General features: G+C 49.9%; 2 protein-coding genes across 2 annotated transcripts in view; both read right to left on the minus strand.

Annotated features, from left to right (window-relative positions):
- Window positions 1–19,484: 19,484 nt before the first annotated feature.
- On the minus strand, window positions 19,485–50,906 carry LOC111147798 (glucagon like peptide 1 receptor). Its single transcript, XM_022504037.1, has 13 exons — window positions 50,829–50,906; window positions 43,224–43,320; window positions 42,396–42,503; window positions 34,708–34,826; window positions 34,233–34,339; window positions 30,740–30,893; window positions 30,038–30,197; window positions 25,688–25,748; window positions 25,128–25,197; window positions 24,919–25,007; window positions 24,451–24,589; window positions 23,555–23,596; window positions 19,485–19,652 (listed from the first exon to the last, which is right to left on the minus strand). The coding sequence occupies exons 1-13, from the start codon at window positions 50,904–50,906 to the stop codon at window positions 19,485–19,487; spliced, it is 1,392 nt and encodes a 463-aa protein (XP_022359745.1).
- Window positions 50,907–70,380: 19,474 nt separating this feature from the next.
- The window catches only part of LOC111147554 (dynein axonemal heavy chain 8), a 333,965-nt gene continuing 333,606 nt past the window's right edge, over window positions 70,381–70,739 (minus strand). Inside the window, exon 92 of the mRNA XM_022503648.1 lies at window positions 70,381–70,739. This exon is cut by the window's right edge and continues 59 nt beyond it. Within this exon, the coding sequence (XP_022359356.1) occupies window positions 70,511–70,739 (229 nt within the window). The 3' untranslated portion in view covers window positions 70,381–70,510.

The following is a 70,739-nucleotide window of genomic DNA, read 5'->3' on the forward strand; positions in this document are numbered from 1 at the left end:
TCCCATGTGTGAAAATGTTCGCATCTGTTTTTATTCAGCTAGCTTTTAAGATTTTTCTTAACAGATATTGACAGTATGGCAAAATTATTGAATTATGAAGTATATTTATACATTCTATTTTTTTTAATTTTATTTTTTATAAACATATAATATCTTTTTATCCCCAGGGGTACAGGTCTGTGAATCGCCAGGTTTACACACTTCACAGCACTCACCATAGCACATACCCTCCCCAATGTCCATAATCCCACCCCCCCAACCCCCCTCCCCCCATTAACCCTCAGTTTGTTTTGTGAGATTAAGATTCACTTATGGTTTGTCTCCCTCCCAATCCCATCTTGTTTCATTTACTCTTCTCCTACCCCCTTAACCCCCCAAGTTGCATCTCCTCTCCCTCATATCAGGGAGATCATATGATAGTTGTTTTTCTCCGATTGACTTATTTCGCTAAGCATGATGCCCTCTAGTTCCATCCACGTCGTCGCAAATGGCAAGATTTCATTTCTTTTGATGGCTGCATAGTATTCCATTGTGTATATATACCACATCTTCTTTATCCATTCGTCTGTTGATGGACATCTAGGTTCTTTCCATAGTTTGGCTATTGTAGACATTGCTGCTATAAACATTCGGGTGCACGTGCCCCTTCGGATCACTACGTTTGTATCTTTAGGGTAAATACCCAGCAGTGCAATTGCTGGGTCATAGGGTAGTTCTATTCTCAACATTTTGAGGAACCTCCATGCTGTTTTCCAGAGTGGTTGCACCAGCTTGCATTCCCACTAACAGTGTAGGAGGGTTCCCCTTTCTCCGCATCCTGTCATCCCCCGCCAGCATCTGTCATTTCCTGACTTGTTAATTTTAGCCATTCTGACTGGTGTGAGGTGGTATCTCATTGTGGTTTTGATTTGTATTTCCCTGATGCCGAGTGATGTGGAGCACTTTTTCATGTGTCTGTTCGCCATCTGGATGTCTTCTTTGCAGAAATGTCTGTTCATGTCCTCTGCCCATTTCTTGATTGGATTATTTGTTCTTTGGGTGTTGAGTTTGCTAAGTTCTTTATAGATTTTGGACACTAGCCCTTTATCCGATATGTCATTTGCAAATATCTTCTCCCATTCTGTCAGTTGTCTTTTGGTTTTGTTAACTGTTTCCTTTGCTGTGCAAAAGCTTTTGATCTTGATGAAATCCCAATAGTTCATTTTTGCCCTTGCTTCCCTTGCCTTTGGCGATGTTCCTAGGAAGATGTTGCTGCGGCTGAGGTCGAAGGGGTTGCTGCCTGTGTTCTCCTCAAGGATTTTGATGGATTCCTTTCTCACATTGAGATCCTTCATCCATTTTGAGTCTATTTTTGTGTGTGGTGTAAGGAAATGATCCAATTTCATTTTTCTGCATGTGGCTATCCAATTTTCCCAACACCATTTGTTGAAGAGGCTGTCTTTTTTCCATTGGATATTCTTTCCTGCTTTGTCGAAGATTAGTTGACCATAGAGTTGAGGGTCTATTTCTGGGCTCTCTATTCTGTTCCATTGATCTATGTGTCTGTTTTTGTGCCAGTACCATGCTGTCTTGATGATGACAGCTTTGTAATAGAGCTTGAAGTCCGGAATTGTGATGCCACCAACTTTGGCTTTCTTTTTCAATATTGCTTTGGCTATTCGAGGTCTTTTCTGGTTCCATATAAATTTTAGGATTATTTGTTCCATTTCTTTGAAAAAAATGGATGGTACTTTGATAGGAATTGCATTAAATGTGTAGATTGCTTTAGGTAGCATAGACATTTTCACAATATTTATTCTTCCAATCCAGGAGCATGGAACATTTTTCCATTTCTTTGTGTCTTCCTCAATTTCTTTCATGAGTACTTTATAGTTTTCTGTGTATAGATTCTTAGTCTCTTTGGTTAGATTTATTCCTAGGTATCTTATAGTTTTGGGTGCAATTGTAAATGGAATGGACTCCTTAATTTCTCTTTCTTCTGTCTTGTTGTTGGTGTAGAGAAATGCAACTGATTTCTGGGCATTGATTTTATATCCTGACACTTTACTGAATTCCTGTACAAGTTCTAGCAGTTTTGGAGTGGAGTCTTTTGGGTTTTCCACATATAGTATCATATCATCTGCAAAGAGTGATAGTTTGACTTCTTCTTTGCCAATTTGGATGCTTTTAATTTCTTTTTGTTGTCTGATTGCTGAGGCTAGGACTTCTAGTACTATGTTGAATAGCAGGGGTGATAACGGACATCCCTGCCGTGTTCCTGACCTTAGCGGAAAAGGTTTCAGTTTTTCTCCATTGAGAATGATATTTGCAGTGGGTTTTTCATAGATGGCTTTGATACTATTGAGGTATGTGCCCTCTATCCCTACACTTTGAAGAGTTTTGATCAGGAAGGGATGCTGTACTTTGTCAAATGCTTTTTCAGCATCTATGGAGAGTATCATATGGTTCTTGTTCTTTCTTTTATTAATGTGTTGTATCACATTGATTGATTTGCGGATGTTGAACCAACCTTGCAGCCCTGGAATAAATCCCACTTGGTCGTGGTGAATAATCCTTTTAATGTACTGTTGAATCCTATTGGCTAGTATTTTGGCGAGAATTTTTGCATCTGTGTTCATCAAGGATATTGGTCTGTAGTTCTCTTTTTTGATGGGATCCTTGTCTGGTTTTGGGATCAAGGTGATGCTGGCCTCATAAAATGAGTTTGGAAGTTTTCCTTCCATTTCTATTTTTTGGAACAGTTTCAGGAGAATAGGAATTAGTTCTTCTTTAAATGTTTGGTAGAATTGCCCCGGGAAGCCATCTGGCCCTGGGCTTTTGTTTGTTTGGAGATTTTTGATGACTGTTTCAATCTCCTTACTGGTTATGGGTCTGTTCAGGCTTTCTATTTCTTCCTGGTTCAGTTGTGGTAGTTTATATGTCTCTAGGAATGCATCCATTTCTTCCAGATTGTCAAATTTGTTGGTGCAGAGTTGCTCATAGTATGTTCTTATAATTGTCTGTATTTCTTTGGTGTTCGTTGTGATCTCTCCTCTTTCATTCATGATTTTATTTATTTGGGTCCTTTCTCTTTTCTTTTTGATAAGTCTGGCCAGGGGTTTATCGATCTTATTAATTCTTTCAAAGAACCAGCTCCTAGTTTTGTTGATTTGTTCTATTGTTTTTTTGGTTTCTATTTCATTGATTTCTGCTCTGATCTTTATGATTTCTCTTCTCCTGCTGGGTTTAGGGTTTCTTTCTTGTTCTTTCTCCAGCTCCTTTAGGTGTAGGGTTAGGTTGTGTACCTGAGACCTTTCTTGTTTCTTGAGAAAGGCTTGTACCGCTATATATTTTCCTCTCAGGACTGCCTTTGTTGTGTCCCACAGATTTTGAACCGTTGTGTTTTCATTATCATTTGTTTCCATGAATTTTTTCAACTCTTCTTTAATTTCCTGGTTGACCCATTCATTCTTTAGAAGGATGCTGTTTAGTCTCCATGTATTTGGGTTCTTTCCAAATTTCCTCTTGTGATTGAGTTCTAGCTTCAGAGCATTGTGGTCTGAAAATATGCAGGGAATGATTCCAATCTTTTGATAACGGTTGAGACCTGATTTAGGACCGAGGATGTGATCTATTCTGGAGAATGTTCCATGTGCACTAGAGAAGAATGTGTATTCTGTTGCTTTGGGATGAAATGTTCTGAATATATCTGTGATGTCCATCTGGTCCAGTGTGTCTTTAAGGCCTTGATTTCCTTGTTGATCTTTTGCTTGGATGATCTGTCCATTTCAGTGAGGGGAGTGTTAAAGTCCCCTACTATTATTGTATTATTGTCGATGTGTTTCTTTGATTTTGTTATTAATTGGTTTATATAGTTGGCTGCTCCCATGTTAGGGGCATAGATATTTAAAATTGTTAGATATTCTTGTTGGACAGTTCCTTTGAGTATGATATAGTGTCCTTCCTCATCTCTTATTATAGTCTTTGGCTTAAAATCTAATTGATCTGATATAAGGATTGCCACTCCTGCTTTTTTCTGATGTCCATTAGCATGGTAAATTCTTTTCCACCCCCTCACTTTAAATCTGGAGGTGTCTTCAGGTTTAAGATGAGTTTCTTGTAGGCAACATATAGATGGGTTTTGTTTTTTTATCCATTCTGATACCCTGTGTCTTTTGATTGGGGCATTTAGCCCATTAACATTCAGGGTAAGTATTGAGAGATATGAATTTAGTGCCATTGTATTGCCTGTAAGGTGACTGTTATTGTATATTGTCTCTGTTCCTTTCTGATCTACTACTTTTAGGGTCTCTCTTTGCTTAGAGGACCCCTTTCAATATTTCCTGTAGAGCTGGTTTGGTATTTGCAAATTCTTTCAGTTTTTGTTTGTCCTGGAAGCTTTTAATCTCTCCTTCTATTTTCAATGATAGCCTAGCTGGATATAGTATTCTTGGCTGCATGTTTTTCTCGTTTAGTGCTCTGAATATATCATGCCAGCTCTTTCTGGCCTGCCAGGTCTCTGTGGATAAGTCTGCTGCCAATCTAATATTTTTACCATTGTATGTTACAGACTTCTTTTCCCGGGCTGCTTTCAGGATCTTCTCTTTGTCACTAAGACTTGTAAATTTTACTATTAGGTGACGGGGTGTGGACCTATTCTTATTGATTTTGAGGGGGGTTCTCTGCACCTCCTGGATTTTGATGCTTGTTCCCTTTGCCATATGGGGGAAATTCTCTCCAATAATTCTCTCCAATATACCTTCTGCTCCCCTCTCTGTTTCCTCTTCTTCTGGAATCCCAATTATTCTAATGTTGTTTCGTCTTATGGTGTCGCTTATCTCTCGAATTCTCCCCTCATGGTCCAGTAGCTGTTTGTCCCTCTTTTGCTCAGCTTCTTTATTCTCTGTCATTTGGTCTTCTATATCGCTAATTCTTTCTTCTGCCTCATTTATCCTAGCAGTGAGAGCCTCCATTTTTGATTGCACCTCATTAATAGCTTTTTTGATTTCAACTTGGTTAGATTTTAGTTCTTTTATTTCTCCAGAAAGGGCTTTTATATCTCCCGAGAGGGTTTCTCTAATATCTTCCATGCCTTTTTCGAGCCCGGCTAGAACCTTGAGAATCGTCATTCTGAACTCTAGATCTGACATATTACCAATGTCTGTATTGATTAGGTCCCTAGCCTTCGGTACTGCCTCTTGTTCTTTTTTTTGTGGTGAATTTTTCTGCCTTGTCATTTTGTCCAGATAAGAGTAGATGAAGGAGCAAGTAAAATACTAAAAGGTTGGCAACAACCCCAGGAAAATATGCTTTAGCCAAATCAGAAGAGATCCCAAATCGTGAGGGGGCACAAAGGGGATAAAAAGAGGTTCAGAAAGAAGAAAAAAAAAAAAAAGAAAAAAAAAGAAAGAAACAATTAAAAAAAGAAAACCAATAAAGAAAAAAATATAAAAAGGAAAAAAATGTATATATATATTAGATAAACTAGTTAAAAAAACGTTAAAAAAGAAAAGGGTAAAAGTTAAAAAAATTTAGCAGAAGAAGAAAAATAAATTGAAAAAGAAAAAAAATTAAATTAACTGCAAGGCTAAAGAATCATGGGGAGAAAGCCATGAGTTCTGTACTTTGCTTTCTCCTCCTCTTGAATTCTGCTGCTCTCCTTGGTATTGAAACTGTACTCCTTGGTAGGTGAACTTGATCCTGGCTGGGCTTCTTGTTGATCTTCTTGGGGAGGGGCCTGTTGTAGTGATTCTCAAGTGTCTTTGCCCCGGGCGGAGTTGCACCGCCCTTACCAGGGGCCGGGCTGAGTAATCCGTTCGGGTTTGCTTTCGGGAGCTTTTGTTCCCTGAGTGCTTTCCGTAGAGTTCCGGAGGGCGGGAATGAAGATGGCGGCCTCCCGGTCTCCGGCCTGGAGGAGCCGAGAGCCCGGGGCCCCACTCCTCAATGCACCCTCAGAGAACAGCGCCGATTTACTCCCGTCACCCTGCCTCCGGCCGCGCTCCGAGCTGACCGAGCCTGCGACCGGTTCAAGGTAAACCCGAGCTTAGAGCTCACTCCTCGGCTCTGTCTCTGTAGCCGGCTTCCCTGTTCTAATACCTGTAAGCGCTGCGACACTCAGACACCCCCGATCCTTCTGTGACCCTGCGGGATCTGAGGCCACGCTGACCCCGCGTGGGCTTCACCCCGGTTAAGCCTCTGGAGCGATGTCCCTCAGCGGAACAGACTTTTAAAAGTCCGGATTTTGTGCTCCGTTGCTCCGCCGCTTGCCGGGAGCCGGCCCCTCCCCCCGCGGTCTATGTTCCTGTCGCTTTGGATTCACTTCTCCGCCCGTCCTGCCTTTCAGAAAGTGGTTGATTTTCTGTTTCTAGAGTTGCTGTTCTTCTTCTCTTCCATCTCCTGTTGGATTTGTAGGTGTTTGCAATCTTTAGATAAACTATCTAGCTGATCTCCTGCTACCTGAAGTAGTCTCAGCCTGCTACTTCTCCGCCATCTTGACTCCTATACATTCTATTTTTTATGTTAAAGTGGAAGGTTTAAATTTGGGGAAACCAATAATATTAATGATAATTAAAAACTAAATTGAAATATCCTATAAGTCAACACAATAAAAATTACAAATATTTTAGAAAAAGAACCAAGTAAAATCTGTAATCATTTATTTCCAAAACAGATACATTTGTGCATTCATCAATTTAACAGCATTTTACTGAATAAATTTTTTTACTAAATTCAGTCATCAATGAAAGAATTATAATCCATAAATGTGACCAAATGAGACATAATAATCTATGAACCAGCACTTGCTTTTTAAACTTCTATGACTATATCATATCTCTCCATATCTATCTGCCCATCTTTATCCATTGATCTGTTGGTCTGTCCTGTCTTCAGGTTTGGGCCATTTCTTGTGAATAGATTCAGAAACCTAACAGAGTATCTACTGTGCAGGTTGATGGAGCAACTAATCTTTGCAAGACCTGGTGCTGGGCTCTGAGCACACGGAGAACGTAGACAAGGTCCCTTTTCTCAAGGAGCTCACAGTCACATGGGAGAGGCAGCCAATAATCAGATAGTTACTGGGGTAAGCTCTATGACGGTGTGATGGCTAAATGTGGGCCAGAGCTTAGAGAAGGGGATCAGAACACTCAGGGGTTGGGAAGGGCCAAAGTCACCTAAAGGTGACTTTGTATTGAGTTTGAAGGAGCATCTTGTACTCCCCAGAAAAAGAGGCGGGGGCAAAGAAATAGCCTTTCAGTCACAGGAAACCACCTAGGAAAAAGGTGACAAGAGGGAGACTAGGGTGCTTGGGAAAAAGTGATGTATTCTGAGGACTTATATTACTTCTTTCAACTGGTTGTTCCATATATATATATATATATACATATATATATATATATATATATACACACATATATATATATATATATATATGGAAACTGTTGATTTCAGCATGTTAATTTTGTTATAGCTCTTGTCCTTTATTGAATTTTTTTTTTTTACTAATTATAGTGGTGTTTCACTTGATTCTCCTGGATTTTCCACATAGATTTTTTTCTTTTCCAGTAAAGTAAAATTTAACTCCTCTTTTTCCAGCTTTTATGCCCTTGTTTTTTCTCTTTACCTGATAACAGCGGCTAGAACATCTAGAAAAATGTTAAATCAGAATGATAGTTAGTGATGTCTTTGTCTTGTTCTTGACCTTAATGAGCATGTTTTAGTATTTTCCCACCAAGCGTGCTGCTGGCTCTGTGGTAAGTGGATGGCTAATTATCATCTGTATTTATGTTATTAAAAGGCTTTTTCCTTCTTAAATTCAGAATGGATGTTGCATTTCACAAAATCTCTTTCAGTGTAGCGGAGATTATGTGATTTTTCTCTTTGACCAATTAATGTGATCAGTTTATATATTTACGCACATTAAACCATCCTTTTATTCCTGGAATAAATGACTCTTGATTTTAATGTACTGTTCTTGTAATGTGCTGATAGACTCTTGCCATTTTTAATCAATCATTTTCATGAGGTGATAGTATTTTTTTAGTATTTCTCAGGTTTGGGAATATATAAAAGCCTATTTTTCATTACAGATTGTCCCGCTTTCATCATTATAAAAAGCCATATTTGTGTTCTTCATTAATTTTTGCCTGAATTCATCCTTATCTGATGTTAAGATTGGGACCCCTGTTTGCTTTTTGTTTGAATTTGTCAAGCACGCCTCTGTGCGCACTGTGGGTTTCAGCCTGAGCCCTTTTGGTCAGGTGTGTTGCTTGTATGTAGGGAATAGTTGAATTTTACTCTGTAATACATTAGGGGACTATTTTTCTTTTAATAGGTGAGTTTAGCTCATTTTTATTTATTGAGTCTTGTTTATCTCATCACACGTTACGCTTTCTGTTTATATTGGTCATTTTACCACTTGGTCTCTGTTCCTTGTTTTGTTTTGTTTTCCCCTTTCCCCTTTGTGTGTGTGTTTCTTTTGATGATTTAGGAAACTTAGATTTCTGTTCCAAAGTTTTTTTTTTTACACTTTTATTACTTAATCCTTTGGATTTTTAGCCAGTATTTGTTCATATCATGTAAAAAACAAGTATAAAAAGTTAGTATTTCCACCTTCTCCCTACTTCTCTCTATTTCCTCAATACTCAATCCTGTTGACTGATTGGTTAATCGACTTCCCATTTTTAAATATAATTATAACTTATTACTTATTTATTAGCCTTAAATCACAGATTGCTACCTATGGCTATGACAGATGAGGGAATCAGCATAACAACACTGCTGTACACCTATCACCCATTTTTCTTTGATTTTATTAGTTATATCATTACTATATTGTTTAGATTAATAAGAGCCACATTTTGTTCTTTAATTATCATGTATACATTTGTTTTAGTCTCAGTCTTGCCTATAATTGATATTTTTTTCACTTCATGATAAGCTGTAAAAAATTCCCACGTCCTTCTACAATATTGACTTTGCCAGCTGCTAATATTTCTGTATAGATAAATGTATCATTATTTATTTAGCCAATCCTTAATTATTATTAACCATCAATTTGTAGCCAGTGTTTACTAGTATGAATAGTATAAATAAGCTAACCTCTTTGAAATTTAAAACCATATCTCAGACACTTAGAAAAGAGTAATTAGAGGGGTGCCTGGGTGACTCAGTGAGCTAAGCGTCTGCCTTTGGGTCATGATCTCAGGGTTGTAGGATCAAGTCCCGCATCAGGCTCTCTGCTCAGCAGGGTGCCTGCTTCCCCCTCCCGTCTCTGCCTGCCTCTCTGCATACTTGTAACAGATCTCTCTCTCTGTAAAAATAAAATAAAATAAAATCTTTAAAAAAAAAAAGAATAATTAGAGACCAATCATGATAGTGGTCTCAAACCCTAGTGACCATTCAGATCTCCTGGGAATCTTGTTAAAATGAAGATTCTGATTCTATAGGTCTGGAGCAAGGCCTAAGATTCTGCATTTCAAATAAGTTCCAAGGGGCTAATGATGCTATGGGTCTTCAGACCATACTTTGAGTAGCAAGGTCTTTGAATACGTTTTGTGTCTGGAGTTTTGCTCAAATGAAAAAAAAATGCTAGAAAACGTACTCCGTAGCAGTGGTTCTCATTGTGCCCTGTGACGCATTTAAAATATTAGGAAATTACTGTGATTCATGAATGTTCATTTTGCCATTTTATTAAGGTGTCTGCAAGGTGACCCTGTGTTTTACACCTGCTGGCTCGCCTGGGCCTAGTGGGGGTGTGTCCATGGGAGACTGCCAGATGTGCATGTCGCCACCACCGGGGAAAAACAGCCGAGAACCTACAGACCAGCAAGGAGGCAGAGTTCAGACAGGCACACTGGAGTGAGCTGGCAAAGAGATGTCTGAACTCCTATCCCTGGGGGACACATCTTTCGTGTGGTGGTTGGTTGGTGGTTTATTGGTTTTATCCTACCAGGCCCTAAGTGATCTGGCCCCTACCTGCCTCTCCCAGTTATACTCACTTCCTTCATGTTCATTAGACACAGGGGGTTAGCAAAAAAAAAAGGGTTTGGCCTTCCTCTGGACAGGGCTGGACAGTAAATAGTTTTGTTGAGCGTACATACCATCTTTGTCACAATGACTCAACTTTGCCATCAAAGAGCAAAAGCAGCCATGGGAGACAATATGTGGACAGATGAGAATGCCAATAAAACTTTGTTTATAAAACTGAGCAGCGAGCCATAGTTTGCTGACCCCTCCTCCAACACACAGAAGCAGCCTCTGCGCTCGCGTTCTTTGCACGAGCTGTTCCCTTTGCTTCGAACTTACTTCCCCTGGATGAGCCTGGATTTGTTCCCTTACTCCAGTCAGGCCTCTCTGATGTGGCATCACCCAAAAGGCCTCCCCTGACCCCCCCGTACAGACAACACACCTCCCCTATGTGTCCATGTCCCTTCCTACCTCTCTCCTATGGTGAATACTTCATCCCACTGCTTTGCTAATGATATGGGTCATATTTTGATGATTCCTAGGGAAAAGCATATGCGTTTATAGGCAGAGCATTTTTTATACATTTAGCCGTTGATTTACAGCGGACCATCTCTATGGACACAAATGGATTTGTTATGCAGAGTTGGTTTTAATCACGCTTCTTCTAATGACTTTCCCCCGAGATTTAGACTGACTTCAGCAGTGCTACTTGTCTCACGTGGTGAAGCGGCACAGAGTCATATGAAAGAATTGCTTTGTTCTAGATTCTCATCAGTGAGAAAGTAATGTCTTTAACTAATCTGACACTTCTAGCGGGTGAGACCAGGTTCTGCTCCTATCTGTGATTTTCAAAGAACTCTTTATGGAAAGAGGAGAATTTCCTAACATCTGTACATTTCCCAGAAGCAGAGGAAGCCTCATGCCTCATAAAAGGCAGGCAAATGCAGGGTGAGTAGGGCAATTGGGAGGATATTTCTTACAGAGAGATTGACCAAATGGGAAATTGATGTTAGGACATGACAGCTTTGGGGGATCCAGCCCCAAGAAGGAGAGAGTGGTTGGATTCCAAAAAGTCTACACAGGGTGTGCATGATCTCGTTGCTGCAGCCTTTAGAAATCTACACCAGTGCAACGTTCTGAGAGCAGGTGAAGGTCTGTTCATGTGGGCTGCTGGAACAGAGGCTGCCTGAGCCCCACATGTCATTATGGGGATGACTCCAATTTGGGGGCATTGCTGGGTTTCAGGTGGCTTGGCATACCCTCAGAGGCTCTGCACCGTAGACACAGAATATCTCATGAACTGTTGCATTTCTTATGTGAGGAGTGAAGACCAAGAATAAGTCCGTGAAGGAAACTGAGAGGCAAAGAAGGGCTGTATCTGAGAAGCAGGTGGAGTTCCGGACCCGGAGAATGTGCGAGAATATGGTTGCAGCTGATGCCAAGACTCCATGGATATGGCATCTTTTCTGGGCTTGTGGCCCCATCATGCCTTGGTTGGCAGGCTTTGTGATCTTTACCGTTTTCTGAGAGAAGGTGTTTTTGTAAATACCTTATGTAACGTATGGTGTTATGGAAGTTTCTCTTGATTACTAAGAATATTCCAACACAGTGTAATTTGTATGGTAGCCTGATTTCTTTTATATGAGTGTACACGTCTTTTTTTTTTTTAATTTTAATTGTATTTTTTTAAGTAGGCTCCACACCCAACGTGGGGCTTGAACTCACACCCTTTAAGTCAAGAGTTGCATGCTCTACCGACTGAGCCAGCCAGGTGCCCCAGTATACATGTCTTTTCATCTGATTTTTTACTGTACCTTTCCAAAGGATGCTCTTGGAAGGACGTTGGCTTAGCTTAGTCACAGTGAGATAGATGTCTTTAGTCTGTGTCTCCTGTATGTTGGTTCTCCAGTCTCCGCTTCCCATACCAGGACTTGAAAAGTGAAAGGACTTCTGGGTGGTTTCATTGTAAAGTGCCATCTAATGGGTGGATACCAGTTGAGCTTCTGTAAAACTGTAAATTTCATTTCCTAGGCATTTTTAAAGTTCTGAAGCTTTCTGGAGGGCAGAATATATGGTGATAAAACACTTGTCTCTTTTGTACGGAAATGCACATAAATGGTTAGAGAATGTTGAAGATTGGACCTAACAGGTACAGTAACCGTGGCTGCTTTGTTGTAGCTATTTAATATGTGTCGTTAACGTGCACAAGTCCTGAGCTCTGTTTCTGATTCTACCTTAGGTCATTGGAACTGAAAAGTCTCTGTAAACATTATGTATTATTTCAAGTCCTTGCTCTTTCACTCTAGAGATATGGAAAGTTAAAAAAAAAAAAAGTTGCTTGTAAATCTCCTCCAGGTGTTACCCGCCTGCTTCAGCGCTAGAGCAGTCCCTCTCGTGGCATGGGACTGCTCAGTATTTATAATCCTCACCTATTGATTTTATTCTGGAAGGTTGCAACACAGATAAATCCTCTCGTCTATTGGTCCTACATGAGGAGGAGTCACAGTAATTCATTCTAACACTAGCGCGCTGTACCAGTGGGAAGAAAAAAATGGTTGGATTTACTCTAGGCTGTGATCGTTTTCACTTTCTAAAATCATTATGTTCGTTAAAATGAGCCTTAGGACCAAAGAAAATATTCTATCACAGTTTAGGATTAGAGACCTCTTCAGTGAAAGAGCTCAGATTTATGGAAGTAGGAGTTAATAACACTGGCTACAGATGAGTCTCCTAACTTGGCTCCCTATGGCTTGTCACTGGGAACTCCCTTTTTTTTCCCCCACCTCTGCAGTTTTCTTGTGTCTTACTACCGCTCCTTCCCACATTTACACAGTCTATTGTTTTTCCTTATTTACTTTTCTTAGGTTCTGGCCTCATCATCTTTCCCATCTACCCCTCCTCACCTTTGGAGACACTCAGTTTCTACTTCTTCCTTGTCCCAATATTGGGTCTGTTTTTCCATCTTCTCCAACGTTCTGCCTACATTGTTTTCTTTTCCAATTTGCACTGCTGGGGCTTTCTCCCCACTATTTCTGGTAAGGGAGACCATTTTCGGTATTCTCCTTAGTGTGTGTGTGTATGAGAGAGAGGGAGAGGGAGAGGGGGGGGGGGAGGTATTGAAAGGCACTGAACTGCTCGTGTTTAAGGCACAGGCTTTTGAAAGGATGGTGAGAGATTTGGTTGGGTTTGGGGTGGGGGGGATCAGTTGTCCCCCATCTGTGGGGCATCAGCCTCTGGAACGTGGCTCTATATTACATGTGAACACAAGTGAGTCTGGAAGCCAAGAATTTCAGCAGAGCAGGAAGCTGCCCTTATCCCTTGTTCAGCCTGAGGTTACAAGCTGTTGGGCCAGAGTGCACCCTCTTTTCCTGAGGTTGCATCTGTCCAGTTTCCACATCCTACAAACGTGCTGGTCATTCTTGGTTTGGGCAGGTCTTTCCCTGGGTATCCGGGTAGGGAGAGAAAGCTCTGAGCTCCATCTTATTCCTGCTGCTGAGTGGTGGAGTAAGGACAGGGAGAGGCGAGAATATCACAGGCGAGCGAATGAAGTCAGAAGCAAGATTGGTCAGACCAGCCAAGATGCAAATACCAGGAGTTGCTGTATCTGTTGTTTGCTCTCAGGAGGAAGAATTACTGGGTTTGAAAGAGACAAACCCCAACGCTTGTCTAGAGAAGAGGTCATTTAGGGAAACCTTCAGATAAGCATGTGGATCTGCAAGCTAGGGCAGCTGCCGTGGTGGAGGAAGTGGGAGAATCTGCAATTCCTCTGCTCTGCTAGGAGAGTGAGTTACAAACCTGGAGAGCGAGAGACCATTTAAATTGGAGGAAAGTTCCTTTTTCTGAAGATGAATCTCTAAACAGCAGCTCCATTCAGATTCTGTGGCTGCTCTGCACACAGGCTTGTGCTTTTATGACATTTTTGAAAAAAATGGATTTAATGGACTGAGTTCATTTAGACAGGGGAGATCAAATGAATGAGTGGAATTAAAATACACGTCCATTTGGCCGCCAGTCATTGTTTAAGCCACTCGACCACCCAACTTCTCTAATTAAATGGCAGTGCAGTCCCTGTATAAAGTCTGCGATGGATAAATTAGTACTTGGTAAGTGCTCTGAAGATGAAAATCAGTAATGAGCAAGGGCTTTTTCCCCCGCCTTGGGCTGGAAACGGCATCTTTTGTGTTTTCCCACTGCACCATCCGTCACCTGGGTTGACATTGCAAAAAACCTCTCCCAAAGGAAGAGCAAGAGGGACACAGTAATGACAGACCTTTATTTGACGTTTACAAGGCAAATAAGGGACGAGTCTGCATCCATTTCACGTCTGTGCAAGGAGTTATACACGTTTGCTACCTATAGACGCAGGTCGTATTGTACATGAATTTATATATTAAGAAATCGCATGAAAATTATCTTGTTTAAACATTCATGAAGAGCAGACTTCCCCCAAGAGCACTGAAGAAAGAAATCCAGCTCCTGAGAACCTGGCTCACCTCTCTCTTGGTGTTTAAAGCTCTGCATGGAACCCCCTCCAAAACCAGTGGGATGTTGAGGTTGATCTGCCTTGAGGACAGGATTACGTTTTGTGGGAGGAGCTTAGAACTGCAGGGTTGGAAGTAAAGTGTGAACGGTCTGGCAAGGTCCAGCCCTGTCTGCGGGAAATCTTGCTTCTTCCTGACCTGCCCCCATCGTCCCTCCAGCTCCCCTACAAAGAAGCCAAGACCCTAACTTGTTACATGTTCCAAACTTCACTTGCAGTTTTTGCCCAGCACATCCCAACACTCTCATTTGTGTATGTTTTCCTTCTCCCACATTGCTCTGACACAGTGGCAATTAGTCATGCTAGATTGTGCAGGTTGACTAATTACTGATGGTTTTGACAGGCTCCATCAGAAAGGTTGCAAAACCCCAGTGTAAGTTAGGCTCCAAGCCGCTGGCTGCCATGCTCCTCACTGCCCCCAGAGCATGGAGTACCGTGCACCATTTCAGCCCTGGCAGCGCCTCACTCTCAGCTGTACCCCCAAATTGGTCACAGCTGAGAGAACAGCGTTCCTCACATGGTCAGGTGGAGGAGGAGCCTGGGGAAGCTCATGGTGAGGATGTGGGGGTGGGTGAGCGGGAGGGAGGTAGTGGGGGGTGGGGAGGAGCTGGGGTGCATCAGAGAGAAAATGCACCCCTGGATCAGGTCCGCAGAAACCGGCTAAAATGGCCAAAGGGGAGAAGCAAAAACTGTCCCCCTCTGAGAGATTCAAATGCAGGCAAAGTCCAAGAGATCTGGGTCGTTAATGGGGAAACAATTATGCTTATCTGCTTCCTGCCAATCGGTAGCCACCGACAGAGCAGAAGTAATTATAGATACTGTAGACACACTGTGGCATGAAGTGTTTGAATGACACTGCTTAACAACACTTCCTGCTCTAGCCCTCCCAGCATGGCCAAAGAGCTGGTTTGAGCCAGCAGAGAATACTGTCCGGGCATGGCAATGTTGTTTGCAGAAGTTTCTCACATTTTCTTTCCCAAAAAAAACCTTGCTCCAGCAACAGAAAGGAAAAAAGGTTTTGAGTTGATACTAATTTGGTTTCAACTGAAATACTTAGCATGTCATTCACATAGCTGTCTTAGCAGAGGAAGCCGACATATTTTATTTGAGAGTTTTTATAGAGTTTGGCTCCCCATAGGAGCCAAAAGCAGGGTCAGCACCGTAGATTAGAATCAATTCAGTGGAGGGAAAATAAACCTCTGGAATATATTTTATCTTCCCTGAGCACGTCTCAGGCATTAGCAATAATGCGAACCCTGTCTGTGCATGGAGAGGAAGCATCTACGGCTCAGGCTCCCGCCCATCTTCGCTCTGTCCTGTGTGGTCCCATGACCTTCACAGTGGGTGAGATGATTCCAGACTCATCATCTCCTAACTTTATGCTGCTGCTCACAGGACACACACACACCCAGAGTATTCTCTCCTTGGATGGAGACAGGAGCTGCTAAAACACGACCCATGCTGATGAGGCAACCAAGCCTTTCAGGGTGTAGATATGAGCAGACTCTACTTGCCCTTGTATGGGCTGTGCCATCTCTGCTAGGCTAACGCTGCCCAGTTTGCTAGTCTTCTGGACCTTTTTCCAGTTCTTTTAATTCATTCTGAGTGGCTGGCGGAGCAACTTGTTAACTAAACACAGACGCATCAGAAAACCATTCAGCCAACCCAGTACCAGAGTGCTGGAGTCAATACTCAGAATGGCTCCCTTGCTCTGTGTGTGTGTGTGTGTGTGTGTGTGTGTGTGTGTGCTCTGCTTCATTTCAATTTCTTCATTTTAAGACAAGGATGAAGGACCATAGTAGAGATGATGAAGCGCAGCCTTCCCTTACTCTAGGCAGAAGTCCCTGAAGAGGTGGTGCGTTCACTAGCTGACCTGCCTACCTTTCGCAGCTGCAAGTCCTTTTTTTTTTTTTTAATTTTATTTTTTTTAAACATATAATATCTTTTTATCCCCAGGGGTACAGGTCTGTGAATCGCCAGGTTTACACACTTCACAGCACTCACCATAGCACATACCCTCCCCAATGTCCAGATCCCACCCCCCCCAACCCCCTCCCCCCATTAACCTGCAAGTCCTTTTTAACAGAAATTCCAGATACCCATTGCTGGCTTTTACTAAGAGGATCTTGAATGGCTATTTCTGTTTTTTACCTATCCTTTCCAGAGGCCTCCCTGGACTTGGAGGCCAAGCCTCCCTCCCCCAAGTCACCTCTGCAAGCCTCCCTCCTCACTTATCTCATTGAGGGCCGGTCTTTCCCTGCTCTGAGTCTTTAAAAACACAGCTGGTAGGGGTTCGGTGGGGATGGCCTTGAGGCAACTGAAAATCATTCGGGCAATCTGGAGAGTTGTCTCAAAGGGAGCTTTGCAGTGTAAGTGGTTTGTTTCAGTTCTGTGATTTAGCTGTTCTAAAGATCGACATGGGTAAAGATGGGGTCAACACGATTTAAGCCCCTAACAAGTGGAGCTGGCCAGAGTGCGGAACTCAGAATGGCTTCACAATGGTCCCCAGCCCCTGCTGGCTGTGCAGTGGACAGACACACACACATACACACCGTCCACACCTGCTGGTGAGCAGTCGTACCCTCAGGACAGAGGCAGAGAAGTTGTGTGCAAAGCTTCCCACTTCAGTGTCACGCATGTAAACAGCTAATGGAATTTGGGAATACGTGGCATGGGAGTGTTCCCAGATCTCTCAGAGTTATATTTAGCTCAGGAGAGCTTGAGAATAGTTTGGTGGGAGTACACTGCCAATCAAATGAATATTAATAGTGTGGGTCTTGGAGCAAAGAAAATACTTCTTCAGTATCTGATACCTATCTATGAAGGAGATGGTTCTTAGTGTTATAAGGCTTGGAGCATGGGGGTATGATGAACCTTCGGAGATCAGGAATCAGTACCAGCTGGGAAAAGAACTCTACCTACAGTTTAAACCAAACTATTTGAGCATCCCTGGTGTCTAACTAAATACTTTCTCCCCACAATTCCTGCCCCCCCCCAACAATTTATTTCTCTCAAGTTATATCAATCTGGTTCTTTCTTTTTTTTGCTATGCAGTGTATTAATGATTCTCAAAATCTTCCAGTTTATCCCAAACTGAAACACTGGCACCAGAATTGTATCCCACATCAACTCACAGGTGTTCATCTCCTCCTTTACCCCTATCTGAAAAGAAAACCAAGGAGTGGGGCCTGTTGGAAAATCCTCCCTTATTCCGGGGAAGCAGAGGTCCCCCCTACCACATCCCCCACCTCTCTACATTTTCTCCAGGAGCAACTCTGCACAATTCTTCTTTAGCCTGGGGTTCAACTTCCCCATTAACATAGATACAACACTCCACTGAAGATGAAGTATAAGAAATTTTCTGCTTGATGTGTTTTATGTCCCATTATTATTTCCCCTGTACATCACATGCCTCTCTGAGAGGCACAGAAAAATGTGTCTGGTGCAAGGTTTTGGGGGAGGGTCCCCCACCACTTAAGGAGGAGGAGGGAGAGATGGACCCATAAAGGAATTCACTTGAAGCTACTCCCTGTACCTTCCCAGGAGGTCTGGACTCCCTTAAAAGCTCTCTCCTACTCTGGAAACTTCCTTTGCATCCACAGACTCCATTGCCATCCTCTCTGGGCTGGCTGTCTCCCTTCTGTCTGGGTCTCTGCCCTATCTGCCCTCTCCTCATGGCAGGGGCAGGACTGAGAGGTTTCCCCTGTGCAGCCTCTCAGCTGCTCATTGTTTATGGGATGAAACCGGAGGCCGGGAAAACACTGATGAGCTCAAACTGTGGCTGAGTCAAATCCATTATGCCCCAGTCCCCCCAACACCACCACAGTCACAATGGTTTCGTCCTTTTTTCCATCAGGTGGGGGAAATCAGAATCGCACATTTGCACATGCAGACTGTTCACAGCAATAAAGAAAAATGAATCAAGTATATACAAGCTCCCAAGTGGGGGACTTTCAAGGGGAAGAAACCAAGGATAGGGGAAGACTGCCTCCATGGTAGCAGCGGCGACTGGTAGTTTACCCCAGAAGTCTCTTAAAGTCAGAGGGCACAGCCAAGCTCCCGTGCTATCTTGCACGGAATACATAATATGGTCACAAAAGCCTTTCCCCGAAGAGGCGGAAGTAAAGCTCTCAGCCCTCTGGGTTCCCGAGAGTTACAGGTACAGTGGACCACTCGGTGCAGGGGGTCCTGAAGTTTCCTCGTTGAACCCCAGAGGGTTCTGGAGCATATCTAGAACAGAATTCAGAGCTCGTCCCAAATGCTGGGCTCCTCAGCAGCAGGCCTGCCTTGTTCCCTGGGCACAGGGTAGTGGGCACCCAGGCAGGGCAGGCACCCATGGGAGAAGTGGGCACCAGCAAAGGAACCTGTCGGGCACCTTCTCAGCTGTCACGCCCAACACCACCCACAGCCACTTCTAGAAACAGCTGCCGCTGGAAGCCCAGACAAAGCCCCCGCCAAGAAGCTGGGTGGTGAGATGACCGGGCAAGGTGAACAAGCAACGCAGACGTGGGAGAAGCATCCCTTCACGGGGAGGTGGTGGGGACGGTGACCCAACCGGAGGCAAGCAGGGTTGGCTCGCGTCCCCTCAGCTCTGTGTGGCTGGGTTATACGAGCCTCTTCTCTCGCATGCTGCAATCCCGCTAATAAGCCATTGACCTTGAGTGCGAGTCCGGGGCTGATTTGCTGCTCTGTCTTGGGGTACCCCAGGGGCCTGGTGGCTTCATGGGAAGAAATCCTCCTCAGTTCAGCAGCAATCGGTTTTTCTCTCCTTCTGCCACGGTGATCAAATTAGCAGAGCTGTTTCTCCACAGAGGAAATGTGGCCATGGGTCCCAGGAGGCACTGCCCGTTTGCCTGTCTGATGGCTTTGGGAAGGGAAAGCAGGGATGGATGCGAGCGTGTGTCCCTACCCCGCCCAAGCCCCGGCAGGGGCTCTCCCACCTGGGATGGCCAGCCAGCCAGCCAGCAGCGAGACCACAGGGAGGGCAGGTGCGGGGGTCTTAGCTGCAGGAGGCCTGGCAGGTGGCTGCATAGATGCTGCTGCCCACGGTGCCCCCGCTGCTCAGGCTGCTGGTGGGGCACTTGAGGGGCCTCATGCTGCTGTCCCCCTGGGTGTGCAAGTGCTTGAGCCGCCAGCGCTCCCAGCTCCTCCGAAACTCCAGCTGGACCTTCCATGGGAAAAGGAGGGAAACAACAGCCATCATGCAAACCAATTGTCCACGAAATGGCCCCGTTATTACATTAGCAGGGAAGGGGGAAAAAATATCCACTGCATTATATTAAGAGACACAAGTCAAGGCCTTTGGGCGCCTAAATTAATATGCCAATAAAACTGTTTATCGTTGTCTCTTATTTTCCGCCTCTTCTCAGGAGAGAGATGAGGTTGATGATCTAATTGGTCTCTTCCATCTCTAAACTCTGTGACTCAGCTAAGTCCCCTCCACAATCCATCCTATTGTTTAACGGAAGAGAACAAGAGTGAGAGCAATGTGGAGACCGGAGCCGGAGGGAGAAGACGAGGAGGAGGGAGAGCCTGACTTCAGAGCAGCGTGGAGCCCGGTGGCCAGAGCCTGCCTGCCCAGGACTGCCCTGCTGTCTTGGGCAGCAGCATGGGGGACCCAGGCGTGGGTGCCAGCGGGAGGCGGAGCGGACTGTGCGTCCAGCTGCCCTGCTCTGCGCCAGCTCACTGCCTGGCTGGGGACCTGTGACAAGTGTGCCGACAGGAGGTACAGGGACACCCCAGGGGGATAGGAGCCTCTGCTTGTGCAGCAGCATGGAGGCCCATCTGGTCTCACAGCCTTAACTGCAGAGGCTGGGGAGAAGGAGGATAAATGGAGGCACATCTGTGGGAAGCTACTTCAGGGACTGAGGTGGTTTCATGGACACCAGCAGGAAAAGGGACGGGCCTGGGACTTCTCAGAGCTCTGACCCATGCTGCCCTTTCTGCCGGGACCAACTTGTCCTCATCTGGATCCCCAGTCCTAGCGCCGTGCCCCACATACAGCAGGCCCTCCACATGTGCTTTGTAAATGAGCTGAGGGAAGGAGTGAGTGACAAAACAAGCATCTGACACAGGGCTCCTTGTGCTACTGAGTTACTACAGTGAAACAGAGGGGGTGATGCCACGAGTCCCAGACACCTGTCCCTGCACTTATGGTGGTACACCTCCTCACCTGCTAAGTTTACCTGACTCCCTGCCTCAGAAGTCCTGTCTGGCCAGACCTCAGGCTCTGGGATTTGGGAGGAATGGGTGAAGCTCACTCACTTCTGTCTACACTTGGGGGAAGAGGCAAAGTGACTGCTCATGTGCCACAACTGGATAGTGGCAGATCTGGGATTGACACTCAGGCTTCTGAATCAAAGCCATGGTGAGAGGACACGTGAGCCATGGTAGAACCACCCCCTCCACTCCCCTCCCCAGGTCTGCGCTCCTGGCAGCTGAGGCAGGACCCAAGTCCAGGCCATCTTTTCAGGTCACAAGTACCTGGCATTGCCATGGCAGCCCTGGGCCTGGAGAACAGCTTTTGTGGACAGAGATCTCAGCCCAGGAGCCACGTGTGTTTTTATGGCCAAGTGAAGGTGACATGTCTGTCCTGGTGCCTGGAGGAGCCAGGGCCTGAGGCGTCTCTAGGAACTGGGCAGCGCACTTGAACAAGGCAAGTTCAGGTCTCCTGAACCCCACAGCCTGAGCCTGGGAGAGTCCAAGGGGAGAGGCCAGCTGGGGATCTGGTGACTGAGGGGTCATTAGTTGCCAAGGATCCAGTGGGATGTGTGCCCGACCCTCCCTCCTGACAAAACTAGGCCAGCCCTGGGAGGTGGATGAAGCGGGGAGGTGATGGAAGAGAGCCGGGAGGAAACTCAGCCAGGGTCCAGGAGACTTTCTGCAGAAGTGGTGGGGAAGGCTGGCACGCGTGTGTGTTGGGGGAAGCACGTGCTGCCGGCAAGGCTTTGGGGAAGAGGAGGGAGGAGGGGGAAACAGGAACTGCGAGGGACCGAGAAGGTGAGAAGGCACGGAAGGGAGCCTCATCACTCCAGCCCACACCGGGGACGCCTGCCAACCTGCCCTGTCCCTGGGAAGTAAAGCAGCAGTGCTAGGGCCAGCAGGCACATCACCACCCCTCTGGCTGAGAGCCATTCCTGAGGGAAGTGCTACCCTGCGGAGCTGCCGGTTCCTTGTCTCTCAGCATTTTCTTCAGTTCTTTAGGAAGTTCTTTGTGAGGGCTCAGGTGTGGGGAAGAGCTAGCTGGTACCTCACGTGCCTCCCGTGGAGCAAGGGCCTATCTGGAGGACAAGGCCCCTGTGAGTGTTCTCTGCACCGGCCTCCTCTCCTTCCCCCACCCACCCCACACAAAGCCCAGTAAACCCTCGGAGACTGGCCGGAATGCCTCTGTGGGCCACTCTGTGCCTGGCCCTGCCTCCCCTTCCCAGCGCTGAGCCATTAGTGGAGACCCCTCCCCGTCCACCAGCCCCACCACCTTCGAGCTGTTGAACTGGGGCTATTCATTTCATTTTGCCAAGGCTTAATTTCCTCACCTGTATAATGACAATAGCCCCTACTGCATAGATTGCATTTACCAGAACACGTCTGGCCAGAGCCAGACTGTGAGCACCTTGTACACAGTAAAACCTTCAGGAAGCATCTCCCTCCCTTTTAGAGATCCATGTGCTCTGAGCATCATTAACTCCACTTTGCAAAAGAGGAGACAGGTGTCCCACTGTGGGCATGTGACTTGCCCAAAGCTACACAGTTCATTAAGCCGTGGGGCCTGGATGGGAGCAGGGACCTGAAGCCACAGCCCACGTCCCACCTCTGTCCCACCACGTCACACTGCGCTCTGAGCCATCTCACGGCTCCCTGAAATACCAAGGTCCCTACACACTGCCACCACCATGTCCCCCATGCCCACAGCACAAGTAAAAGTAATGTACGAATGCAGACTCTTGAGATCCCGAACTCCCTCGGTGACAGAAGGCACACCAGGAGCACAGGATCTTTGAGGAGCTGTGTCCTCGAGTCATTTGAGCCCCAGACTCACAGATATAAACCCTCACCTGGGCCTGAACAGAGTTAAGAGAGGCCTCCAGTGGCTCCCCAGAGTCTGGAATGGAAGATTTCCCACCCTCTCTTCCTTGCCGGGGTCCTCCCCCTGTGGCTACTTCCCCAGAGGGCACCGGTACCACGTCTAGTATTACCATTTGTTTCCCTCCTGGAAGGAAGGGGGAGGGGGTGCTGTGGCATTTGTGACACCCAGTCCGATGGCATGGGGCTGCTCCTGATCTGCTCCAGCACAAAACTGGGTACCTGGGTGGAAGGGGCCTTCCCCAGGCACCATAGGCACAGGTACCCCTCCCCAGGGGCTGACGGTCTCAGAGAGGGCTATGGTCCAGGAGGATCCACAGGAGAGGAGAGGAGAGGGTGTGGGGGTTAGCAACAGCCCCCTTCTTCCACCCCAGCAAGCAGAAAGCCCCTATAGGAATGCACCCCTTTGCCATGGTAGGCGGGGCTCTCCCCTGCACACACACAGTGGGCACATCCCTCTTTCTGTTAGAATGCATTCCAGTCCCAGCTCTGCCTCCACTTCCAGGCCAAACCTGGGGCATGCTTCCTATTCTCTCTGATCTCCAATGATTTCACGTGTGAAAAATGGGAATATTAAAACCATAATTTTAGCAGGGATTTTTTTTTTTTTTTTTTTTTTGGTGGTGGTGGGGGAAGCAGTGACAAATAAGATAGTGATTATTAAAGCCCCAGTATGTGACCTGGGTACGTCTACTGTTGAATCATCTTTTAACCATCACCTGTTCACTCCGGACCCCCTTCACACCAGGCTGGGTCTTCCCCAAGTTCACACAAATTAGGGTATACCTGTGTGTGCGCATGAGAGAGAGAGAGACCCATGTACAGAAAACAACGCATGGACAAGATGCTTCCTCAGGTCTAGTGCCTAGTGGGATGTGTAGGGGGTTTCAGCTGAAAAGATGGATGGGAGTCCCCCTTGACAACTCCAGAACAGCCTATAAGAGTGGTAGCATCCCGTAAGGGTCCCCACCGTTCCCCCTCAGGCCTTACCTCATTGTTGACAAAGCAGTACAAGATGGCGACCATCAGCCCCTGGAAACAAGAGTCCCGCCATCAGGGAGGAAGTGGGAAGGAGTTGCCCTACAGGAGACCCTGAACTCCTTGGGGCTCTAGTCCCAACAACCACTTCCTCAGAATGGGCAGCCCCAGCAGGCCCAGAGCCCACGTGGAGGGTTCCTTCTCCTTTCCTTTCTGGAGATACAAGAAGGCCCCTTGCTTAGATACTGCAGAAGCTCTTCCTCCTTGAGGAGGTCTGACCCTAGGAAGTCCTCTGATCATGGGCCATCTTCCCACCACGGCTCCGTCTGCTCACTCAGCACACTCGCTGCTCCAGAGCTGTCATCTGTGTGTGTGTGTGTGCACACATACATGACGATCACTTGCATAGGCCTACATGTGTGTGGCCCTCCCACAGGCCTCCTGAGGGACTGAGACCAAGCTCTCATACATCTGTGCCTGTGGGATCAGCTAATACTAGGGGAGAGGATGAATCCTTGGCTTTGGAAACTATGTGATGTGGCACATCTTGTTTTAACACCTCCGAGCCTCAGTTTCCCCCTCTGTAAAATCGGGTGACCCGCACACCTCCTGGGGTGCTGCAAGGACAATGTATGCAAAGCCCCTGGTGAGGTGTCTGCACCCAGCAACAGCCTGGGATCCAGCCACTGTGATGCCAGGCAGGGTGCCCACGGCTGCCTCTGGGAAGGCGTCTTGTCCCACGTGAGGGTGCCGGGTGCCGATTCTAGCCCCGGCTCTGCTCCAGCCACAGAACTCTGGGCATAGCCTGCTTTCCCCTTGGGCCCCAAGGTGCCCGTCGGCACGGTGTGGGCCAGAGTCTACCCCACTGTCACTCTGCGACCTGGCAAGTGAGGAGGTCATGAACTCACCTGGAAGGAGGTGAAGGACAGCTCTGTGAACAGCTTGATGAAGCGCAGCATCCCCCGGGCGTGCTCGTCCATCACAAAGGCAAAGACGACCTCGTGGGTCCCCAGCAGAGGGATGAGTGTCAGTGTGGACTTGGCAAGTCTAGGGGGTGGGGATGAAGACATCGTTCTGGATCTCTCCCAATGGACTCTTCCCCTTTCTGTGCCCCGACCCCACATCTGGGGCAGCAGACACTCCCACCCAAGACACACTGGGCTGGGCTGCCTGGCAGGGAGGAAGTAGAGGTCAATACCCCCAGAAGCCCAGGAGCTGCCCAGGTCCAGGGCTAAGGACAAGGCTTGGGGTCCCAGGCTGGCCCAGGTGGGAGAAGAAGGTCATGTGGGGTCCCAAGCTCAGCACCCCAGGATCTGTCTGTCTCTTCCGGAAACAAGGGCTGAGGGGACCCTGCAGAGAGAGCTTGGGCGCATCACCTGCACTTGATGTCCGTCTTGCACATGACATTGGCTTTGAGCTTGGACACCACAATGCAGATGACCCGGATAAAGATGAGGAAGTTCACCTGCAGGGCAGACAGGTGGAGGCGGCTGGGGGCCCTCTCAAAACACCCACAATCTCCCGGCCTTTCCGCAGCAGCTCCGGATGCCAGAACTGCCACGCCCGCCCCCACACCATCACTCACCCCAATGGCAAAGAGAATGGGTAGCCGGATGATGAGCCAGTAATTCATGTTGGAGTTCCTGGTCCAGCAGCTGGAGGGGAAGGGAGACACAGAGCCCCCAGCTCACAGAGCAGGCCCAGGGGCACACAGACACGGCCACCATGAGCCACCCAACAACCAGTCTCACAGACTCACACAGAGTTCTTCAAGCCACACACACACACACACACACACACACACACACACACCCCACAGCCAGAGTCCTAAATACATGGTCAGAAAGATACACATGGCCCCTTCAGGAACCCACAAACACTCAAGTGTGTGCCTAGTATTATACACAAAATAGCAGAGACATTTCATAATTATTACAGAAAAGCCACTACATGCTCCTTGGACCCAGCACTGTCTGCCATCACACAGTCCCAGGGAAGGACAGGGAAGGGGTACTAGAGAACTGAATCTGTAAATGAAACTCCTGGTCCCTCAGTATATTCTCCCAACAGGTAGTAGCGACGTGCCCCAGGGGCCAAGGAATCCCGTGGGATCTGAGGATGGGGACCCAGGAGCAGAACACTCACCCCTCATCCTCATAGAGGTACTTGACAATGCCCCAAGGGATAACAAACAGCAGGGGAACACCTGAGAGGAGAGAGGGAAAGAGAGAGAGAGGGAGAGGGGCTGGTAGGCCTGAGCCAGCACCAGGCACACTCAGGGGCCTCTCCTTCCCCAGGCCTCTCCTGCCATCATGCCCTTCCCTTGCCTGACCACAAAACCACTTCCTAGCAGGTGTGGAACTAGGCTGGTCTGGGAGCATGGGAGAGCGGAGGCGGCACGAACACCCACTTCCCACCCCACACACCAGACTCTTCCTCAGAGAGAAGATCCCACCATGTTATAGCTGTATCTGTCCTCACTCCTTTGCCCCTCCCTCCCAGGCACACTGTCAGAGCTTGTCCGCAAGTCATGGCTGAGGCATGAGGATGCAGACATCCAAGTAACAGAGGGACAAGACCATGGAGTGTGGAGAACATGCAGGTGAGGTGGGGACAGGCCAACCCTCTGATGCCCTCCTCTCTCTGCTGTGGCCCTTGTGCCCAACTCAGTCAACTCCTTCAGGCACTGGAAGCCCCTCTGGCCACCTGTGCCCTACCTGCTCTCACCGCAGGTGGCTGAGCAGAAGCCTGGAGGGGAGGTAGGGACCCTGACTTTGAGGCCAAGAGCCCAGCTAACCGCGCAGTGGCCCAGGGTAACAACAGCTCCAGCGTCCACACTCTGCACTCAGCTGAGGCTCAGCTGGTGTGGCAGGATGCCTCTAGGAAGGGCCCCTGAGACCCCTAGCCCCCGGTATCCGCACTGTGGGGTAGCCTACGCCGTGTCAGGATCGGTCTGCATGACCGATAACGTGCGCAGAAGTGACGGCATGTCACTTCTGAGATTAGGTTATAAAACACTGTCTTAAAAGGTTAGAAAAGGCTTGCCTTGGCTCTCTGTCTCAATCTGATTGCTTGCTCTGGGGGACACCAGTTGCCAGGTCGTGGGGGTGCTCAGAGAGCCCATGGAGGCCCCTGTGGTGAGGGGCGGAGGCCTCCAGCCAACAGGCAGCAAAGGGCCTGTGCTTCCTGACAGCCTCCCGAGTGAGTTTGTGGGGGACTCTCCAACTCCAGTGAGGACTTGTGGTGACAACCTCCCAGGGGCGACAGCTTGACTGCATCCCTGTTAGAGACTTGGACCCAGAGGCATGCAGCCCCATTGAACCCAGATTCCCGCCCATAGCAACTGCGAGAAGAATGGCTGCTTTCAGCAGTTTAGTTGTGGGATCTTCTGCTCCCCAGGGGACAGCCTCATTCATCTTCAGAGCCTCGGCGCTTGGCTCGCCCTGAGAACTCAATACATTTGCTGACTTCAAACGGACAGCCCATCCTCACAACAGATGGAGATGAGTCAGGAGCTCAGGAGGGGACAGGTGGGACTAGAACCTAGAACGCAGGGCTGCTATCCCACGGCCACGCCAACCACCTTCAGTGGCTTTCTGCACCAGCTCCCCATGCCTGTCCCTACAGGTGCTTCTCGCAGGGTGGGAGATGCGGGCATCTGAGCTAGGGTACTGAGGTGTGCGCACAATTATCTGAGTGTGTGGTGGGGGGGCAGTCCGTGCCTGTGCAGCCTTAGGGGGTCTCCCCCAAGAGCACGTTTCCCCAGCCTTTCTTGTTGCCATGATCCATGTCCCCAAGAGCAGCTCCTGAGCAGGAGAGATGCCTGGAATTATAGCGAAGACAGGGATGGAGGAAACAGCAGCTGACCATCAGTTTTCATCGGATCTCCTTCTCCCTGGTCATTTATTGTCACACAAGCCAGACCTCTGAGCATCCATGATGCTTTACCAACAGGCCCTCGTGAGACTGCACAAGGGACGGGTGGCTTCCAAAGGCCTCAGAACATAGCACGCCACACAGAAGATGCTCAAAGACGATGGAAGGAAGTAATGACGAGTGGATTGATTTATCAGTGAGAGCAGGGGAATTCTCCTGGCAAGAACCTGCCAGTTCCCTGAGCCACGCACGCCTGTGGATGCCTCCCTCTTGGACATTGCCAGTCACCTGCTGACCTTTCTCCCTGAGACCCCACTCCAGGATTGGGGAGCTCACTCATGTTATCAACAAGACCCAGCGAACATCACTCACTCATCAGCCTCTCCTTAGCAAAGCCTTTTTAAAAATGCAGGCACAGCTATACCACACGCAAACACGACATGCCCTCAGCCGGCTGCATCTTTCCGCTACTTAGAAAGTCAACAAGACAGGCTGGAGGGGGAAAAAGCCCAAAGTAAGACACATAGGACTGGCCCTGAGAAGTAATGGTTCCCTTCTCCATCACGTGCCTTCCCCCAGGCAGCCTCTTTGTGGCGTGTTATGGGGACACCCCGCTGCTGGCAGATGGCTAAAGAAGCTGACATGTCTTCTGGGGACTCCCCAGCTGTCCCCAGTCCGAGTTTTCATTTTGATTCTTCTGCCAGCACATGAAGCTGAAAGTTGTTTCCAAGCATCCCAACATGGGCTAGGTCCCCGGGCCCCACAACAGAGCTCTTTGCAGATCTGTCTTTGTGTCCTCTGTCCCTGCCCCTTTGTCTTTCCCTGTATCTTCCCATCCCAATCCCTCAAGATGGAAGGAAGGTCCCCCTGGTCCTACCCCTTTGCCCCCTCAGACCCTGAGCCACGGCATGAGGTGGTAGGAAAGGATGGGCGCCCCTCCCCCATTTCCCACTCAGAAACCCCTAGGATGCTATGTGCCCCCACCAACCCTCCACCAACCACCCCCACTCCTCTGCATACATCACACTGTCCCTCTGATTGTTCCTGCCCTCAGGTCGCCATGGAGACAGGCACGAACAGCGCTGATGCTATTTCCCAGAATGGATAGGCATGGTCCCCCACCCTCAGGACAGCCTTCCCAGAGCTCCCCTCAGTGATGTAAAGCCACCCACCCTCAACTAGTGGCAGGGCTCTCCAGCTGCCCTCTGCCTGGTTGACGGACCCAGCCTAGGAGGGGAGGAAGGCAGAACAGGGAGAGATGGGCCCTGGGGGAGGGAAGAGTGGGAGCAAGGAGCTGTACCCAGAGGCCAGGCCCACCCACCCACTTGTGCAGGGGCCCAAGCTTGCTCAGCTGGGCCTTCAGGGGATTCAAGAGGCAGCACAGGACAGAGAAGTTTCCATGACAGGCAGCAGGGGCCAGGGGCCTGGGAGTCAGGAGGCCTGGTTCCAGGGCCTGCTCTGCCTGTGAGGCCCTGCCCTCTCTGGGCCTCAGTGTCTTCAAGATATTGATCACCCCCTTTAGAGGCCCCCTTCTACAATGGGGCCATATAGAGCCAAGTGGCTGATGGATACCAACAGAAAGGAATGTAGGGAGGGGACAGGAGTAGGGAGGCTAAGAGGGCCAGACAACCAGTGGAGGCTTCCTGAGGAAGCGGGCTGAATGGATGAGGAGACTGTATGGGAGGGGGACTTCACGTGGCCTTGACTGAGGCCATAAGTCCCCAGAGGTCAGAGGTCAGGGCAGAGTGGTCAGAGCAACCTGAGGCAGGGGAAGGAAGGAATGACAGTAGGGAATGACTGAATGGCAAGCTAGAGGTGGGGGGCAGGGCCATGGGCAGATTAGGAAGGGCCAGAGGGCAAGGTTCTCTGGCTCTGTCCCCAGGGGGGCTCCTGAAAATGAATACTCCCTGTTGCATTTGTTTTCCCTGTCCTGGGGGGGGGGGGGGGGGGGGGGGGCCGGGGGGGGGGGGGGGGGGGGGGGGCTCAGCCCATGTCCTCATCAGAATCCCACATGGCGAGAGGCAGAAGCACAACCAGAAATGTTCCAGCAAAAAAAAGGACACAATGGTTCTCCGCAAACTTTTTTGGCTAGAACATTTCCAGCTGGGCTCCTGGCGCATCCGCGGTCCACCCTTCCTCAGCGGGCTTCTGGCTAACCAACCCTGCCCTGCCAGGATCCTCGGAGCCCACCTCGTCATCATTGGCTGACAGAGCCACAGCCCCTCAGCACTCACCTCCCGACCCCCTACCCTGAGCTCCAGGACTCTCCTATTTCCCTCAGGGCCTGGGGCTCCCTCCCCAAGGGTCTTAGAGCTATCTGAGGACCGTGCCATGGCCGCCAGTATATGTGTGTGTGGTGTATCTGGTCAGACAGGGTGGAGGCCTCTGCTTCCATAAAGTGGGAAGGGTTGTGTGGGGAGGGGAGGGTAACCACAGTCCCATTATCTGGGGTTATCCAGCAGGCCTGGCCCCACTGGCCCAGCAGTGTGTTCTCAGTACCAAGCCAGCTTCCTGGGGGTGGCCTGAGGGTGCTAGTCCTGAGAGAGGTCAGGGTCTCCCACTTCCCACGCCACAGGTTGGGGTGGAGGAGCGCGTGAGATGAAGGACTGTGGGCCTTACCCCAGCCTATGCTCAGATACAGCCTGAAGATGCGCTGCTCGGAGAAGACGGAGAAGGCCAGAAGCGTGTACAGGTACACACCCTCCACCAGGAGCCAGTAGTAGTTGGCTGCCACGCAGTACTGCATGAGCAGGAACACCAGGCGGCAGCCCAGAGAATCCTGGGGGTGGAGAAAGGGTCCCCAGGGGACAACAGCTCTGCCCCCCCGCCTCCCTTGGCCCCTCTCCCCATCCTGCCCCAGTCTCTACCCTCCTGCCTTGAATGCAGGAGGAGCGAGCTAAGGCCTTCTTGCCAGGGCCAGCGCTAAGAACTTGGACCTGCTTTAGCACACTGAATCACTACGGTGGTGGCAGAAGCCATTAGCCCCATTACAGCTAAGAAAATTGAGGCCCAGAGACGTTAAGCGACTCACCCCAAGCTCTACAGCTAGTTAAGGAGCAGAGCTGGGAGTCCAGCCTGGGTCCGTTTCCCAAATCCCCTTCCTGGGTCAGACAGAACTCCTTAGGGGCAGGGAGAGGGTCCACCTCCTTAGACTGGGGGATCCCAAGGGGGGACTGCCTGTCCCATCGGACTGGGGGCTCCCTGAGGACTAGGTGGGGGCAGCTTTTGCGTTTCTTTGTGCCAGGTCTGGGTGGGGCGGGAGAGGCTGCCTTCCCTGACTGTGCAACCCTCCCCGGGGCCCTTCCTGACCGAACCACACACCTGGTAGGAGAGGAGCCCATCCCACTGGTGCTGCTGGGGGGCCGTGCTATACATCCACTTGAGGACCGCGTCCCTGATGAAGACGGACAGGGCTCGCAGGATGAAGGACGCAAACAGGTTCAGGTGGATGTAGTTCCGGGTGCAGTGCAGGTGTCTGTGGGACAAAGCAGAGCTCCTTCCTGGCAAGATGGCCGGTGGGTCTGCTCCACAAGCCTCAGTTCTCAAGCTAACGAACCCCCTCAGGCATGTGTCTGTCTCTGGGACTGTCTTTTCTTCCTCTGAAAATGCCCTTCTTCCTCATAACCCTGAAAATTCTCAGCCCAATGTTAAGTCCTGCCTCTCCACGAAGCCTTCAGGTGTGTGCTCACTGCCACCCTCCATCCACACTATCCTTCCTTCTACGGCGTCTTCTTTTCTACAGAGTCGTGTGTAAGCCAAGTGATTTGTATGTGAGGACCCCTCGGCCCAAGAGAGACTTCCTGAGGAAAGGACCCACCTCTCACATGCCTCAAGGTTGCCTCACAGAGGGCTAGGGCGAAGCACATGGTAGGAATTCAGGAAGTATTAGACATAATTTCAATATCCTTTCAGGTAAAAAACGCATAGCTAACTGCAAATACAAGGGCGTTTCTTAACTTGATAAGGGCTATCGAACCACACTGGGAGCAAACATCATTCTTAACTGAGGAATTTTATAAGCATTTCCTTCTAATTCAAATAAATAAGAATTGCCTAGCCTAACAAAGCTATCATCACGTCTATTGAACATCATAGTCCAGATCCTGGCCGCTGGAAGAGTGCAAGGGGAAAAAAAATCATAAGAATTGGAAATAAAAGAACAAAATTGTCATTATTTGTAGAGGGGAGAGTATCTTCATTGAGAATTCAAGATAATCTACTCACAAATTATTAGAACCAATTAGGAGAGTTCATCTAGCAAGGTTGCTGATGTGCGTTTATGTAGAGCAGCAATAAACACTTAAAAAACACATTTCAAAAATTCACTTACAATTTTTTAATTGGCTACATAGAAAAAAGTCCAACAGAAGATGGGCAAGTTCTCTATGGAGGATATAATAAAACTTGCTTAAAATTGTTAGAGAAGACTTAAAATCCCACGTTCATGGACAGAAAGACTCACTATTTTGAGAGTGGCAATTCTTGCCACTGTAACTGATAAATTCAATATAGCCATACTAAAAACTCCAACAGGGTTGGGGTTTTTTTGTTTTCCTGGAACTCTCAAAACATACAAAGAACGAAGGGCCAAAAATACACCAGACACACGTAAAGAACCACAAAGTGGGCTTTTACTTTAAGAGAACTGAGGTCTTCAATGAGTTTATAGTAGTTAAGCCCTCATGATACTGGCAATAGGACAGATAAATAGACCAATGGGCAAGAATACAGATGACAGAAAGCAACCCAGGCAAAGATAACTCTTGCTGCATCACAGAGTAAGCGCCCTAAACCCAAAGGGAAAAGGATGGGCTATCATAAACGGTACTGAAGCAATTAACTTGACGTGTATATAGAAACAACATTAAGTCTCTTAATTTCACCATCAACAAAAATTAATTCCAGGTGGACTACAGAGCCAGAAGGAATGCACAGAACTTATGACCCTGGGATAAGGAAAGATTTCTTAAACAAGACCATAAAGGAATTTGGTCTTTGGGGAAAAAAAAATTGATAGTCTTTTTTAATCAATTGGCAAAATCAATCTGTATCAATTAATAACATTTACTGATAAATTTTATCAGTAAAAATGGATACATCGATATGTTTCATTTCATTAAAATTAAGGACTTCCAGGTATAAAGGCCACCACCAAGTGAGTGAGAAAATAAATCACAGATGAAGAGAGGATATACCCCGGATTAAGATCAAGAATATATAATGAAAGGCAAAATAGTAAAGAAGAAGCCAAATAAGCCAATAAAAAAAAGTAAGCAAAGGATGGGAGTAAGTGATTCACAGAATGAAACAGATGCAAATACTTGATCCCTCTAGGAATCTGGGCTGTGCCGATTAAAATCACAAGATATTTCACACACTTCAGATTAGCCACAATTAGGTAAAAATACTAACTACTGGTGAAGATGGTAAGCAAAGGCAATTCTCATTTATTACTGGTAAGAGGGCAAATATGACCACTTTGGAGAGCAACCTCACCTAATAAATAAAATCATGTGTTCAGAGCAGGCGTTTCTACTCAGAGGTGTGCGCCCCAGCCACCACCCCCCACCCCCCCACCCCCCCACCCCCGGGGGAGAAATACACAAGGGGTCATAAGTAAGAATGTTGCTTGTAGCCAGGTTTGTAATTCAGAGGAGAAGAAAAAATGGAAAACCTTAAGTACCCATTAAAGTGATAACAAATAAATTGTAACATGTTATACAACAGAGTCTGGAGTGACAGTTAAAATAAATGAAACAGAACTACCTGTATCAACACAAATGAATCTCACAAAAACACACCAGGCCAAAAATAACATTGCAAAAGGGGTTGTACAACATGCCCTTAAAAATATGCAAAACCCGCAGCTACATATTTTCATAGATACTAAAAAGGTGGCAGAGATATAGAGATGCAGGGGAATTATAAGTAGCCCCTTTGGGGGTTCCCTCTGGTTGGGGGGTGGTGGGCAGTGGCAGGGAGGGACCCCCCCCAGGGCAGCGTGACTGTGCTGGGTATTGAGCACAAGAGTGATCCATAGCAGCCACTGTATTTTCAGATCGCTGAAATACTTCATAATACAAGGGGGGAATGTTCACTGAGTGAATGCATTTATTTTAATTTATTTTATTTTTGAGTGAATGCATTTATTAAGCACTGACTGTGGCCCCGCATTCATTCACTGTGCCAGGTGCCAGTGGGGGCAGCAAGAGGAATGAAGCCTGTCCTGTTTCTGCTGGCTGGTGGCCTGAGGTCCCTGCACTCAAAATCCCTCCTGACCTTGAACCCAGGCCCCTCCCACTCACCCACCAAGTGCAGAGGGAGTGGGAAGAAGAGGGCCCTCTGGAAGGAATGGCTCATCAAGGTTAGCCATAGGAAGACCTCTTCCATGGGGCTGATAAGCTCCAAAGAGAGCAAGCAAATCTCTAAATCCTTGAGCTCTTATCTAAAATCATAATGAATTCCTACTTAAGCTTCGCAAGCTCACGGGAGAGGATATCCCCTAATCCTGCCACCCACTACTAAGGTTTGGGGGTGTGTGCCTTTTGTATTCCTTGTGTGGTATTTGTTTTTTTTTTTTTCCTTTTTTGCAGTATTCTAAGCATGCTTTTACAGAGTGGAGATTAGACCAAGCATACAGTGTCCTAGTCCATGTTTTCAGCCTCGTATGTGGGAAGGGGACAGGCTCTCCAGAGATCTCTTAGGAGGAGAACCTGCTGCATGGTCACTTTAGTTTGCTGCTCCCTCATCTGGGGACAGAGTGGGGCATTGGCATGGAGCAGCCCCTCCAGCACCACCCCCCCCCACTTCTTACCTGAAGCTCAGGAGGATGGCCGAGGCGATGACCAGAGCGGAGAAGGAGAGCGTGTAGCCCACCGTGTAGATGATGGAAAAGGACAGGAGCTGCTCCTCTGGGGAGCTCTGTGTGCACACGAGGGATATGGTGCACATGAGGTAGCCCACGCCCTCCTCTCCCCCTTCCCTCTTTCCTCTTCCCCAGGGGACAGGGGCAGAGGCTGGGCCCTGAGCCAGGCTGCACAAGGGACCCCAGAAGTAAGAAAGAAAATAACCTATGGCCATGGCCCTTGGCTGTCTAGGGCCTTGTCCAAAGGCCAGCGGGCTGAACACACATCACCTCTGCCCAGCGAACATGGTGTGCAAAGGCCCCAGAGACAGGGGGATAGATAAGATGGCCACAGACCAGCCCCCCAGATGCCCGGGGTCCCAGCTCCAGTTATGCTGTGACCCTGCTACCCCTCGCTGCCTCAGAGCCCCCATCTACAACTCACTCTCTCCCCTCGCTTGGACTCCTCGCACTCTGACAGGTTCCTCCAGGGCGAGCTGGAGTTGTCCTGGCGCAGCCACAGGCCCTCCGCTGTGCAGAATCGGTAAACCCGGCCCTGCAGCACTGGGCAGAGAGACGCACGAGCTGTGCCTTGGCCCAACGCCACAGGTCCTTCATTCCTGCCCCCCCCAAAGGTCACCCCTGCTCCCCCAGGACTGGCCTTTAGGAGTTAGCAACACCTCTTACACACACACACACACACACACACACACACACACTCAGGTCCTCCTGTCTTGTCATGTGCGCATGTGGCCCAGGACAGGAAAGGCAGCCACCCAGCCCCACCTCAGCCTTTTCCTCTTGGCCATCCTGGGATGCAGTCTGATGAAGTCATGATTTTGAGATGAAACAACTATAGCCTATTTCCATGTCATGCTTCTAGCCTGAAATCACACTCCTGACAAGGTCTGGCGCTGACCACCTGACAGCTCCACAGACACCCACTGTGACTTCTGGTTTTCGGGACTCAGTCCCTGGCTCCCTCCAACATTCCACAGACAGGACAGACCCTGCAACAGATGCATACAGAGCTGAGAGGGAGGAAGAGACACAGCCCTGCCTCAGCGAGCTCCAGTCTGAGGGGGAAGACATGGCTCTGTCCTCGGGGAGCCCTAGTCTGAGGGAGGAGACATAGCCCTGCCTTTAGGAAGTCCTAATCTGATAGAAATGACACACTCCTATCCTCAAAGATGGCCTGATCTAAATGATATCTAAATGACCATCAATCAGATGCCTGACCCATGATAGAGGCACAGCCCTTGGGGACACTCCACTCAAAGGGGGAAGACCCAGTTCCTCCCTTCAATGGGGATGTTGGGGATAGTGACAGTCCTTGGAGACCTCCCGGTCTGAAAGGAGGGAGAGTTCCAGCCCCTGTCCTCAGAGAGCTCCCAGCCTGAAGGAAGAAGCACAGTTTCTGGCTTCAGGGAATGAAGACTCTCACAGAAAAAACAGTCCTCAGAAAGTTATGGCATAAATGCAAACTAAGAGAGATCAAACACAGGCCCAGCAGAGCTGGGGATAGGACGTTCTCTATGCCCATTCACATCAAGTCTACCACGCCCCACCATCCCCCTACCCAGGGAGGTCGGTGGCTTCGGGCCCCGGGTTCACTGCGGGGTCATGAGAGGGAATAAGGGGCTTACCTGTGCCTGGAAGAAAACGTCTCATTACCTCTCTGGAGGTAAATGGAAGTCTGACCCCAGGACTAGGAAACCAGGGTCAAAACAGGGTTAGATTAGCCCAGGGAGATCCATGAGGGAAACTGGAGCCAGGATGAAATTTAAAAGATTTAAAAATTCTAAAGGACTAAAAAATTTTAAGGACCAGCTATGAGATGAAGGTGCCGAGGGAGGGAGGGAGGGAAAATGGAGAAGTGTAGGAAGCCCTGGTCAGAAGTTTCCAGGTGGAGCGGCAGCAGTGAGAACTGTGTGTGGGAAGAGACTCGTTCACACGTGTGCATGATGGGAGCCCCCCAACCCCAGGGCCTGCCCCGAAATGGCCCAGCAGGGACGCAACCATCTAGACCAGGGGTTTGTCTTGCGGTTCACAAACCACCAGTCTGTCCACTCCTGGTATGTCAGACACCTGCAGGGGCTGTCAGTCAGACCCTCGTCCTTCCTTACCACCGACCTCCAGTCACCCACGGCTGCTTCCCTGTTCACTCTTCTCCTTTCTCCCACTCTCCTTCATAAACAAGCCCTGAACCAAGGCCCTCTTGAAGAGACAGAAGTTTCTGGAAATACAGTAGGGCAAATCAGCTTGCAGCATCATTGCTTCTAGAAGGACCTGCATTCTGAGACTTAACCTGGAAGAGAAACAAAAACCTGACAACCTAATGGCGGGACTTCCAGCAATGAGAAGAGCAGAGTCCCAATAGCTCTCAAGTGTGTTTATGAACAAAATCAGACCAAAACAAAGGCAGGGAAAGGTCTGGTTTTAGCAACTGGGAGGGTTCCTTTCAGGACCCAGTGCCTCTCTCATGTGCTGCATGGATGTCTGGAATTCTTCACCAGGGCTTGAATCTTCTGAGATGAGGCCAAGCCAGTCTTCAGTGGCGGGATAACGTCAGAGGAGTGATGAGGATCTGGGCTTACCCCATAGGGAGTGAGAATGATGTCAGAGCCCTCAATGGCAACCCATTCTCATGACAGCAAGGGAGGAGACAGGAGGCAGAGGGCCCAGGGGGAAGGGAGAGGATATGGCAATGGGGCAAAAACCACCACTGTACCCAGTCCTCAGCCCACAGTAGGGTGACGCCAATAACACCCTAATAATACCACAGGTAACACAGGTGCACCCACAATTGCTTTCCCTCTCCACATGCACCTTATACAGCCTCTCTACAAGCTACACACTGACCTGCGGCATGCCTGACAACTTTGAACAACACAACCACATTCCAAGGTAGGCGTGGCAAGTCCCATTTTATGGATGGACAAACTGAGCCTTTGAGTGGCCAGGTGACTTGCCCAAGTTCATCCAGCCAGGAAGTAGCAGAGTCAGGATCCAGAGCCCCAGCTCTCTACATTCAGAGTTCGTAAGTTCACAGCCAAGCTCTTTGCTAATAGTCAACTGTGGCCACGTGCCATTTCTTGTCTGCCCTTCTTCTGGGCTTGGGTTTGCTAACATTCCCAGCATCCTCCCAGCAGTTTCTCCGGCCAGTGTGGATCCCCAGCAGTGTGCCCCATTCTTGGGCCTTCTGTCCAGGGCCAGCTCGGAAGATGGGGAGGTGGTACATGCCCAGATGTGTGACTGGCACCGTGTCAAGGGATCACTGCGTCCCCGAGAAGCTCAGGGAGCCCATGAGAGTGTGTCTGTCAATTAGCCTTCATTAGTGGCCAGTATTAAAAGCCAGGACTCATTCTTGGCCAGGCCTCTGGTCCCCAGATGCCCATCTTGGCTGGAGGTGGGGTGGGTCCGTGCCCAGCCCTGCTTATCAGCTCAGCTTTATCTGGCCCAGGAGCGGCTGATAAATCACAGCCAGGGTCTTGGCTCTGGTCTTGTCAACACCAGGAGGCCCAGGGATATTTCATTAAGTCGGACCCTGGTGCTGGAAATAAAACCCCCAATTAAACACTTCCCCGCCCGGAAACTGCAGCGGCATCTGTAATCAAGCTAACAGCCGCCCTTCCATGTGGATGCAGGCTCTCAGGGCTGTGGAGAGCTGCTCATGAATCCATTAGCTCCTGCACCCTGGCAACAGCAGCGGCCCGCAAGGGCTACTAGGCCCCGGCTGACAGACAGGAGGGCTCAGATTCGGGGTGGGGAGTCCCAGGCCCTCCCCAGTATAGTGGAATGAGGGTCAAAGGCAGGGCTGGAACTGAAAGCTATCAGCTTGGGTTGGGGGACAGGTGTAGTGTGTCAGTCATGGCGCAGAAGAGCTCAGGTTCTGAACTACACAGACCCAAGTTCAAATCCTAGCTCTGCCTTCAACCAGCAGTGGGACCTCAGGCAGACCTCGCTGGGCCTCAGTTTCCTCATCTGTAGAATGGGAACGGTAATGGCATCCCAGGTATGTGGTGTGAGGATTAGGAGATAAAGCATGAGAAGTGCCTGGTGTGTAGGAGGCCTTTAAGACATGGTCACGGTAAAAGCCCTGCGCTGCCCCCACCCCAGTTTCTCCAGAAGGCACTCCCTCAGTGAGGCCGGGACTGGGGCAGGACACCACCTCAGCCACCACTCCTACAGGGCCACTCTCTGGCCCTGGTCTCCCTGGGGCAACACTGGCCTGCTGGCCTGCCAAGAAAGCTCCTGGGCTTGACAAGACTCAAGGGAGGCACCTGTCAGAGTTTCTGAGAATTGTGAGTTATAGGCCATCTTAAAAGCCTTTTATGACTTTCCTATAATGAGAACTAAACTAACAAACAGGTACAGATCAGGAGGGGGTGCCGCTAATTAGACCGGAATGATTTGTAACGAGCGGATCGGCTGTCTGTGGGTAAACGAGGCTGCTAGATGGCCCTAGGGCGGCAACGGGCTCTCAGCAGCCACTCGAGCCTTCTGGCTCACAAAGTCTTATTAATGCCAGGCATCTCCTCCAAACACGTTCCTTCCTTGAGTCATCTGCTTCTGCCCTTTGGGGTCCCAAATGCTGAGTGAGAGGGCTCAGAAGCCAAGGGTTTGGCTGGTGTCCTATCCCTGGATGTCAGGTGGCTCTGAGGCCCGAGGCCTGGCCCCAGCTCCATCTCCAAGGTGATGCCTGGCTGTTCTCCCCTCCCGGAGGGCCCTCCTTCCCCCTTCTCCATCTCTCTGTTCTTTCAGACCTGGCACTGATGCCCCCTCTCTCTGGAAGCCTCCCTGATGCCATACCCCAGTTAAAAAAGGGGGCTCTGACCTCCTGCAGCACCACTGCCTGAGCCGCTGAGCTGACCTCTTCAGCCCTGTGGTGAGGGGTCACCCCCTTTTCCTCAATGAACACACTCACACACCCTGAGGTCTCACTGGCACCCCCATCTCCTGACATGGACCTAACCCGAGTGTCTGGTCATTCTTTTGAATTTAATTCTTTCTGTGGTCACATATCCCTCTGCCCTGCCGTGCACCCCAGAAGACTGACCTATGTGGACAGCATCGCTTGGGCCCCCTGCCCTCTACGGGTTTGCCCAGTGGGAGGCACAAGTAAAAGGTAGGAGGGCCTTTCTGTGGCCACAGCCCTGCTGGGTGGGTTCTCCATCACCACCACCTCCGGCTATCATGGGGCCCCAGGGCCCTGTGCAGGCTCCACTCAGGTCTAGGAATGCTTAAACTTCCTCCTCTTACAGTCCTTGGTGCTTTACACCTTCATGGCCCCTTAACCCTGCCCAACCTTAGCAAATGTCCCCTCCATTAAATTCTCTTCAGATTCTCACCTGAGTGTGTTCCCTGCCACGACCCTGCCTACGACACCCCGGTCCTTCTCTTCACCCCTAACTGTGTCGTTCGGAGTCAAGTTTCTCCATAGGCCATTCCCTTGATCAGCCCAAGAAACTCCAGCTCTGGCCCCTTCCTGCTTCCACATGGCCTGGTGGGTGTCAGGGAAGTCTCTGGGGCCGGCCGCTGCCAAGGGGACCAGCAGGACAAGCCGGAATGGCAACTGTGCTGTGGGAGCCCACGGTGGGTGGCTCTGCAGGTCCCTAACTCAGGGAGAGGAGAGAGAAAGGCAGAGCCTGTGATCCTGAGCATCAGAAAACAGAGCGAATTAGCATGGTGAGTCAGGGGAGGGAGTGGAACCTGGCAGGGGGCCTGGGCAGCGGCCAGTATCTTCATGGAGAAAGCAATAAAACCGTGTTCACTCATAAATGGGTACCACCAGGACCTATTTCCTGCTCAAATAAAATTAAAGGTGATGGATGGAGCCGCAAGGGGCAGGCAGAGCTGGGGGCAGCTTAGTGCTGAGTGATGGGCCCTGTCCGGGGCCTGGCTCCCTGGGGTCTAGAGGCCCAGCCCAGGCTGGCCGAGCAGCCGGTCCCAAACCTCCGGGAGGCAGGGCAAGCCTGTGGATTTGGGGAGGTGGGGCAGATAAGTAGGGTGGGTGGAAAAACTCAACAGCAGCCGTTTTTCAAGAACTTGCAATCCTCCCCGTACCATTATCACCTGGCTTTATCCCATCTCCCAAGCGAGTGAGCTGAGGCACAAAGAGGTCCGGGTGTCTGCTGAGGATCCCAGAGCCACTCAGAGCACTGACAAGAACCGTTAGTTTGCAGGACTCAACTCTTTCATTTGTAGGGAGGGCAGGCAGCTCACTGCTGTTCCCTGGAGTGTGCCCAGCCAGCAGACCCAGGCCACTCACCTGTCTTCATGCCCAGAGCCACACACACAGGAATATACACATATGCACACACACAAGTGTGTGCACACTCAAGGGAGCCTGGTGTAGAAATTTCACCAATTGCAGGGGCCCTAGGTGGCTCAGTGGGTTAAGCCTCTGCCTTCGGCTCAGGTCATGATCCCAGAGTCCTGGGATGGAGCCCCGCATCGGGCTCCCTGCTCATCAGGGAGCCTGCTTCCTCCTCTCTCTCTGTGATCTCTGTCAAATAAATAAATTAAAAAAAAAAAAAAAAAGAAAGAAAGAAAGAAATTCTACCAATTCCAAATCAGATTCTGGAACAGATTCCTGGGTCTGCTACTCCTTAGCTTGTTAGCTTGGAAAAGGCACTTGGCACCTCTGTGCCTCAGTTTCCCCCCTCTGTAAAATGAGAGCATAATCAGAGTCCTTGCTCATGGGAGGAGTAAGTGAGTGTAGGGATATAAAGTGCTTACAACAGGCCACAGAAGTGCTATGGGAGAGGCCACTGGTCTACTCTGCATCTTACCAGGTGGGTGCCTCTCTCTAAGCCCTGGCTCTCCTTGCACACCCTGGGGGGAGGTGGGTGTACTGGGAAGACTGAGAAGGAAAGAGCCTCCTCAACCCCCCTCCCTGGGCTTCATCTGACATCGGTCCTTCGTTCTGAGGGGACGTCTACCGCCAGGCCTCACCAGGGGCTCTGATGTTCCACCAAGGGGCCACCTCTTCCAGGAAGACCACTGGATTCCCACAGTATGACCTCATTCACTCACTTGCTTCTGGGCTGGCTTCTGCTTGAAGGCCCCTTCAAGACACAGTGGTTAAGAGCATAGTCTGGGTTCAAACGGTGGGTCTACCATTTACATCATCTGAAGCAAGTAGTTTCCCCTTTCTGGGGCCTCAATTGCCTCATCTGTACAACAAGCATAACCATGAGGTACCAGATACCAGATACCAGGTACCAGATACCAGATACCAGACTTGGCACAGCGTAGGTAGTCAGTAAGTATTGGCTATTATTATGAGACTGACTTTTCTACTTTACTGAGACTATGAGCTCCTTGAGGCAAGGGTGCTGGTCCCCTGTTAACCTCTCTGGTTCCCAGGACTGGTGGGTGGCAGTGGGGGTGCACTGGCTACCCCTCCAGTCAGAGCACCCCCTGCAGCCTCTGTAGGTCCCTGCATTCCAAAGACATACCTCTCCCAGGGCAGGGTGTCCCTTGCAGGCAGGAGTGAGCTAGGGAGGGAAGCTCACTGACGGTGGGGGTGGGGGGTCAGGGGAGGGACAACATCGCCACTGCCCTAAGCTCTCATCTCATCTGTATTCATCTGACCAGTGAACTACTGAGTAGTCAGGAGGTGGCCAAGCACCATGACGAGGTAGGTGGCACCTACAAAACACATACCTACACACACACACACACACACACACACACACACACACACACACACTCCCCAACCCTAGGATCTGTTCCCACCCAGCTCCTTTCCTGACTACTGGATGGAGGGGGCTTACGTGTCTCTCTTAAGTCAAACTCTTCCATTTGTAGAGAGGGCAGGCAGCTCACTGCCTTTCCCTGGAGTGTGCCCAGCCAGCAGACCCAGGCCACTCACCTGTCTTCATGCCCAGAGCCACACATACAGGAACATACACATATGCACACACACAAGTGTATCCCCCCTCCTCCCGCACCAGCACAGGCCCTAGCCTAGGCTATACCTGAGGCTCCCCATGACCCCCTCCCAGGGAAAGACAGGCAGAGAACACCCATCAGGAGGCTTAAACACCTTCTGAGTCCTGAGTCCTGAGTACTGAGTCGGGCAGAAAGGCAGCAGTGTTCCAACTCCACCTCGGAGAGAGGACTCACCACTGCTGGCCCAGGGCAGGTACCAGGGGCAGCTGACATTCACGAACGAGCCTGGCAGCCCGTCTGGCCAGCAGGCATACTCATCGAAGGTCCGATTGCAGAACAGACCTGGGGACAGAAGAGAGAGTCTCTGAGTTCCTGCCTGGCCTGCTAGTGGCACTCCTCCCCACTCCCCGCTGTGGAGGCTGATGGGCCCCAACCTGTGCCCTGCTAAGCTCTTCGGGCACTCACTGTATGCCCGGCGCTCTTCCCACCTGGCAGGTGCTGTGCAAGGGGACTCGGGCCCCGAGCAGCCATGGAACTTGGAGCAAGTTACTTACTGTCTAGTTTCTCATCTGTGAAATGGGGTTGATCCTGAGCCCACAGGGCCTTTTGGGGACCAACAGTGTTATGTCACATGGATCCCTGTGCCATCCCTGTGCATGGTACGTAAGTGCTCTTAAAGTCTCCGTCTCAGGCGAGGTGGAAAACGGTAGCTCATGGGACTAGAATAACCTGCCTGTGGTCACGGCCCTATGATCACAGGGCCAGGATTTGAACCTAGGCCTATCTGGCTCCAATCCTCTGCCCTTTAGACCACCCCACAAACTCCTCTGAAACAATGCTTCCTTTAAATATGTTCGTTGGGCCTCCAGTCCCTGCACAGGCCAGGAAGTGTGAAGGAAGGCCAAGAATGAAAAGGCCAGGTCCCTGCTCTCAAAATAAGGAGGAATAAGACGGCACCCCAAGGCCTAGGGCTGATGTGGCATCCTAGAGAGGCAAACGATGCCCGGCCATGACTTGGGGAGTGGGGCTTCAAAGTCTCCAGGAAATCCCACCTGGACTCACCTGTGGCTGGGGTGGGAGCCTCAGTCAGGAATCTCTGGCACTGGTGTCGGTATTCTCGCCATTTCTGCACTGTCTCCGAGAGGGACACAGTGGCACCCTGTGCGGGGAGGGGAGAAATGGAGGCCCTTTGGGTCCAGCCACTCTCTCTTACCCCCTGTTCCCCACACTTGGTTTCATCATCTCCAGGGTACCTTAGAGCCCCAAACTCCCTCAGGCACTGGCTATGTCCAAGAGGGGTCAGAGCAAGTCCTACCACAGGGGGGCTCCAGGTGGATATTTTTACATCTTTATCCCTCCCGATAGACAAGAGCATACCTTGATGTGTAGGAAGCGGTCAGCAAATATCTACTGAAATGATGCTTTTGGGGAGTGAGTGGGTGATGGGGGAGGAGAGGGTGTCCATTCATGGTCTCCTCTGACCTCACTGAGAAGGCAGAGTTCCTGAGGGCCCAAGACTTCATGATTGCTGTAGACTCCTTTCCCAGTGCCCAGTCAGCCTGCCCCCAAGGTTCCTGCACTTTCAATCATTCCAGAAGGGGACATGCTGGCCCAGAGTGGGAGAGGAGCTCAGTTGAAGCCACATAGTCCCCCAAGGAGCAGAGCTTGGTAAGGCTACATCATTAGCCTCTCTCCTGAAATACACAGTCATTATCTGGGAGGCCAACAGGACCTCCCCCCCCCAGCCCCGCATTGTCCCTTTCTAATGTAACAATAGAGATCAAATATTCAGCTCAGCTTCCCCACCTGAAGAAGTCCTGAGGACATGGGGTCACAAAAGTACCAGAAAAAGGAGCTCAGGCTTGCAATGGGATGGGTCCCCCTATCTGTGAGGAAGGGGGACATGAACCTCAAGTTTTAGGTAAGGTAGACACAACAGGCTTTTTAGCACAGAGACCCAAGCAGACCCACCCATGTGAGAAATGACCCTTCTGAGAAAAAAAAGAAATTTTTGTTCACTCCTTTAAGATAGGTCCAGGGACGGTGTTCCTTTTTTCTTTGTATTTTTTTCCTGAACAGGCTTAAGATTCTAAATACTCCTCATTTGGAGGCTGCCGATGCTGAAATGACCAGGGAGCCCCTTGCACAAAATTTAAGGTTCATACATAATTGAAAACAAAATTTCGCTTTTTGAAATCACAAAAATATACACGTGTGCTGAAATCAAAATAGCTACTTTTTAGAAGCTTGTACCCTTGACTTGGTGGTGGTGCCCTAAGCACATGCTAGATCTGGTTTTGGGTAATCTTGCCCTGGTTTAAGCTGAGTCCTGGTTTATAGGACACCTCCCATAAAGACACAGGTTGTCCTGTGCTCATCCCTGCCCACAGTGGAAGCTTCTGGAAGGGGACCAGGCTTGCTAGAGCCCCAGCCGTGTTCTAGGAGTTAGTGTGCTGAGGCTACAAGTAGTGTCACCTGAAGGAGCTCTTCTTAGGGCAAAGGTCAAGTGATTTGTTTTAAAAAACAAATAAAAGAACAAGGAATAAAACACAACAGTAGTCAAGGCAGTGTCTTGATTTTTAGCTACAACAGAAAGGTCAGTAGAATTTTCACTATAGCCAGTCCCAGTGGATCAACCCCACTCTCCACCCCTTTTCCTTCTATCCCCATCCCTGGACTCCCAACGCAGCAGCTGGTGGTAAAAGGGCAGAAAGACTGGGAAGAAATTCTCCTTGATCTCCCTTTCTAGAAGGAAAGCAGGAAGGAAACAAGGTCACGGTCAGAGCTGGGAAATGGGGCAGGTGTGTCTAGGGCAGGGAGTGGGGAAAAGGAAGCTTATGGAAACCAGAAGTCTCAGGGTATGAATAGGAATGAGGTTAAAGGCTAAGGACAGCACCATGATGGCGAACCCGGTCACAAACACTCCAGAGCGTTTCAAGACAGAGGGAGCCCTGTCACCTGCTCTGAGCAGAGTTTCTGATATAAAACTATCTTCAGACTAAGATTCCCTGAGGGCAAGACTGTATCTCCCCCACCTCACACTGGGGCCTTCTGAGGTAGGGCTGTGTCTTCCCTCAGACTGGGGCTCCCCAAGGGCAGGGCTGGGTCTCCCCCTCAGACTGGGGCTCCCTGAGGGCAGGGAATATCTCTCCCCTGAGAGAGAGAGCTGCCTGACAATCTGAGTCCTCTGTCTTCTTCCCACACGAGCCCAGGGTCTCCAAAAACTCCTCACTGCACTTTTCCCTCCCCCTCCCTCCCCCCACTGCACATATAGCACAAACTACCAGGACCTCTGGCCTCTCCCCCATCTGGTGTTTATGGAAGTCATATTGTGCCAGGCTCTGGGAGCATGAGGGAGATGGGGAACACATAGAGGAAAGGCAGAGCCCTAGCCTGAAACAGACCTCAGGCTACTTGGGGGTGGGTCAGGTCAAGGGCTTAGCAGGACATCACAGAGAAAGCAGGGGTGAAAGCGCTCAGGGGGTGGTTGGGGCCAGGTTCAGTGTAGACTCAGTTCTAGGGGACTCTGGGGACTGTGAGCTGAGGAAGACACTGGGCTAGCAAGTTTGGAGGATGGGCATTTCAGCAGGACGGCCCAGCAGGAACCAAAATGCAGAGGTGGGGACAGTTCCTGTCAGCAGAGAAAGGCCTTGGACTGGTGTTCCAAAGAAATTTCTGGGCCAGGGAGAGAGCAGGGGCCAGGACTGGGGTAGATATGAGACTCTGGTCTGGGACAAAGCCGGTGACCAGCAGTAAGCAGAGCCCCAGTGCTCAGGTGAACTCAGTAACACCGTGGAGGGTGAACAGCCCTGGCTTTGGGCTCAGATCCAGGCCCAGCCCTGACTCCCCCACAGATTAAGTTTGTTACCCTGTGCAAGAGTTTTAACTTCTAGCCTCAGCTTAGATGTGTGCAAAATGGGAATAATAGTAGTCCCTACCTATCCCCTGCCCCCAGGATTGTTGTGAGAATTAAAAGTGAGTTAATGCTTAGAAGGGCCCCTGGCCCATGGAAAATATACAGCCAATGCAGCCCTCCTCTGGGCTGGACTTCTGCTGTTTACAAGAGAAGGGAAAGAGAGAGTGGACAGGGCAGCCTGGCCTCCTGGGGAGTCTGGGCGCTACCCCTCCCTCACTTCCAGGATCAGCAATCTCCCAGGAGAAAATGAACACATTTTCCTGCCAAGGACCAGTCATTCTGCTTAGTGTGTGGCAGCTTCCAGCTGCAAACCCATGTGGGGAGGCTCAGGACTCGACGTCCGTGGGCAAGAAACCGTGAGAAGTGGCAGGCCCTGTCCCGCAGCCCCCAGCCCCATTTCACCCTCCTCTGGCATGAGTCCCCGCTCCAAGACTGATGAGGCGGAACTGCGGGTGCTGCTGATGGGAAGGACACGGTCGTGGAGACAGCAGGGATGGCCCAGAGAAGAGGGCAGCGGTGGGGGCTATGGGGCCGGGTGAGGGCAGCTTGGAAGGTTTTAGAATCCGGACTTGCCAGGCTTTGTGAGATCTCTCTGAAGGGGATGAGGGGAGAAAATGGAGACAATGCCCAGTGGAGGTTATAATAAAGAGGGGCATCTCTCAGATTCAGGAGTTTCGGGAGGAAGCAGGAGGTGAGAAAGAGGATGCCAAGAGAGAGTGGCGTGCTGGAGAGAGCACTGGACAGAGAGCCACAAGTCCTGGGTTTAAAATCCCAGTTCTGGCTGTTAATGTGGGATTGACAGGATTCACTTTAATCCTTTGGGGCCTCAGTTTTCTCATCTATAAAATGGGCGTATTGCTCTTCCCAAAGAGTTACTGTACAGATCCAGCAACATAAAGTAGGTGAATATCTTTTTGAATTCTCCAGCCCTGTACCGGTGGGCAGCGATAGAAGGAAAGTCAGTCAGGGAAGGATGAAGATGGAATGGATGCTCTCAAGGTGACAGAGTCTTCCCTTTTCCCCAGTTAGGCACTCGGTCTCCAAGACTGGGTGCCAACCTAAAAAAAATTCCTCCTTCAGTTTTGTTTCTCAGTGTAAATTAAGTTCCTTCCTTTTCTGGGAACCTTTTTGATTGAGGGAAGGAGGAACAAGACCTTGGCCTCTCTGGGCCACCGAGGTAGGAAAAACGGGAGAGGACCCCAAAGGAGAAAGAGAGATCCACAAGACACCTCTGGGACCTCCCAAATGATGCGGCCCCTACCTTCCCCAGCAGTTCCGCCCCACATCCCCAGCCTCCTTCCTCTCTGTCCACCTCCCATTGCCCAAACCATCACCCTGGCCCCTGTGCCCAGGAAGGGTGGGGGCTGCCAACCCGTGGCTCCTTGACCTCATTATTTTTTTTCTTAAGGGCTCCAGATACATGAGCAGAGGGCAGGGAAAAGAAAACTGACCCGCAGTGTCATATGCTCGGGAACCCTCACACAGATATACTGTCACACACATTATCATGCACACCGTTAAGCACATGCTTACATGACAGTCTCCCCCCTCCACACAAACACACACACAGGTTGTCAGGTACACACTCACATGCTGAGACACTGCCCCCAACACACGCGTGCGCATACACACACACCGCCTTCTTGACTGACATATACTCGACCCACGCAGTCACACACACGTACACAGAGAAACACACACTCTGTCATAAGCACACTCTCTCTCACCCACATGCTGGCACATCCCGGCAAACACCCATTTACACAAAAATCTCTCTGTCTCTCACACACACACATATAGACCTTCCCATAGACACGGTATCACACATGGGGTTGCAAACACATATACACTGTTGGACACACAATTACACGCTGAGATGTTTCACACACGTGACTCGCACACCAGCGGACTGCCACACACAGGATCACACGCACGTACACACAGAAACAGGGGCTCATAAAACCTACACCCTCCTCCCCCTGGTCTCTCACTTTCCATGTCTCTCTACCTGTCTCTATCTCTGTATTTCTGTGTCTCTCTATCACACACACACACTCTCACACACACACCCAGAGGAATCTGCCTAGGGCCAGGCTGCAGCTAAGGAAGGGCCTATTTTTCCTCAGAGCAAGGAATTGGAGGGCAGGATGTGGTTTCTTGGTGGCTCCTGTCCCAGCTCCCACCTGGGATCCGTGTCCGGGAGGGAGCCCAGCTCAGAACAAAGTCCATGCTGACCGCTGTGCACCCCGGACTCCCTCCACCCTTCACTAGAATGTGGAGTCTCAGGCCTCCCACAGCCTCTCTCCAAGCCCTAGGCTGCTCTGAAGAAGGCTTCCAGATTCTGGAGGACAAATGGGTCAGCTCCCCCATGTGCCTAAAGCTGCCATTTCAGGGTTCCAGTAGCTCAGTCCTCTCCATAACTTTTTGTGGTAGAGGTTGTGATTCCTGCTTAGAGACAAGGAAGGACACTGAGGTTTGGGATGGTCATTGTCCTATCCAAGATCACCAGCTAAGAGCAGACCTGAGATTTGAACACAGGTTTGGCTGGTTCTCATTTTGGGTCTCAGAGGCTTGCCTGTCTCCTCATAGACCAGCTCCCTCACAGGGGTCCTAGGGAGGTAAGGAATAGGGGAAGGGGGTGGTCCTTTCAGCAACAGTGAAGGAGTGGCCTAGGCCCCCTTCTTTAGAGGTCAATTTGGCCATCCACCTGCCTGCAAAGAAGCCACTTCCAGCCTAGCCAGATCTGACAGTGGACAGCTTACTCTGTGTTCTTCCTTCCAGGAAGCAGGTTTGAGGCACCAGCCCAGCCTCTCACCCGTTTTTCTCTCTGTGTCTGCATACCCCTAGTCTTGCTGACCTCAGGAACAGAAAACAGAAAGCAAAATTCACCCATTTCTAGAGTGCTCTACATGGGCATAAGGTTGTGTCACAGGACTGCAGTCTAACCTCAAAGCCCCTTTGCTCAGATCTCTGTGGTGGCCAGGGAGGCTCAGTCCCTCCGCCCCCCCCCCCACCCCCGCAACAAGAACAGCCCTGGAAAGTTCCATCTCCTTGCTCAGAGCCTAGCTCCTCCTGTCCTGCTCTGCCCTCCCAGGCCTGTTAGGCTCCAGGATAGTTGGCTTTTGCACTGACCCAGGGCTGAGGAGTGAGGGGATCAGAAGTAAGGGCAGGTTCAAGGAACCAGATTCCTCTGGGAAAAGGAATTTTGGGGAGAAGACAGGCAGCCTCCAGAACCTGCCCTCTTCCCTCAGTCCAAACCAGGTCTGCAAACCTGCCTGGAGCAGGATAGGAGGTGGCCGGAAGGCTTTCCACCCCCATCCAGTCCCAGTCCCAACTCGGAGGCAGTAAAGATGAGACCGAGAGGCCGTCATGCTAATGTGTCTGCAGTCCTGGCTCCTGAGAGATGCCAAGTACACCAGGGAAGTCAAGGCCTGGCTGAGGGACTGTGGGAAAGTGCTGGGGAAGCCGGGGTGTCTCCTGTGGCTAGGGTCAGTAGCTGGGCTGGGGGACAGGTAGAGGGAAGGAACGAGTCTGGAAAATAATTTGGGGTTGGGGGGCTGAAATGGGCTGGCACATCTGTCCACATCTGGATTCTCAGCCAGGCTCAAGTCAGCCTTTACCAAGGCAATGGCCCCTCACCATGTCCCCCACCCGTGCTGGGACAAATTCCAAGGCCTGTACAGCTCCACTCCCAAAGCTCTCAGTTCTTCAGGTCCGGGGGTAGGAACCAGAGGCAGCAAGAAGAGATATTTCCCTTGACACCAGACAGGCCACCCAAGCCTGCGCCTCCTCTCTGCTCTAGCGACTCACAACATCTTGGGACAACTCCCCACTCTGCCAGCAGGCTGGCTACAGCCCCCAGCCCAGGAGCCTGCAGATGGGAAAGGCAGGGAGGGCAATGAGAGCCACAGAGAGGGGCTGCAGGGGTCTATCTGCCGTCTGCTCCCCAGTGGCATCCAGGGGACCAAGGTGTTCTCTGAGTGTCCCAGTATGCCTTCTGGTATATGTTGTCAACCAGGTTAGTCAGAATGGGGGATCACACAAGTGTGTAAGGGGGACCCGGCTGCTCCCAGAGGCGCTGGGAGCCTCCTTACGTGTTTGCCGCAGGGGCTGGGGGAGGAGGCACTCAAGTTCCATCTGGGAGGTTAGAAAGAAGGACAACCAGCTGCCACCGCAGGGTCCCTGGGGCTATGAGTCAAAGGCTGTGCTGGGGGGCTGGTGAGGGGGTAATGGAGCTGGGTGTCCACACCCTGGCCCTCTCCGTCTTCCCGGAGCCTTTTGGGGTCTTTGATTAGCGGAGAGGGGTGGGCTAGGGGCAGGCACTGCGGGGAGGGCTCAGGGACGTGGTGGGAGAGGTGAGGTCAGGGAAGGGGACGAGCCGGGGCCGTGCCAGGGCCGCGGGCACGAGTCTGCGAGGAGCATGAGTTGGGAAAGTGGTCTGGGGAGATGCGGCGCAGAAGTCAGCGCAAGGCGGCTGCGGGCAGCTGGTGGCCTGTTTTGGGGTGCGGGGCAGGGGCGGCGAGGGAGGGGGCGCGGCCGCCGTCCGAGCCTCCACCTCCGGCCGCCGTCCAAGCCCCCGACTCAGGGCGCCCAACTCTCCAGTGCCTACTCCGCCCCCCAGGGCTTTGGTTCCCTCCGCCCGCGGTCGCGGAGTTTCACTCAAGTCCCGGCCACCCCTGCCGGGACCCGGCGCCCGCAGCCCTCAGGGCCCCCCGCCTTCTCTCCCTACCCCTGGGGGCCACGGGTCTCACCTGGGGGCGGGGGCCGACCCTGCCCACCGCCCCGAGCAGCAGCAGCGCCAGGCAGAGCGGGCTGGGGGCGCGAGCCATGGCGGGAGGCTCAGGACCGGGCCATCGCTGCCACCTGCGGAACCGCGCGCGGCGACTGATCCCCGGCGGCCGGCGGCGCCGGGGGAGGAGCCGACGCGGGGCTGCCCCGCCCGCGGGAGGGGCCGGCGGGGTCCCGCGTTTTCCGCCCCCGCCGCCGGGGGCCTCCACCTCTCACCTGTCGGACCCCGGCCGCCGGCATCCGGCGCTGCGCTCCGGGAGAGGACCCGTCGGGCTGAGAAGCGCAGGAGCCTGCCACCAGCACCCAGCGCCGCGGGTGCCCTCGTCCCCCCACCCCCCGCCCCCCAGCCTACCCCAGGTTCCCCCAAGTTCCTCTGGCTAAGGAAAGCCAGACCCCCCCCCCCCCCATTCAGGCTACCCCAGAAGAAACTGAGGCTGGACCAGCGCTTGGGACTTGTCCAAGGTCACACTACCCGTAAGACCCCTCCCATTTCCGGTTAGTTTCGTGTAACCCCAAGAGCTGTTGGTGACTAGTATAAGAAAGAGCCGCCGTGCGGGGTTACCCCGCCCCAAGACCTCTCCTCATTCCCGAGCTATATCTGGAGGGTCGCCCCGGGAGAACTAAAGGTTGGGAGAAGAGCAGAGAGACCAGGACAAATGGATCGGTGGAGCCCTTAGTGGAGGGTCTAGAGTTTTCCTCCCACTCCTGCAGCCCCCACGGCCCTTGTTCTGAATCACTAGGCTCTTAGAACCGTGTGTCCCTGGGCCAACGTGGGCCCATGGCTGTTCCCTGTGCCTCCTGTATCTTTGTCACCCGCTTTGTAGGGACTCTATTTTACCTGCCTTTAGATTCACTTCTCATCCTCCAAACACAGTGTGGGCAGGGTTTGGGGGGCGGCGGGTAGTGCACAGGCTACCCTCAGATTCCCTTCTTACAGCCAGGCTGCAGAAAACTGTGTAGACTTTACTTCCCTGATGCCCTTATGGAGTAGGGGTGGGAAGAGAGGATTGCCCTAGCCCCAGAGGAACTTTGATGTCACTGTTGGGAAGGGGGGTGGCAGCAGCACGCAGTCCTGGACTCACCATAGGGGGGGATGTCTGGAGCATCCCGAAGGGAAAGAGAGTCTGTGAGAGTAACTGCTGTTCTGGGAGAAAGAACTTCTGGAAGCCCTGAGGGAAGTTGGCGGGGATGGGGATAGAGAAGGGGGAGGGGGGCGGAGACAGCCAGTGGGAGGAGCCAGGGGCTTCCTTTCCGCCAGAGGGATCATCCACTCCAGCAAGCTCTACTTCCACTACCTGGGAGTCATGTCTTCCCTCCCCTGCCCAGAAGGCAGTCTACAGTCTCCTTCCGGGGTCTCACTTAGGATTACGAGCCTGTTCAGCTACACTCGACAGAAAACCCCAAATAGCAATGGTGTAACCAAGGGCTCTCATGTACAAGACCAGAGGTTCACCCTAGGGCTGGAGCAGTGGCTCCCTGATCATTAGGGTTCCCCCTGTTCTTCTAGCTTCCACCATTCTCATGGCCCAAGTCTTCCACTAAAAGATCCAAGGGGGTTGCTCCAGCTCCCACCATGATATCCAAATTCCAGCCAGCCCGAAGGAGAAAGGGGAGTAGGAGGGGTACGCCTCCATGAGTAAGGGCTCATCCTGAAAGTGGCAATTGTCAGTTCTGCACCCATTGGTCCGCACCCATTTTTAAAAATTTTTTTTAATTTAATTTATTTATTTGAGATAGAGAGCATTGCGGGGAGCAGAGGGAGAAGCAGACTCCCCATTAAGCTGAGAGCCCCTCGCACGGCTCCATGCCAGGACCCTGGGATCATGGCCTGAGCCAAAGGCAGATGCTTAACCAACTGAGCCACCCAGGCACCCCCACTGGTCAGAATTTAGATGCATGGGCAGTCCTAGCTGTACACGGGGCTGGGAAAAGCTCTCTTTATTTTTAAATAAAGGTTAAATATATTTAACCTTGCCAGCAGTCACTGGCAAGGTTAAATATTGGGGTTTATATTGCTCTAAAAGAAGGCAAAATTAGATATAGATTATAGACATAGATGATATAGATGTCGATACAGATGCAGGGAAACAACTTGTCGGCTCTGCTGTACAAGGGTGGGGGGCTGTGGAGAGGAGGAGGCTAGAGAAGGTTTTCAGACAGAAGTGGGCATGTGCCATGAATTTCTCAGCCTCCAAATCACATTTATTCAGTAGATACTTAATAATCTTGAACACCTTGTTATGTGCCAGACACTGAATTCGGTCCCAGGGAGAAAGTGGCGATGCTGCCTCTACCCTCAGGAAGATTCTACTCTGTGTAGGAGAGAGACATTCAACAATTATTGGAGCCATTTCTCTTACAGTTACAAGGGTGACCAGAACTGCTGTGGTAAGCAGGTGCGTTTATGCAGACTAGGAGCCCCTAGGAACAGCTCTCAAGCAGCTCTGGATGGACAGAGGTGGATGGATAGCTACTCCAGCTCCTCTCCCTGGGTTGGTACACCTCAGAGGAGTGTACCAGGCTCTCAGGGTTCCCCATGCACTGGAGGCCCTGCCATCCACAGCTGCCTTCCCTGGCCTGCCCTGCGTTCCCACAGTAGGGCACTGGCGCTGCCTGGGGACACCTCTCAGATAAAAATGAATGACCTGTCCTTAAATCTTTATCTTGGGGTCTGCTTCTGGGAGAGCCCAGCTGAAGTCATTGGGCACAGGGAAGTCTCCGGGGATGGAGGTGGCCCCCTGAGCCCAGAGTCATTTGGGTGGCAGACTGCTGACCTTTCCCAGGTCAGACTCTGAGGTTTCCCTGATGCTACCTCTCATCGCTGCATGTCCTGCTGTGGCTCCCTGGGTTATAATTGCCTCCTTCTTACTAGACTGGGGATCTGAGAGCCAGCATTCTACTGCAGCACAGCCAACCGAGTGAAGGCTGGGTGTACACAGACCTTGCTGGTTCTGTCTCTGGGTATGATGGATGCTACTGGGCACCGTGCCCCGGTTCTTCTGTGGAAGGGCCCTGCAACTGCTGGGAGGCTGTTTGTTGGACATTTGGGAAGATTTGTGCCCTGAACTTTTAAGTAAGTGTCAAGGTGAGTCCAAGGTCTGATCCATTCATTCATTTATCTCTTCCTTCCTTCCTTTCCTTCCTTCCTTTCTTTCCTCCTTCCTTCCTCTTCCTTTTCTTTTCCTTTCTTTTCTCTTTTCCTTTCTTTTCTTTCTTTTCTTTTTTCCCTTCCTTCCTTCCTTCCTTCCTTCCTAACAAATTGACATCTTTCCCTTCCTCCTTATCCCATCTCCAGAGGATTAGCTTTCTCATAACCCTTATCTGACCTTGACCCTGAGTCCGTCGTTGGGTCCTGTCACCTAGGACCAGGTTCTTAAAACTCTTAGTATCTAAGAAGCCTTCTTAGGGCTGCCACCAGCTTACCTCCCAACTGGATTTCTTGCAAGTGACTCCCTGCAGCCTTCTGCCTTTGCACATGCAATTCCTTCTGTATGAATGTCCTCCCTTACCTCAGCCGCCTGAGCCCCTACTCATGCTTCAGGACCTAGCTCAGGTAGCCCCCTCTCTAAGAAACGTCTCCTCAGCCCTGCCCTTCAGTGCTCCTTCAAGACAGCCAAGGTGCTTTTGTCAGTGGCAAGAGCCCTGGAAGTCTCCCAGAAATCCCTGGAAGGATTCCCCAACTTCTGCCCACCCTCAGAGCCTCAGTAAAGGAGTCACCCCCACCAGGAAGTTTTCCATAATCCCTCACACCTAATTCCTCAGGGCCCCAGGGCCTTGTGCATATGGCCATCTGGGTATTTCAAACCCTCCTGAATGTTTGCTGGTTACTTTCTCAGTTTCCTCATGGACTCAGAGTCCCTTAAGGGCAGAGGCATTGTTTTACCAACTGTAATACCCCACAACACCCAGCACAGTGTTTAATATATACTAAGAGCTTGGTGACTCTTATTTAAAATAAGAAATGGAATGAATTGAAGCACTTACCATGTTCTATCACTGTCCATATGTGTTTCCCTTGTTAGACTGTGGGCTCCTTGACGGAAGGAATCTCTCATTGTTCATTGTTCATCTCTGGGTATCCAGCATTAGTATAGGCCCTGGCACATAGTAGGTGCTCAGTGATGTTTTTGCAATAGGAGTGTGTCAATCCAAGTGTCCAGTGAGATGTCTGGAACATGGTAAGTGCTCAGAAATTTCTCAGAAGAAAGATGGGCTGGTACGGAGGACAGATTAGGTCCTGGGGAATATAGTCCTCTCCTCTCTTTACACTGTGATCAGCCCCCTCCCAGGTCCTGCTATGGTCTGAATGTTTGCGTCCTCCCCCCTAATTCACATGTTGAAATCCTACCCCCCAAGGTGGTGATTATGGCAGTGGGAACTTTGGGAGGCAATGAAGTCATGATAGCAGAGTTATCATGATGGATTGGTGCCCTTATAAAAGAAACCCCAGAGAAGTCCTTCCCCCAGCTGCCACCATGTGAGGATGCAGAGAGAAAGCCACCATCAGTGAACCAGGAAGCAGGTTTTCACCACACACCAAATCTACCAGTGCTATGATCTTGAACCTCCAGCCTTTAGAACTGTGATAAGTAAATGCTTATTTATAAGCGCAAAGTCTATGCTATTTTGTTATGGCAGCCTAAACAGACTAAGGCTCCCTAGAACAGAGGGCAGGATGAGCTACCAAAGAGCAGAGATTTGAACAGGTGGACTAGTCTGTTAAACTAACAAAACCCATGAACAACAACAATAGCTACCACTTAGGGAGTTGCTGGCAGCTCTGAGCCAGGTGCTGCTGGTTGCTTAGTGCCCCGATCTCCTCAAGTATTATGAGCAGGTACTATTATACCCATTTTATGGAGAAGGAGACTGAGGCTCCAGGATGAAAATTGAGTTGCTCGTAGAGAGGTGCTGACATTCATCCCCAGGGTCCCCTGCCCCCAAAGCCAGTACAGCAGCTCTGATGGGGAATCGCAGAGGGGACAGGCTTCACCTCTGCCAGCCCGTCTTGGGCGCACCTGCCCTTGGCTCCTTCCTCCGTAGCCCCGAGCTCCAGGTCCTGCTCCTTACCTCCACGCCCAAAGCTTCTCCTGTGGCCCTAAAGGATGGCCCCATCAGCTTTTACAAAGAAAGCTTGGTTTTCAGATCCCCTTCAGAATGGAACTGGGAGCAACTGGGAGCCCCAGAGGAAAAGATGCAGCGAGGTTCTTTCCTATGGAAACAGACCTGGGAGCAGGCCACCCCCCCCCTTTGTCCTTGGCTGTGGAAAAACCTCTCCTTAGTAGGAAGACCTGGCCAGTGGGCAGGGCAGAATCTTGCAGCTTGGGGGAGGCAGAGAGGAAGGGAGGGGGTGCCGAGGAAAACTGCTAAAAGGACAGGTGTCTCTTGCCCTTATAGTTCAGTTCCTCTCTGAGCTCCCAGTTCCTTATTTTCCAAAGCTCAAAACTACCCCTCCTATGGGGGAGTCCAGATGAGGAAAGAGCCAACATATTTTAGCATAATAGAAACACACACACCTCCACACCGATCTTAGAGCCTGTTAGTCTCGGGTTCAAGTTCAACAAATCCAATTTCAGCTGCTCTCTGAACACCTCCCTTAGCCTTGGTCTCACAGTCTGTAAAAGGAGGATGATAATGAAGACCACCATTCCCTGAGCCCTTGCCTTAAGCCAGGCACTGATCCAGGAGCCATGTGTTACTCCATTTTAATGCTCACCACTGCCCCCAGCCTGGCCATTGCCAGTAGAGTCTGAAGATCCGCTGGCCGAGGGAAGAAAGCAGAGACAGAGGGAGCGGGCCCAGGAGTCCTCCTTCTGCAGGAGCTGGGAGAACCTGGTTGCTGGCCACAACAGAGGCAAGAGTGGAGGAGTGTGTCTGTCCCCAGAGGTTGCCCCTGCCAGCAAGGGTTCTGTGTCCCCGCCTCTTGCTTCTCTTCTGCCCGTCCCTGTGCAGGTAGCAGCCCTGGGTTGTGAAGTGGGATCATTTTTATGCCCAGCTTGACCTCCTCAGACCCTAAAGCACAAAGCAGTGGAGTAACTGGCCCAAGATGACTCCGGATAGCCAAGGTAGCCTGGATGCGACCCTCCCAGACCTCATGCCCTACCTACACAACCCACATTCACCACCTTGCAGAACTGTTGGACCATCAGAAACCATGCTTGCCCAGAGCCTGGCATAAACAAGTTCTCCATAAATGGCAGCATTAACACCCCTCTTATTCCCCACGGCCCTCCCATCTCCCCCCGTCACATCAGCTGGGCCAGGTCTCAGCATGGCAGCAGGAACAGATGCTAGCGTCCAGGGTCTCCAGCTTTGGACATCCCTTCCTAGTCCAAAGGGCTCCAGCCTGATCCCCCATGTCTGGGGGAGGGAGGAGGCTGGCTGAACCAAAGAGGTCCTGCCCCCACCCCCCAACCAGGCCATGCTCGCTATCCCCCCACCCCTGCCCCCACCACTCACCAATCCAGCCAGATTTCCCAGGTGCTGGGTCCTGTCCAGGTCTGGGCAGTCAGCTGGGGAGGATTTACAGTCTCTCAGGCTACAGTGATTATTGCCTCCTGGGTAAATGCAGCTCTATTTCCAAAGGGCCAGGGCATTGTTTTCCTAACTGACTCCTCTGTTGAGAAAGAAGTCAGTGGGATCGTTCCTACTTTACAGAGAGGGAAATTGAATCCCACAAAGGTCAGGGGATTTGCTTGAGGTCATTTAACCAGATGTTGGCAGGGTCTGTGCTCCTCTGGACCAGGGAATAGAACAAAAAGAAGAAGAGGACAGCAAAGTTCCATTCTCTTCTCCAAATGGGAATTCTGGCAAGAAATGATGGGTCTCCCTCCATCTCCTCTGGGAGGAATTTGGGTCGGCAGTGAGGAGAGGTGAGAGGAAACCCGAGGGAGAGAGAGAATCATAGGGAGGGTGGCATGGGAAGAATGGTAGAACCAGCGAGGGAGGCAGGTACTGTCCAAAGAGCCTTCTATTCTCTTCCTTTTGACAAGAAGCTTACGTTGCAGAGCTGGTTGAATGCTCCCCAAATCTGGGCACATAGCTTGTGTTGGTTTCCTGCGGCTGCTGTATAATAAAGTCCCAGCAAATTAGGGGTCTTACACAGTAGACATTTATTGCCTCGCAGTCCTGGGGGCTTGAAGTCCAAAATCATGATGTTGGCCGAGGACTGAGAGGGAGAATCTGTTCCAGGCCTCTCTCCTAGCTTCTGGTATCCTTAGGTAGTCCTTGGCTCATAGATGGCATTCTCCCTTTGTCTTTACATTATCTTCCCTCTGTATCTATCTGTCCCCAAATTTCCCTATTGTGTACAACGCCAGTCTATTGGATTAGGATCCTAATGACCTCATTTTAACTTGATTACCTCTGTAAAGAGCTTATTTCCAAACAAGGTCACATTCTAAGGTACTGAGAGCCAAGACTCCAAGATCCCTTTCTTTGGGGGAGGAGGGGCGTGATTCAACCCATGACACAGCAAGACCACATTTCCCAGTGTCCCTTGATTAGCTGCCGTTAGTATGGCCTGTGGAATGTGGAGGAAGGTGGGATAGGCCCCCTCCAGGCTGGGGCCATTCAACTTCCCGCAAGATCCTTCACACCATCTCCCCCTCCACCTGCCAGCTGGTACAGGTGATCCAGGGGAGAACTCTAGGGCTCCAGGGGACGGTAGAACCAGAAACAGGAGCTTGGGTCCCTAAGTGCCTGTCTGGAGCAATTTCCTGTTGACCTGCCTTGTACTGTATCATGTTAACGCCGCTGAGATTTAGGAACTGTTTGTCTCTGCAGTTAGCCCATCCTGACACCAATGGGCGGCACCTGTCCTTAGTCTTTGTGGGACAGGGATAGTTAGTCCAAGCAGAGGGCTTGTGAAGGCCCCCTTGGCGGCTGCAGTTAGGTGAATGAGAATCTGTGCTCCAGGCCCATCTCCCGCTCTTCTGTTCCCCTCATTATTGTCCGTGGGTGGCAGCAGCGGAATGGGGATTCTGGGTCTGTGTGGCTGGGCTTCCTGGGCCTGGGAACAGGCCCATTTGGTCTTATCCACCTGGCTCCTCTCTACCCCTCATCCCTGCTGTTCCCACCTGTCTGCCTTCTTCTCTGGAAAGAAGGTGGGGGACCTGAGAGGGGTTAGTTGTGACAGAGCCCACACTGTCCATTCACAGAATTAACACCCTGCAGGAAAAAAGGAAATGTGCCAAATTTCACACATTTGGAAAACAAATAAAAAAGAAGCACCACGTGGGCCTTCTTACTGTCACCTTTCAGCACCGCTGTCACGGCCAAGAAGCCCACTGTGACCAAGATGAGAAATGAAACCAACCTCAGCCTGAATCTAAAATAAGGGGTGTCCTCAGACTAACATGCTAACCAGCCCACCAAGCACACAGCTTCCTTCTTAGAAACTCTCGCCAGCTGTTCCCCCGGGGCATTCTTCAGACCAGCCCATCACAGGCCGCACTGCTCAGCACGGAGTCCAGGAGCTGGGGTCAGGAAGCTGTCCCTGCTTGTCAGGAACCAGGATCGCCTCCAGTGTTGAGTCAAGGTCAATGTAAAGCTTCGTCAGAATCCCCCAGAGCATGGAAATACAAGCACGTGGGACAGGTGGGACCCCTGGGAACAGACTGACTCTTCTCCCAGAGCCTTCTGGAGCTCACTTTCACTACACACTCAGGCTGGACAACCACCTCCCTTGGTTCTGCATAAGAGGCAGGTGACAACCCATTTACTCATTTCTCCTAAACAAAAGGAAACAAACACAAAACAAAATCTGATTCTTCCTAGCAACCTGCACCTCCATGCCCTGACTCTCTGAATGTAGACTCAGTGGTCATCTCTGGCTGCCTAGGACCTCACAGGTCACATCTGGGGTCCAGCCTGAGGCATCAGCAGTCATATAGGACTGACCCGGCAGTTGTCTCCTAGACTTCCGCAGCCCAGAAGTTTCTGTTCCCATTTTGGATCAAGTCCTGGCTGACTTGTGACCTGATAATGCTTCAGAATTCCAGACTGGCAAATGGTTAGTGGAAGCTCAGAGTCACCTTCTGTTGTTGTGGTCTGACCCCCCAAGACCTGACCTCTAGTGGACCTGTGGCTTTGCCCCGCAATTGACATTTCCCAAGGACCCAATCTTTCCCCTCTCAAATCCAGCTCAAGAGTCACTTCCTTCCCTGTTCTGAAAGCCTTCATCCCCAATGCACTCAGCAATGCTCTGGTTTCTGGATCATTTGCCAAATGAGATGGCAAACAAAGCTGATGGAGCCACCTAGCACCTAATGGCTCAAATGTCTGAACCCCCACCATCCAGGTGCTCTCGTGGAGAGCTCCCTGGGGGAGAGGGCTCCCAGAACTAACTCCAAGCATGGCAGTTTGACCAGATGAGAGCTCACAAACACTTCTCGGAGACAAAAGCTGATGATGCCAGCACTGTGGTAGGGCGTGGAAAGAGGTGTGTGGCCAGGGGAAAGCTGGGAGCCCTGCGGAGCTGGAGTCTCTGCTGTGGTCAGAACCAGGGCTGAGGCCTGGAACTGATGGAGGCAAATGGAGGATGAGAAGTGGATCCCCAACATCAAACCAGGCGGCCAGATCTGAGACATGAAGATCAAGTCCCTGGAGATCAATCTCTTCTCTGCCTATCAAAGAGTTCGAGATCATGGCCTTTTAATGAGGATACCCTTCAAGGACAAGGTCCAATAGATCATGTGCAAAGCACAAGCAGGCCTAGGCTTGCCAGCAGACCAGGTTCAAGGTGACTGTAGTCATCAGGGACTATAGTAGTCATGTCAGTCTGGATGGCAAGTAGCCCAAGGAGATACCCACTGCCATCCTCAGGGCCTCCATCCTGGCCATCATCCTGGTACAGAAGGACTCTGGGGGCAGCAAACCCCACATGGTGACCTAACCCTGAGGCTCTGTGCTCATGGGCCTCATCCCTGTCCCCCTGGCATTGTCTCAGTTCCAGTGCCTAGGAAGCTGCTGCTGATGACAGGTCTTTGCCAGCTCTGCCAGCTTTGCCAAGGCCACTCCAATGGCACATCCAAGACCCATAGCTCTGACCTCTGGGCAGAGACTGCTCCCCAAGTCTCTCTGTCAGAAACTCACTGACCCACACCAACATATCTGCCGGTGGTCACCACGTGGTGCTTCCCCCCCCACCCCCCAGGAAAAATCAATGAATGGAACCTGAAAGCAAACCAACACACAGAAGTTCTCCAAACATGGAGAATGGGCAGGTTCTAAGGAGTCAGTTCTCCCACAGACTCCCTATGACCACCACCAGTTTAGGGGAAAGACTGGTCAGGGAGTGGGAAGATCTGGGCTTTATCCCCTAAAGCAGATCATCTCAACTTTCCAAGTTTCCTCGTCTGTATAATGGGCCTCTACCTGTGTGCTCACAGGACTGCTGTGAAAATCCAACAAGATAATACATTAGGAAGAGCTTTTTTGGAAACTGCAGACCACTACCTAGGTAGGGGAAACCATGATGGTCATACCCACAATGTTCTTGACCCTCCACAGGCATGTGTCCACAGACTCTCCCAGTCGAAGACCTCCCAGTCATGTAGTCATGTATCCTATACTGCAGCCGACCCTAGTTCCTCCAAACTTAGCCTGCTTTGGCCACGTTGGGACTTTTCTCCTGCCATGCTTCCTCCTAGAATGCTCTTCTCCCCTATTTCCTTGTCAAATCCCATCCATCCTTCACGGCTCAGCCTAAAGTCCACTCCCTCCAAGGACCTTGCATTATCCTCCCAAAGCAAAGTCAAGTGTGTCCTCTGTGCCGCCATGCCTCTTCATCCTTAGTCCAGCAACCACTCTCTGACTTCCCCTGTGGCTGCTCACGTGCAGTCTATGTTCTCTGCTCTAGCCCGTGCGTGATGGCTGGGCTGCTCTTGCACTAAACCTGATGGTCGGCCTGGAGCCTGTGCGTGGAAGGTTCTCAGCAGCGTCAGATGGAGTTGGAATAAATCAGAAGGGACCTCAAGATGTAATCAATGTCTTTGGGGCCTGGAGGCAGATGAGTGGCCAGGCTCCGGGGAGCAGGTCTATAAACATCTTCTGACAGAAAAGCCCAACTTCCAAGCCTAGCAATTTTAGATTATATTTGCATTGGAGGCTTTTAAAGTAGCAAAACTTTAGATTTATGTCTTCGTGAACAGCTGTGGAAGGGAAAATCAATGCCTCATAGGATTGGCTTGTTTGTTTTTATCGCGGTACTAAATATTATGCATCAAATGACAAATTAATACATAAATTGACCTAGAGACACCCACACATTCCCATTGGCGAGTATGAAGGCAGGAGGCACCTGAACTTCTCAAGGCTGGACGACTCGGCCCGTGTTTGCACGTTATGTGTCCGTCAAATCGAATTTCCCACAAAGATGCTGGATTAGGCAACTCTAATCAAGACACCTCTGAAAGAGCTCAGACTTTTCCCCAGAAGAGGGGAAGTGTGCACATACTCCATTTGGGAGAACACGTAGTGTGAAAGGTCGAGGCCATTTTGCCACTGGCTCCTGGGACTTTCCAGGGCCTTTGCAAGGATGTTAGGAGAAAAGCTTTGTAGCCCTCAGGTCCCCTCCCACATATGCCTTCCTCCAAGATGAGAGGAAGAGAATGGAGGGACACCACAGACTGGTCCTGAGTGTGGTGCCTCCGGGGCTTCCAGCCTGCCCCACTGGACCACCTGCTCTCCCTGTGAGGCGTGTGAGCAAATGAAGTGTGAGCTTGACCTTCCTCCAGTGGGCATCAGCCTGGAGGGCAGGGAGGGCAGGTAGGCATAAGAGGGCAAGAGCAGGACCAGACAAAGAAATTCACCTGCTCCTCCCCGGACCAGCTGTCCCAAAGTCCAGGGTTCCATGGGCTACATGGGGGATGCACCAGGGAACACACCGCAACTGACTGCTGGCCGCCAACGACTGGCTTGAGCTTCTGGAGAAAGCTGACCAGGCAGGAAGATCAAGTCTATTCTCAAAAAAAATTTCCATAAACATGGAAAAAAACTAAAAGTGACTGATTTCCCCAGGAGAGGGGATGACACATAATAGACAAAGCTTCTGACATGGTAGAGCTAAACGCCAAACAGTTGCTTCTTAGCTCTGGAGGGAGAGAGGGAGGGAGAGAGAGAGAGAACGAAAGAGGGAGAGAGAGACTAAACAGTATTTTCTATTTGTCTGGCAACCTCTCCTACAGGTTCTTATCATGATAGACACTGGAGGTGTTTTGAGAGGACAATAGAAGAGGAACAATAGAAAGGGGAAGGATTTGCATAATCGGGAAGGAATACAGGGAATCCGCAAATGACAGATGGCGTCCTTATCCCCTCAAACAGGTTGAAGTCCCCCAGTCAGGTGTCTGAGGAGGCTGGGGTTCCAGTGACAGAAATACCCAGGAATTTGTTAATCAGGAGGCTGGAAAAGAGCCCCCACATTCATAGACACCATCTTGAAGCAGCTGTGAAGGTGCCAGGAAATGAGAAGCTCAGGCATCGAATATCTGCACCAGGTCAAATGAGGATTTGCCTGGAAACTGAGAGGAGGTGCTTTGCTTTAATTAATCAGCCACACAGCCTGAGTAAGGACGAGTGCAGAGGCAGCTTCTGTCAGGAAAGGCAGGGAGCTGCCAGCCTAACACATGTGTGAGGGAAAGAGGAATTTCCCCGCTCCCTGAGGACACCTGTTCCATTAAAATTGTCTATAAAGACAATTGTAACGCTGTCACCCCGCCACATCCCACGTTCCCACGGATGGTGACTTTGCAAGTCCCCCAGGATGGAAGCTCCTGGGAGACCCCTCCCTCCCTGACTCCTTCGGGAGAGATGGAGCAGTTAAGATAATCTCCTGTAAACCAGCAGCTTCCCAGGAATTGGTATCAATTCAGGGTAGACAAAGAACATTTTCATTTCTTGAGCAGTACTCCAAAGTATTTATATTCATCTCAGAAGACTGTATGTAAATCAAGACTGGTTCCTTTTTGAAGTAAAAACCAGATGCTGGAAGAGAAGAGCAATGGTGTGGACTACTTTTTCCCTCATGGGCTCAAGTTACAAAAGTCAGTTTTGTTTTTTTTCCTAAGGCAAAACACAGCTCTATCCTTCAAAGACTATCAGGGAATTTACAGCTCTGAGAAAAAAAGCAGGGAAGAACGGATGCGTTCAGATTTCAGTTGTCTTTGTGTTTGGGGGTCTTTTCAAAATCTGTCCTGTCATTCCACTCAATGGGGGGACTCCCTCAGGCAGGGACCTCCCTTCCCCCCCTCCCCCGCCTCTCAGAAGGGACAGGAGTCCCACACCTCCCTCAGGTTCTTTCCCACCACTTCAGCCTGTCTGGAAACCTCTCTGCATTTCAGGGGTGTGGCTTCTGTGTGCAGATGCCAGAAATACTCTCTCTCAAGTCTTAGGGTCCTCTGAGGAGACCCTAAGAAGGAAGCAAGGGAAAACATGTTCATGATTTGTCTTTAAATCAAAGGAGGTAGGGAGAGAGAATAAGAGGAGAGGCACTGGAGGCACTGCCCAGACACCGCCCCCGCACCCGTCAGGTCCCAGGCTCCCCAGATGCCAACAGTGTGGCCTCAAACCGCTTACAGCTGCCTGGACAGCGTGGCTCCTCTCGCCGAGTGGCGCCCCCTGCAGGGCCATCCTCGCTCCTCAGGTCCCAGCGGGTGGCTGAGGCCTTTGGTGTGACTGCATCCAGGCCCAGCTTCTGCCCAGTCCTGCCGCCTTCACTCCTGCACAGACGCCCTTCCCGGGAATCCTGTGCACAAATCTCCAGCTCAGAGTCTGTTTCCAGAAAATCCAACATAAGACAAGGAGAGGGGTAAAATTTTTAGTGTTTTTAATGAGTGGACAATTTTTACCAAATATGGAATACGCTTACAAGCCAATGTCCACTCAGCTCTGGGTGACGTTTGGTGGATTCAGTGTTTATTCAGTATTTTTCTCTTTATCCAGCATGTTTTTGGATTTATGCTATATGTCCTAACTATTTCTGGAGTGTTGTCATGTCACACTTTTTGTATCTAAAACAGGATCATTTTTTAAAAACTTAAGCAAAAAACACTAGACACCTAGGACTGTCATTAGTTACTTTCACGGCGAATGGCTTTTTAAATGGAAAGAATCCCCACAGTAGCTTGGTTTTTTGTTTTTGTTTTTGTTTTTTTCCATTTAGGACAGTGAATTACTTTTCACACTTTGGCTTTCTTTTACCCTTGGCTGAACTGTGTTCCTTAGAATAACATCTTAATTTTTCTACTTTTGTATATGGACAAGGAAGCTGCCCAGCATGGGGGCCCACATCCTGCTCTAGACCTCTTGTCTTCTCACTTGGGAGTCCAGAGCAAATTTCTCCAGCTCCTTCCTGTTAACAATGCACCTGCTGGTCTAGAATGTTCAAGAAAACCCAGAAAGAGCATGTTAAATGAACCTCTTAATTCCCTTTGAAATTCCTGAATTTTAAATGTCCATTTGTTTACATACCATATAAATGCTGATATTTGTCTGATAGCTTCTTCTCTATGCACATTATCATTTCCATCCAGAAAATGAAAGCTGCTCAAATTAACAAGTCACAGAAACATAGATGTACTATTTTCTGTGCACAATTATGAAATTAAGAAGTTTATGCCATTAGTCTCTGGCTTTTAAAAAAATCTAGTACTGTCTTACACAGCCCATCAGAGCATGGGCTGGACCCATTCAACCTGGGTTCAAATCCCAGCTTTGTCACTTACTGGCTGCAAGAAAACGAGGCAGGGTTTTTAGCTTCTCTGTGCCTCGATTTCCTCATCTATGAAATGGAGATGATAATATCAATACTGATCTCCTGGGGTTGGTATGAGGATGACTTCAGTGTAATTCATGTCAAGGGCTTAGACCAGTGCCTGACAAGTGCTAACACCAAGTGTTATGGTGATACCATGAGCGATGGTGAGCCCAAGAGCTTGAATCTTCCTTCAGAGACCCCGGCAGTTATGTATAAGCTCGTGGCTAAGAAAACAACTCTTGGGTAGCCTGGGTGGCTCAGTTGGTTAAGCGTCTGACTTTGGCTCAGGTTATGATCTCAGGATCCTGGAATTGAGCCTCACGTTGGGCTCCTCACTCAATGGGGAGTCTGCTTCTCCCTCTCCCTACCCCCACCCCTGCTCATGTTCTCTCTCATAAAAACTTTTTTTTTTTTTTTTAAAGAAGAAGAAACTAGCGAAAGGTCTTTTCCCCCAAAGTGCAGTGGCAGAAGAAACATCCAACTAGACTCTCTAGACTAAAAGTGGCTTTATTTATTAATCCTTCCTGCTTATTATTCATCTCATGAACTTGGGTTTTTGAGTCCCCAAATTTTGCTTCCATCCCATCTTTCAAACGACTTGCTTTACTTCCATTCGAGTTATCTTCTCTCTAGTTCCCTCATTTCACATTGTTTGGTCTAGAGCAACAGCCTCCTCTCTCCCACCTTCTCACTCCCATCCCTTCAACAGCGCAGAACCATCAGTAGTCCCACAGTCCTTCCATGGCATTCCCAACATGGCTCCCACCTGACATTTCCCCATCATTTGCCTACATTTATCAGACTGGGTTACTTACTGTCCATTCATTCTTTCATTCAGTTAATATTTAACGGGGTGCCAAAAAGCCAGAGTCTGCTTTCCAGAAGCTTGGTATAGACTGGGGAGCCAGGCACCCATTATTAATTCCTAAGATTAAAATTGCCAAATTCAGTTGCCACCAAAATGCCACAGAAGGAGCAACAAATCCCACGTGGTGGAGGGATGAGAGGATGAGGTCATGAAAGTCCTCACAGAGAGCACAGAAAGGATCAAGTAGTATAGGGAGCAATTTTCGTCCCAGGTTTATTCAGATAGGACTGAAATACAGTGACCAGCGCATGTTTGAAGTGTACACATTTGGTACGTCTCGACACTTGTGAAGCCATCACATCAACCAAGACAGTGAACACATCTCTCCCCAGGGTTTTAATCTCCTTTCCCTGCCCCCTTCCTCTCATCCTGCCAGGCAACCGGGGATCTGCCACCTTCATGTCGGATTCATTTGTTTTACATATATGTGCAACCATAGATCATGCACTTTTTTTTTCACCTAGATCCTTTAACTCAGCAAAATAATTCTGAGACTCGCCCATGTTGTAGTATGTATCAGTAACGTGTTTTTTTTTTTTTAAAGATTTTATTTATTTTATTTGACAGACAGAGATCACAAGTAGGCAGAGAGGCAGGCAGAGAGAGAGAGGAGGAAGCAGGCTCCCCGCTGAGCAGAGAGCCCGATGTGGGGCTCGATCCCAGGACCCCGGGATCATGACCTGAGCCGAAGGCAGAGGCTTTAACCCACTGAGCCACCCAGGTGCCCCAACGTGTTCCTTTTTGTTGCTGGGTAGCATTCTATAGAATGAGTGTGCCCTAGTTTCTTTATCCTTTCAGGCGTGGATGGGACACTTGAGTTGTTTCAAGTTGCTGGCATTACAAATAAACTCCTAGGAACATTCATGTGTAAGTCTTTGTAGGCATGATGCTTTTATTTCCTTGGATGCCTATCCAAGAGGGAAATGTCTGGGTCATATGGTAGCTGGTCCAGTCAATACTTACTGAGGTGCAAGAAGTTTAATTTTTTTTTTAAGATTTTATTTATTTATTTGACAGGCAGAGATCACAAGTAGGCAGAGAGGCAGGCAGAGAGAGAGGGGGAAGCAGGCTCCCTGCTGAGCAGAGAGCCCGATGTGGGGCTCGATCCCAGGACCCTGAGACCATGACCTGAGCCGAAGGCAGAGGCTTAACCCACTGAGCCACCTAGGCGCCCCAAGAAGTTTAATTTTTGAAACTGTCTAGCTATTTTCCAAAAATGGTTGTCCCATTTTACATTGTCTCCAGGCGTGTGGGAAGGTTCCAGTTCTACATGGAAGAGGTGTCCCCTGATAAGGAAACAATACAGGGTTGAAAGTATGTGTAACGCTCAGGGAACATCAAATAGTCCCAATTGAGCAAGTGGAGTGATAGTGGGCCACCAGGCAGAAAATTTATTTTAGGCCAGCTCATTGAGGGCTTTGGCATTTGGAGTGTACATTCTAGGTGATGGAAACTCACTGAGAGCTCTTGAGGAGGGGACAATTTGTTTGGTCTCTGGCTCTGAACATTATCTGTAGCTTCCCACCTGCATGCTATTCCCTCTCTCATGCTGTCTTCCTTAGCTGTCTTGGTACCATTTTGGCACCATCTGTGGAAAGACCAAGACCCAACTGAAACGTTCACTTGTCTTCAACTTCACCCCTCTACCCTGAATCTCTTCAATCATTCTTTTATATGTCATGGCTCCAAGTCACACTCACATTGCTGGGGAGTTCCCCATTTATCCGAGAGCTCGTTCACGCAACATCACCCACAAGACCAACCCCTTTTGGAAGATATATATTTAGACCCCTTTTTTGGTCTTGCTTTGATGCAAAGTCCAGACTAAAATAAAATTCTAAAACAACTAAGGTATAAATCTCATTGCTCATTTTCCCGAGACCAACATGAGAATATGTGGACTGGATCCAAGGAGGAAAAAAAAAAAAATCACTGTCTCCCTCCCAGCTTCGGTTGGTTTAACCATCTTGTCCCCGACCCTTTGCTCTCTTATGCTCACCAGGTCTCCTTCACTCAAGTGTGGCAAATTATGTAATTAGTGAAAGAGCAACAATTTTGCCGAGAAAATGGGTTATGTGTTTATGGAAGTTCAATGGCTCAAAATGTCTAATGAAATCATTTAATGCACCCAGAGAAAGAAAGCAGAACTGGGCCCCAGCCAGCTCTGCAAAAAACCAGGGACAGCTGAGAAGCACCCCCTGGAAAGAAGACCATTTTGAGACACTGCTTATGTAGCAAGGACTCACTGGGGTGGCCCCAGCACCCATTGCTCTCTCCTCTGTGCTGACACAGAACAAAATAATCAGTGAAGAAGTTCCCAGGAAATGGTCCATGGCTTTAAACAGTCTGATCTATATCCTTGCTAGATTGACATCTTTCCTGCTCTTCCAGTTTTCCATAAGATATTCAAGTCAGTAGAGAACACTGGACCTGTTACTCTCTGAAAGCCTACGATGATATCCAGGGGTTTAGACTATGCAGTTTGCCTTCAGTCGTGTTAGCAACTGCACAGGAATATGAATAAAACACATGTGTTTTATTTGGGGGCCTGCAGTTTGGTGTGCTTGAATGTGCTTCACTTCCTCTGTGTTCTCCCAGAACAGCAGTGGCTTCCAAATTCTGGCCTCAATTCGGGCAGACACCCTTTCCAGAGAATGCCATCCTTTAGTGTGCCTATGGACCAAGGGAAATGCCAAAACACATTTGGGCTGGGAGCTTGGTTTCTTTAGTTTTCTAAACTGCCCCAGAAAGTTCTACAGCTAGGACATTGAACCAATCTCAGAGCATAACTGAGTTTACTCCTACAAGGTACATTTCATAATATATTTTCTACTGTTTGGAAGTACTCTAGACTATGGGGGAATTTTTTTCTGGGGTCTTCCCTGGACACTTTGTCTGGGCTATTGCTTGACCATCTTGTTTGGATTCTCAATGGCATCTCTGATCAGAGCGACAGAAGAATGGGAGGAGAACAAGGCAACATGAAATGCGGCCTTCCTTCAGAACAGACGGGGAATGAAGCTGGTGAGTTTAGCTAAGGGCGAGCAAGAGCATTCTAGATGGAAAGGCCAGAAGAAACACTTCACTACCCTGAAGCTGCATGAACATTCAATGTAGGACTCCATCTGTTTAGTTAAATTGACAATTTCCTTTAGCAGGAAATAAAGGTTCATACTGAGTTTCAGACCAGCTTCAGGATAAGAAATAGCTTCACTTTTTAAAGACTTTGCTTTTTAAGGCATTCGGCATGTAACCTAATTTCATTTGATGGAGTTTGTTTTTCCTTCTCCATTTGCTGCCTAGAAATGTGTGCTCCATTATCTCCTGCAGAGTTGGGGTTGGGGGTGGGCAGTAGGAGCTGGAGACTCAGAGTTCTCTGGGCCTCAAAAGCACATCATAAATAAATAAATAAATAAATAAATAAATAAAATTAAATAAAATTAAAATAAATGACAAGAGCAGCCATCCCTGTGGATTTGCTGTCTCAAACACATCACACCACATAGCTATAACTCCTAAGGGGTACTGACTGAACCCCTCCAGTTTCCATTTCACAAACACAAAGACAAGGCCAAACCCCAATAAGCAAAGGACAGCACATAAGCATAAACACACACAGGGGTAGATTTTCTTCTAGGGAAATGTGGTTTTCATTTGAGAGAAAAGCCCACATCTATTAGGCCTCTTTTAGAATGCAACAAAATCATACTTTGTTTTAGACTTTTAAAAAAAATTCAAACATTCCAGTGTTCTGACATGAAGATGGGACTTTATCTAAACAAATAATTATAATGGAATATGATTTCCTGGGCTAAAATGCATTACTTTAGAACTGGCTTTTTAAAAAAATATTTATATGAGGGGAAACACACACACACACACAAATGACTGCAGAATATCAACTTTTAATTTAAAAAGAGCAATCAAGCAATTACCAGGGAGAAAAGACACACATCACCAAGGCTTTCATTAGCCCTGGCTGGCTCTAGCTCTAGAGCCCTCAGCAAGTAGAAATGAATTTACTTGATGTCACACAAAAGAGCTACTCCTCTCAGGATCCAGTGATCTGGGGACAAAACTGTTCGCAAATACACCACAGTGATGAAGGTCAAGTCAGTACGCCTGGGTTTCTTGTAAATAGGACACACATACAGCTTGGGGTCCTTGGGCGCGGTGGAATTAATGGCAAAGATGTGTAGCACAGGCAGCTGTGTGAAGAGCACCTTGGGGGTGGATTCTGTAAGCTTC

This window comes from Enhydra lutris, unplaced genomic scaffold, assembly GCF_002288905.1.
Source record: "Enhydra lutris kenyoni isolate GAN:26980312 unplaced genomic scaffold, ASM228890v2 scaffoldscaffold17, whole genome shotgun sequence".
Lineage (NCBI taxonomy): Eukaryota > Metazoa > Chordata > Mammalia > Carnivora > Mustelidae > Enhydra > Enhydra lutris.

Excerpts from the sequence above, each read along its gene's own strand:
- LOC111147798 (XM_022504037.1), bottom strand. The coding sequence starts at position 50,906 with ATGGCTCGCGCCCCCAGCCCGCTCTGCCTGGCGCTGCTGCTGCTCGGG. Across the intron at positions 42,504-43,223 it reads GGCTCCCACCCCAGCCACAG|GTCTGTTCTGCAATCGGACC; the intron begins GTGAGTCCAGGT and ends TTCTGTCCCCAG. Across the intron at positions 34,340-34,707 it reads AGTCCAAGCGAGGGGAGAGA|AGCTCCCCAGAGGAGCAGCT; the intron begins GTGAGTTGTAGA and ends GTGTGCACACAG.